The following is a 72,089-nucleotide window of genomic DNA, read 5'->3' as shown; positions in this document are numbered from 1 at the left end:
GTGTTCAGGATGTTCAGGATGTTCAGGGTGTTCAGGATGTTCAGGATGTTCAGGGTGTTCAGGGTGTTCAGGGTGTTCAGGATGTTCAGGATGTTCAGGGTGTTCAGGGTGTTCAGGGTGTTCAGGATGTTCAGGATGTTCAGGGTGTTCAGGATGTTCAGGATGTTCAGGGTGTTCAGGATGTTCAGGATGTTCAGGGTGTTCAGGGTGTTCAGGATGTTCAGGGTGTTCAGGGTGTTCAGGATGTTCAGGGTGTTCAGGGTGTTCAGGGTGTTCAGGGTGTTCAGGGTGTTCAGGATGTTCAGGGTGTTCAGGGTGTTCAGGATGTTCAGGATGTTCAGGGTGTTCAGGGTGTTCAGGATGTTCAGGGTGTTCAGGGTGTTCAGGATGTTCAGGGTGTTCATGATGTTCAGGGTGTTCAGGATGTTCACCATGGGGTCTCAGGTCATTCAGTGATAGCCACAACCAAAATGTATGTGCTTCTCACACTGGAAAAAACTCCCAATGAATCTTAAGTTCTTAAACACCAACAAATGCTGGTCCTGACTTCAGTGGTTGGCCCAGGTCAGCAGAGAAGTAAAGAATGGGGATGTTTTTATCTTTGTGTGACCCTACTGACCCCCTGCTGCTGTCAGATCCTCATGTCAGAGCCGGGGAAGCTGAAGCAGAAGGTCAACGTGTGGTTGGAGGATTACTGGAACATCACGGACCTGGTGGCCATCTCCGTCTTCCTGCTGGGCCTCCTGCTGCGACTCCAGGCTGAACCCTACATGGGTTACGGACGCGTCATCTACTGCGTCGACATCATCTTCTGGTACATCCGAGTCCTCGACATCTTTGGAGTCAACAAGTACCTGGGTCCCTACGTCATGATGATTGGAAAGATGGTAGGATGTTTATGTTTATGTCTATGTTGTGTTTATGCTTTTGGCAGATGCTTTTATAATAATAATTTATTTATATAGCACCTTTCATACACAAAATGTAGCTCAAAGTGCTTTACAAATAAGATCAATATACAAAGTAAATAAAGTAAAACAACCACAACAATGACAAAATAGAGATATAGAGATATAAATAGATATAAATGAAAGATAAAGTACTAAAAATAGAAAAAAATAATTTACCAATAAAATAGAGAAACAATAAATGTAATATATAAATAGTAATAATAATAGAATTTATAAAACTAGTAGAAGGCGAGGGTGTATAGATGTGTTTTTAGCTGCTTTTTAAAGTTTGTAATATCTGTTGACTGACGAATATACACTGGTAGAGAGTTCCATACTTTTGGTGCATAAAAAAAGAAAGCAGCTACACTCGTCTTTTTATATTTCATTTTAGGAATATTTAATAAAGTAGCACCTGATGATCTCAGAGCTCGATTTGGAACATATTCTGTGAGCAGTTCTGAAATGTAAGAAGGTGCTAATCTATTCAGAGATTTAAAAACCAGTAAAATAATCTTAAAATCTATTCTAAAAGACACAGGGAGCCAGTGTAGTGAAGCTAGAACAGGTGTTTATCCAAAGCGACTTACAGGCAGGGTAATAGGGGTCTCGCCTAAGGACCCCTACTGGAGGTAGTACCTTTCATGCAGGGGATTTGAACCCAGGTCACCTACATGAAAGGTGGCAATCTTAACACTAGACTATCCATTCATCCGTCTTTATTGTTCAGGAAGGTTACAGACAAGAGTTTTACACATTGTTAGTCCCGGTACCCAGAGTGAAGGTACCGTAGAGCTTGTTGTGGATTTTTTTTTTTATCAAAGTGGGTAAGGAGACTACTCAAATAATAATAAGAGAAAATCCAGAATTTGTCTTTCTTTATGTTTTATTCAAAGCCAAAACAGCATTTGAACAGTCCCCTGTCTGCACGGTGTCAGGACAGTGAGCCAAGAGGAGAATCACACACATTCATTTTTATACTCCAAACGGGGGGTTATCTTCAAAGAACAAACGGCCCCCTTGCTCTGTTCAAGATCTGAGATAACACAGTTTACGAGGTGTGCCTTTATGACTCCCTTGAGCTAAAACTCCTCAGGAAATGTCAACCATAAACCTCCCCCTGATGAACTTAAAATCTGCTTTCCCTCAAATGACCAAAAAAAGGGATCACAGGGTGAATGGGGTCATAGACATGTCAGACTTTTAAAACCAAAGGGACAAATCTTGTGTCTCTGTCCGTGTCTCCAGATGGTAGACATGTTGTACTTCGTGGTGATCATGCTGGTGGTACTGATGAGCTTCGGTGTAGCTCGGCAGGCCATCCTTCACCCAGACGAGGAGCCAACATGGCGTCTGGCTCGCAACATCTTCTACATGCCATACTGGATGATCTACGGAGAGGTCTTTGCAGACTCCATAGACCGTAAGACTAGCGTCCATAGTAAGACACCTGTTAGTTGTCCTCCCGTCCCAACCCCCTCCTGCCCTCCTCCTCATCCCATCCAAGCTCTCCACAGACTGTAGAGTTGTGTCCACAGATTGTCATCCCTCTGTTATGTCGCCCACTCTGTACACTGCATTGATCAGGATCAGTGGAATAATACACTGACTTACCAACATTGGTTTCATTAATGAGGACTTGATCTTACTATCCCTGATGTTGAAAAACATCCTGGGGGGAGCCACCCCTTGACACAGATTTGCGCCTCAACATCATTGGGTGTTTCGGCTTTTTATCATAAGACACCTTCCATTGAGGCAGGTCTAACGCAGGCAGGTCTAACCTGGGTGTGTTTCACCAGGTTGGCTTCTCCTTTGGTCACCTTGTGGCTCAGGATCCTTCCTCTTTGGCCACAGCCACTGACAGTCTTGTTTCTTTTTTGTCGCACCTTCAAAGTTGTCAGCATATTGTATTGATCAAATTATATAAATTAAAAGTACATTTTAATTCAGGTTTTGAAGCAAAAATGAGGAAAAAGTGTTGAATATTTGTTCAGGGCTCTGAACCTGTCGGTCCCCCCCCTGTCCTCCCCTGTCTCCCCCTCCTAAAACCACCTGTATCTTATGTCTTCAGTGGGTTTTATTGTCTGTGCAGGTTATAAGTTTTCATCTGAATAATGAACATTAAACTACAGATTGAGTTTTTTTTATGGCTGGGCGAGTTAACTCGTTAATTATTTAACGCGATGAATATTTTATCGTGCATTAACACAGTTTTTTTTTGGGGGGGGGGGCTTTTGTGCCTTTAATGGATGGGAAAGTGCAGAGAGACAGGAAGCAGGGGGAAGAGAGAGGGGGAACGACACGCAGTACAGGGCCGTCCGATGCGGGATTCGAACCGGGGCCATCTGCAGTGAGGACTGTAGCCTCTGTACATGGGGCGCCTGCTCAACCCACTACGCCACGGACCACCCCTGTTTTATTATTTATTTTATTTTGTAAAAGTCTGTTGCTCACTGGCTTTTATTTTGTAAGTCTGTGGCTCACAGGCTTTTATTTTGTAAACGTCTGCTGCTGACGGGCTTTTATTTTGTAAAAGTCTGCTGCTCACAGGCTTTTATTTTGTAAACGTCTGTTGCTGACAGGCTTTTATTTTGTAAAAGTCTGCCGCTCACAGGCTTTTATTTTGTAAAAGTCTGCTGCTCACAGGCTTTTATTTTGTAAAAGTCTGCTGCTCACAGGCTTTTATTTTGTAAACGTCTGTTGCTGACAGGCTTTTATTTTGTAAAAGTCTGCTGCTCACAGGCTTTTATTATTGTAAAAGTCTGTTGCTCACAGGCTTTTATTTTGTAAACGTCTGTTGCTGACAGGCTTTTATTTTGTAAAAGTCTGCCGCTCACAGGCTTTTATTTTGTAAAAGTCTGCTGCTCACAGGCTTTTATTTTGTAAAAGTCTGCTGCTCACAGGCTTTTATTTTGTAAACGTCTGTTGCTGACAGGCTTTTATTTTGTAAAAGTCTGCTGCTCACAGGCTTTTATTATTGTAAAAGTCTGTTGCTCACAGGCTTTTATTCTGTAAAAGTCTGTTCCTCACAGGCTTTTATTTTGTAAAAGTCTGTTGCTCACAGGCTTTTATTTTGTAAAAGTCTGCCGCTCACAGGCTTTTATTTTGTAAAAGTCTGTGGCTCACAGGCTTTTATTTTGTAAACGTCTGTTGCTGACAGGCTTTTATTTTGTAAAAGTCTGTTGCTCACAGGCTTTTATTTTGTAAAAGTCTGTTGCTCACAGGCTTTTATTTTGTAAAAGTCTGCTGCTCACAGGCTCTTATTTTGTAAAAGTCTGCTGCTAACAGGCTTTTATTTTGTAAAAGTCTGTTGCTGTCTGCTGTGGAACAGGAAAAGAAAGTAATCGGCGGATCCACCAAACATGGAGAAGGGTACGGAACTTTTACTCGGCCATTTTCATGTTAAAGTTCTTCCAGACGGCGGAGTCGACAGAACCAAAGTCATCTGTAAACACTGCCAAGTTGAATTGTCTTCTCAGCGTAGTAGTTCCAGTCTAAAATATCACTTAAAGGCAAAACACACAACTGATAGCAGCAAGTCATTCAAGGAAACAGACAGTGGAGCGAGGCTTCTACATAAAAACTACAGAAAGATGCTGATGTTAAAAGTGTGTTTGCACAACAAATGTTATGGCACTTTCATTTATATGGCAGCACATTTAAAATAAAGCTAAATGCTAAAAGCTATACACTACTTTTGGATTCATTTTTGGATTCTGCGTACAAATGAGATTAATCGTGATTAATCAGGGAAATCATGTGATTAATCAGGGAAATCTTGTGATTAATCAGGGAAATCTTGTGATTACTCAGGGAAATCATGTGATTAATCAGGGGAATCCTGTGATTAATCAGATTAATTTTCAGCATAATTTTTTTTTTTCAGCATAAAGTCTTCCTCACTGACTGATGATGATTGCTTCTGTCTCTCCTCTGCTTCCTCTCCTCTGCTGATGGACAGTTTATGCAATGGAGATCAATCGTAAGTATGTGAGACGTCACTTTGTAAAAGTTGGCTCACAGGAGCTGTAACTGTTGTGCTAAACACACTTTCAGTCTCTGAAATGAAGCTGTAATACAGCATCACTGGAACAAAGAGATAAATGTCCTGGAGTGAAATAATGCCTGAATCTGTGTCTGTCTGTCAGCTCCATGTGGGGAAAACATGTACGATGAGGATGGGAAGAAGCTGCCTCCCTGTATCCCTGGAGCCTGGCTCACACCTGCCATCATGGCCTGTTACCTGCTGGTGGCCAACATCTTGCTGGTCAACCTGCTGATCGCCGTCTTCAAGTCAGTACACTGACCTCAGATCAATCACCTGACCTCAGATCAATCACCTGATCTCAGATCAGTCACCTGACCTCAGATCAGTCACCTGACCTCAGATCAATCACCTGACCTCAGATCAGTCACCTGACCTCAGATCAATCACCTGACCTCAGATCAGTCACCTGACCTCAGATCAGTCACCTGACCTCAGATCAGTCACCTGACCTCAGATCAATCACCTGACCTCAGATCAATCACCTGACCTCAGATCAGTCACCTGACCTCAGATCAGTACACTGACCTCAGATCAGTCACCTGACCTCAGATCAATCACCTGACCTCAGATCAGTCACCTGACCTCAGATCAGTCACCTGACCTCAGATCAATAACCTGATCGCAGATCAATCACCTGACCTCAGATTAGTCACCTGACCTCAGATTAGTCACCTGACCTCAGATCAATCACCTGACCTCAGATCAGTCACCTGACCTCAGATCAATCACCTGACCTCAGATCAGTCACCTGACCTCAGATCAGTCACCTGACCTCAGATCAATCACCTGACCTCAGATCAGTCACCTGACCTCAGATCAGTCACCTGACCTCAGATCAATCACCTGACCTCAGATCAGTCACCTGACCTCAGATCAGTACACTGACCTCAGATCAATCACCTGACCTCAGATCAATCACCTGACCTCAGATCAATCACCTGACCTCAGATCAATCACCTGACCTCAGATCAGTCACCTGACCTCAGATCAGTACACTGACCTCAGATCAGTCACCTGACCTCAGATCAATAACCTGATCGCAGATCAATCACCTGACCTCAGATCAATCACCTGACCTCAGATCAATCACCTGATCGCAGATCAATCACCTGATCGCAGATCAATCACCTGACCTCAGATCAATCACCTGACCTCAGATCAATCACCTGACCTCAGATCAGTACACTGACCTCAGATAAGTCACCTGACCTCAGATCAATCACCTGACCTCAGATCAGTCACCTGACCTCAGATCAATCACCTGACCTCAGATCAGTCACCTGACCTCAGATCAGTCACCTGACCTCAGATCAGTCACCTGACCTCAGATCAATCACCTGACCTCAGATCAATCACCTGACCTCAGATCAGTACACTGATCTCAGATCAGTCACCTGACCTCAGATCAGTCACCTAATCTCAGATCAGTCACCTGACCTCAGATCAGTCACCTAATCTCAGATCAATCACCTGACCTCAGATCAATCACCTAATCTCAGATCAGTCACCTGACCTCAGATCAGTCACCTAATCTCAGATCAGTCACCTGACCTCAGATCAGTCACCTGACCTCAGATCAATCACCTGACCTCAGATCAGTCACCTGACCTCAGATCAGTCACCTGACCTCAGATCAATCACCTGACCTCAGATCAATCACCTGACCTCAGATCAGTCACCTGACCTCAGATCAATCACCTGACCTCAGATCAATCACCTGACCTCAGATCAATCACCTGACCTCAGATCAATCACCTGATCTCAGATCAATCACCTGACCTCAGATCAGTACACTGACCTCAGATCAATAACCTGACCTCAGATCAGTCACCTGACCTCAGATCAGTCACCTGACCTCAGATCAGTCACCTAATCTCAGATCAGTCACCTGACCTCAGATCAATCACCTGACCTCAGATCAGTCACCTGACCTCAGATCAATCACCTGACCTCAGATCAGTCACCTGACCTCAGATCAATAACCTGACCTCAGATCAGTCACCTGACCTCAGATCAGTCACCTGACCTCAGATCAGTCACCTGACCTCAGATCAATCACCTGACCTCAGATCAATCACCTGACCTCAGATCAGTCACCTGACCTCAGATCAGTCACCTGACCTCAGATCAATCACCTGACCTCAGATCAATCACCTGACCTCAGATCAGTCACCTGACCTCAGATCAATCACCTGACCTCAGATCAGTCACCTGACCTCAGATCAATCACCTGACCTCAGATCAATCACCTGACCTCAGATCAATCACCTGACCTCAGATCAGTCACCTGACCTCAGATCAGTCACCTGACCTCAGATCAATCACCTGACCTCAGATCAATCACCTGACCTCAGATCAATCACCTGACCTCAGATCAGTACACTGATCTCAGATCAGTCACCTGACCTCAGATCAGTCACCTGACCTCAGATCAGTCACCTAATCTCAGATCAGTCACCTGACCTCAGATCAATCACCTGACCTCAGATCAGTCACCTGACCTCAGATCAGTCACCTAATCTCAGATCAATCACCTGACCTCAGATCAGTCACCTAATCTCAGATCAGTCACCTGACCTCAGATCAATCACCTGACCTCAGATCAGTCACCTGACCTCAGATCAATCACCTGACCTCAGATCAGTCACCTGACCTCAGATCAATCACATGATCTCAGATCAATCACCTGACCTCAGATCAGTACACTGACCTCAGATCAATAACCTGACCTCAGATCAATCACCTGACCTCAGATCAATCACCTGACCTCAGATCAGTCACCTGACCTCAGATCAATCACCTGACCTCAGATCAATCACCTGACCTCAGATCAGTCACCTGACCTCAGATCAATCACATGATCTCAGATCAATCACCTGACCTCAGATCAGTACACTGACCTCAGATCAATAACCTGACCTCAGATCAGTCACCTGACCTCAGATCAGTCACCTGACCTCAGATCAGTCACCTAATCTCAGATCAATCACCTGACCTCAGATCAATCACCTGACCTCAGATCAGTCACCTGACCTCAGATCAATCACCTGACCTCAGATCAGTCACCTGACCTCAGATCAGTCACCTGACCTCAGATCAATCACCTGACCTCAGATCAGTCACCTGACCTCAGATCAATCACCTGACCTCAGATCAATCACCTGACCTCAGATCAATCACCTGACCTCAGATCAGTCACCTGACCTCAGATCAATCACCTGACCTCAGATCAGTCACCTGACCTCAGATCAATCACCTGACCTCAGATCAGTCACCTGACCTCAGATCAATCACCTGACCTCAGATCAATCACCTGACCTCAGATCAGTCACCTGACCTCAGATCAGTCACCTGACCTCATTGTTTTATTCAACAATTTAACATGAAATTGGTTCATAGAAGTGATGGGCAGGTGAAGCCTCATCAAGCTCTGAGGCTTTCCTTCCAACTGAGCCGAAAAAGCTTTAAGGCTGCAGTGACATCTGGTGGAGAACTGAAGCCATAGCAGCTGACACTGTCCCATTGATTAGGATCAATGGAATAATACTGATATACCAATGTACCAATAATATAAGAGACTTTTCATGCGTTTTTTCATTGACTAAATAATGATGACATCAAACATTAAATAAATTATACTCGTTAAACACTAAGCAAAACCAAGTTCTTTGTTAAGAGGAAAACATTTCTTTGGTTTTTAAAAATAAATAAAAATAATATACAGACACTCTAAAACACATTCCAGATTAAACTAAAGAATAAATGTAAAAAAAAATGACAGAATATGAAGGGTTAGATGTTGTTTCAGGATCATTTAGAGCTTTCTTTAAAAACTAAAAGTTGTTTGGATGAACTCAGAAATCCTTGTTTTACTCCAGTGTTTCTACAGAAAGCCTTCAGAGCTGGTGGTTGGGAGACATCTGGATGGATGTCAGTTCAGAGAGGCAAAGAGACTCAGAAAAAGCCCATTAAATGAGGCAGGGGTGACGTCCGAAACCTTTTAACGTCATTGGTCACATGACAGTTCTGACAGTGTATCGCATCTCTAGTTAATAAACTTTGAGCTCAAACCAAAGATGTCTGAACATGACCATAAAATGGATTTTTAGCCCCTCGTTCATCCAGTGATTCAGATATTTCTGCTTCGTCCTCTTCCTCAACAGCAACACCTTCTTTGAGGTGAAGTCCATCTCCAACCAGGTGTGGAAGTTCCAGAGGTATCAGCTGATCATGACCTTCCACGACCGTCCCATCCTGCCGCCCCCCCTCATCGTCTTCCCCCACATCTACATTGTGATGAAGAGGCTGTGTTGCCGCTGCAGGCGGCGGCCTGAAGGGGAGCACGACGACCGCGAGAGGCGCCTCCGTAAGTGGAAAAAAAACATGTGGCCTCCTCCAGGTTGGATCATCAGCTTCATGTTGGAGAATCCCAGGAGTTAAAGTCAGGAGATCTGGAGTTCAGGGTCCAATGCTTAAGTTTTAGATGGAGAATCCCAGGAGTTAGGATGTATCCCAATAATAATAATGTATGTATGATAATAATAATAATAATGTATGATGTTTCCTCAGAGCTGGTGCTGACTGCAGATGAACTGAAGAGTCTCCACGAGTTTGAGGAGCAGTGCGTGGAGGACTACTTCAGAGAGAAAGACGACGAGAAGCAGTCGTCCAACAACGAGCGCATCAGAGTTACGTGTGAGAGGTGAGGACCGCCCACTCGTTCAGTTCAGGGCCGATCCTTCCTAGCTCTGGATCAGAGCTCTGTACAGTTGGCTGTTGTTACTGATGTAACATCATTTCTTTAGCTGATGATGCTTTGGACCCTGTCAGAGCTCCAGAGCTGCAAAGCAAAATGAAACCCAAAGACACAGTTCTGTACTCTGAGACTGAAGTTCTGCTTTCAGAGATCCAGAAAGAACAACTTTAGGGGTTCTGAGACTGAAGTTCTGCTTTCACAGATCCAGAAAGAACAACTTTAGGGGCTCTGAGACTGAAGTTCTGCTTTCACAGATCCAGAAAGAACAACTTTAGGGGCTCTGAGACTGAAGTTCTGCTTTCACAGATCCAGAAAGAACAACTTTAGGGGCTCTGAGACTGAAGTTCTGCTTTCAGAGATCCAGAAAGAACAACTTTAGGGGTTCTGAGACTGAAGTTCTGCTTTCACAGATCCAGAAAGAACAACTTTAGGGGCTCTGAGACTGAAGTTCTGCTTTCAGAGATCCAGAAAGAACAACTTTAGGGGCTCTGAGACTGAAGTTCTGCTTTCAGAGATCCAGAAAGAACAACTTTAGGAGCTCTGAGACTGAAGTTCTGCTTTCAGAGATCCAGAAAGACCAACTTTAGGAGCTCTGAGACTGAAGTTCTGCTTTCAGAGATCCAGAAAGACCAACTTTAGGAGCTCTGAGACTGAAGTTCTGCTTTCAGAGATCCAGAAAGACCAACTTTAGGAGCTCTGAGACTGAAGTTCTGCTTTCAGAGATCCAGAAAGAACAACTTTAGGGGCTCTGAGGCTGAAGTTCTGCTTTCAGAGATTCAGAAAGAACAACTTTAGGGGCTCTGAGACTGAAGTTCTGCTTTCAGAGATCCAGAAAGAACAACTTTAGGGGTTCTGAGACTGAAGTTCTGCTTTCACAGATCCAGAAAGAACAACTTTAGGGGCTCTGAGACTGAAGTTCTGCTTTCAGAGATCCAGAAAGAACAACTTTAGGGGCTCTGAGACTGAAGTTCTGCTTTCAGAGATCCAGAAAGAACAACTTTAGGGGCTGTGAGACTGAAGTTCTGCTTTCAGAGATCCAGAAAGAACAACTTTAGGGGTTCTGAGACTGAAGTTCTGCTTTCACAGATCCAGAAAGAACAACTTTAGGAGCTCTGAGACTGAAGTTCTGCTTTCAGAGATCCAGAAAGAACAACTTTAGGGGCTGTGAGACTGAAGTTCTGCTTTCAGAGATCCAGAAAGAACAACTTTAGGGGTTCTGAGACTGAAGTTCTGCTTTCACAGATCCAGAAAGAACAACTTTAGGGGTTCTGAGACTGAAGTTCTGCTTTCAGAGATCCAGAAAGAACAACTTTAGGAGCTCTGAGACTGAAGTTCTGCTTTCAGAGATCCAGAAAGAACAACTTTAGGAGCTCTGAGACTGAAGTTCTGCTTTCAGAGATCCAGAAAGACCAACTTTAGGAGCTCTGAGACTGAAGTTCTGCTTTCACAGATCCAGAAAGAACAACTTTAGGAGCTCTGAGACTGAAGTTCTACTTTCAGAGATCCAGAAAGAACAACTTTAGGGGCTCTGAGACTGAAGTTCTGCTGTCAGAGATCCAGAAAGAACAACTTTAGGGGCTCTGAGACTGAAGTTCTGCTTTCAGAGATCCAGAAAGAACAACTTTAGGGGCTCTGAGACTGAAGTTCTGCTTTCACAGATCCAGAAAGAACAACTTTAGGGGCTCTGAGACTGAGACAGTTTTGCTTTCATCCCTTGAGTCTGCATTCGCGTCCTACCTCTCCGCCCCCTCCCTGACAAAATCACTCGTACGCACGACTTAAGAACAAATCTGTTCGTACCTGAAAGAAAACGTAAAATACGAAAAGATTGGTGAATGCGCAAATTCTCTCAAATCACTCGTATGCACGACTTAAGAACAAATGTGTGCGTACGGACGGTTGTTGCACGAGGCCCAATGAGAGTGTGGAAGTGAAGGAGCGTTGAGAGGTCCCCTCACGTCATAGTTTAACTCTGTGTGTCCTCCCTCTGCTGCACCCTCAGGGTGGAGAACATGTCCATGCGTCTGGAGGAGGTGAATGAGAGGGAGCACTCCATGAAGGCCTCCCTGCAGACGGTGGACCTCCGCCTGGCTCAGCTGGAGGAGCTCTCCGGCCGGATGATGAACGCTCTGGAGAAGCTGGCGGGCGTCGACCTGGTCTGCTCCAGAGCGTCGTCCGTCTGTGAGCCGGCGCCTCTGTTGCGCCGCGGCAGCACGAACAGCGCCGACGGGTTCAGTCTGTACCGGTACCAGCTGGACTCTGATGACAGGACGCCGGGGTCCGGAGACGTGGAGGACAAGGGGCGCCACCTGAGTCCAGAAAGACCGGCAGGGACCTCGGAGGCAGGAAACACACCAGGTGAGACCAGAGATACTTTACCAGTGACTAAATCAAATCAAATCAAATTTATTTATATAGCATATTTCATGTACAAACAATTCAAAGTGCTTCACATAAAATAAAAGCATTGCAGCAGGGAGTGGAAGAAGCATTAAAAATACATAAAAGAATATAAAGAGAAACAAATAAAATCATTTAAATGAATTTAAAAACCAGCAACAGTCCAGATAAGTTCAAAGATATCGTGCAGATTTCATTCATGGACACATGAGAACAGAAATGTCTTTAACCTGGATTTAAAAATGTCTCCATTTGGTGAAAGTTTAATCTCCACTGGCAGTTTGTTCCACTTGTTTGCAGCATAACAGCTAAATGCTGCTTCTCCATGTTTAGTCTGGACTCTGGACTGGACCAGCTGACCTGAGTCCTTGGATCTAAGAGCTCTGCTGGCTTTATATTCTCTGAACAGATCACAGATTGTAAACCATCAGCAGACTTTTAAAATCTATTCTGTGACTGACTGGAAGCCAGAGTAAAGATTTTAAAGCTGCTGTGATGTGTTCAGATCTCTTAGTCCGGGTTAAAACTCCAGCAGCAGCGTTCTGGATGAGCTGCAGATGTTTAATGCTCTTTGTGGGAAGTCCAGTTAAAAGAGCGTTACAGTGATGGAGTCTACTGGAGATGAATGCATGGATGAGTTTCTCCTGGAAACCTTTAATTCTGTTGATGTTTCTGAGATGGTAAAAAGCTGCCTTGGTGACAGCTTTGATGTGGCTGCTGAAAGTCAGATCTGAGTCTATCAACACTCCGAGGTTACCAACTTGGTCAGTGATTGTAAGGACCCGAGTCTCAAGATATTTACCAACGCTGACCCTCTTCTCTTTGCTCCCAAACAGAATGATCTCAGTTTGGTCTTCATTTAACTGTAGAAACTTCTCTCTCATCCAGGTGTTTACTTCCTCCAGACACTGACACAGTACGTCTGCTGGGCTGCAGTCGTCCGGTGACAGAGACACATAAAGTTGTGTATCGTCTGCATAACTGTGATAATTAATGTTAAAGTTCTGCAATATCTGACCCAAAGGGAGCATATACAAGTTAAACAGAAGAGGTCCAAGAATTGACCCCTGGGGGACTCCACAAGTCATGGCCACTCGCTCAGATTCATAGCTGCCAATAGTAACAAAATAACTCCGGCCTTCTAAGTAGGACCTGAACCAGTTAAGGGACTAGGGACTAACTAACCGTTTAATTGTTTCCAGGTAAAGGGAAGGAGTTTGGCTTGACTCTGGAGGTCGCTGGTCTGAAGGAACGGACTCAGTCCCTGTCCAACGTTAACATCCTGATCTCCCCGTGTGACCCTGAGCTCATGGCCCCCCCCACCTGCTCCACCCCACCCCGGCCCGAGCCGACAGACTCCGATGTGGACCAGCCGGCTCATAAGAGCAGACTGGAAGCAGCGGCATCCTTCCCCTTCGAGAGGTCAAAGGTCACGCAGTGTTTATCTTCTTCGACACTCGACAACAGGAAGTCCGTCAGCGGTGGCGTCTGCAGCCCGATCCAGCAGGACCGGGTCGGCGGTCTGACCCGGGTGAAGGTGGACGAGTCCAGGACTGTGGGTCGTAACCATGGAAACGGAGAGGAGGAGGAGCTGCTGGTGGGCGAGGACAGGATGTATCCAGCACTGCGCTCCAAGAGTGTCAACACCAACCCGAGGAAGATGAGGAGGCAGTCAGATGAGGGGAAACCTTCCTCAGCCAGCAGTATGAAAGACCTGGTGTCAGTGTTCAGGGAGGGGGTCGGGGGGTCAGAACCAGGTCCAGAGAATCCCAGCTGAGCAGGACCCGCTGTGATAAAGGATCAGAACTCTGTAGAACTGCTGCTGAACCTTGTTTTTAAATGACCAATCAAGCCAACCCAACCCAACCTGACCCAGTCCAGCTAAGTCCAGTCCAGAACCAAAGGACTGCGTGTGTTCATTCCATAAAGATATAGTTTTTGTTATGATGAGGGATCAAAGATTCACGGACGGCACCGTCATCTGCTGCTGTTTCCTATTGGCCGAACACCTCAACCCAATCTATCCCACCCAGCACTAGAACTGTGGAAAAGGTTGGGAAGGATGGGCTGTAACTGTTACCTTAACCCTTACCCTTACCCTAACCCCAACCCCAACCCTTACCCTAACCCTTGAACTGCTACCCTAACCCTTACCCTAACACCTAACCCTTGAACTGCTACTCTAACCCTAACACCTAACCCTTGAACTGCTACCCTAACCCTTACCCTAACACCTAACCCTTGAACTGCTACCCTAACCCTTACCCTAACCCTTGAACTGCTACTCTAACCCTTACCCTAACCCTTGAACTGCTACCCTAACCCTTACCCCATTCCTAAACCTTACCCTAACCCTAACCCTTGAACTGCTACCATAACCCTTACCCTAACACCTAACCCTTGAACTGCTACCCTAACCCTAACCCAAACTGCTGAGGGATTCATTGGAGGATTTGATGTGATCTGTCAGCTATTTTCATGAACTTGTATCATATAAATACAACTTTAATGGATTGAATTTGATTCTAAACTGAATTGGATGTTTTTCTTGATAGTTTGCTCTTTATTAATAAAGTGAAATGAACTGAGTCCACAGATTAAAGCTAACAGCCATCTCCTGATCAGTGCTCATCAGGAGGGAGTTTTGGGATGGTTTGTCAACCTTTGGTGCTGGAGTCCTTCTTATTGAGCTTGTTCTTCTGAATGAGGATCAATGCAGCTGTTCCAGGGTCTTCTGAACAGCAAACAGCGTAACAGGCGCGGCTGTCGGCAGGCGGCAGCAGGCAGTGATACGAAGGGAGAGAAAATAGGGCCAAGAGATTGTGAGGTCTGACTTTTACCTGGAGAACCATTTTGTGATGCAAATGTATTACTCTGTTGAACGCATATTGTTCTGAGAAGCAAAACGCTTTATATTTTAAACCCCAGCCAACTAGCCGGACTACCTTCATCAACACCAAAACGAGGCTGGAACTCTGCTCACAGGACGCAGCAGGGGGTAAGAAAATGTTCATAAATGATGTTGCTAGTATCCCAGCCAGCATATCCATGTGGGGCCCAAAAGGTTTAAATTTGGGCTGCAGATAAGGGTCCCAGGTGAGTTTGTCCGCAGTTTCCACGGTGGCCTCACCTGTGTTTGCCCATATGGGTTTCAAAGTGCAACTTGAAGGGTTAGGGTTACCCTAAGCCTTAAATTATTCCAAAGGCAATACAGATAAACACATTGCACAAAGTAAAAGAATGTTCACATTCACATTGGCTAAATGCAAAGTCCAACTAAAGCCACATAGCAGCTCTGGCCCGTAGGCAGGGAGGGTTCCGGGGGTTCGGACGAACCCCCCACAGTCCCGAGAAGTTCGGTCGTGGCAGGTGATGAGTTAACAATTACTGATACGCACAGCGTAAGGAGTCCTTACTTATGATGTACAATAACCTACACATTAAGGGTTGTTATAATATTGTAACAATGCTAGAGGTGCAGATAGGAAATGTCTCAGTACAGACTTTCTTGTGCAGGAAGCACTTTTATTTTGACAACCAACTCACAGGAACAATAGTGAATCACAATTGCCTTAACATGTAGTCGAACAAGTGCCTCTAACTTTCAGTTAAGGTGCAGATTTTGTTAAAATGCAACAGAACAAAAACCTTGTTCTACACCGTCACTGCATACAGAACATTAACGTATACACATACATACAATTACAAACACATACAAACTCTACCACAGCACTAAATGCAGCACATAAACAAGGAACAGAGAGCACCCATAATGCAATGCGGCATAATTGCACCCTCTGACTTATCTCTACTACAATTAGCATGTCTCTTATCATATCACCTCTTTAAATCGTAAGCACAATGTACACAAAACATTAATAAAACTCACATGTCAATGCACTGAATGCAAGGAAGTGATTGGAAACTAGTAGGCTTTATATCAATTGTAGTCTGTGTATTCATTGAGCAACAAGGTTATATTAGACAGATGATACATTAGAACAAATTAACCTAAATAATTACAATACTTCATGGGGTTATTTACATGGCATTTTCTGCGTTTTTCAGATTTTAAAGAAAGAAGTGCAGATTGATAATTGTTTCAGGCAATATTTCACTCAATTTAGCTCAACAGGTTGTCAAGTTCCAATCTACGGGGATGGAGGCGAGCAAAGCAATCAACCACTTTCTCCATGTCTACCTCCGTGTCATAATGTATGTGAAGGAGCGCTAGGTTAGTAAGCTGGATGTTTCCCATGGAAGCTCGCATGTAGTTATTCAGCCTTCGTAACGCACTTGCGCTCCTTTCACACTCGCATGACGTTACGGGGACAGTGCATGCTATTTTAAGGAGAACAGCAATGTTGGGAAACATGGTAGCATCACATCTCTTCACTGCTTCTGCGGGAGACCCAGGCCGCAATTGTGGAGCGTCGGACAAGAAGTGGTTCTTCCATCGATTCAATTCCATTTGAAACAACTCTGGTGATGGCAGATCTGCCTCGTATTTAGTGACCGCGTCCTCGAGGCAGACGTCTCTTGAGCGGAGTATGCTCGGAACGAGCCCGATCAGAGATGTTGCAATCTTAGCAGATGGGGTAAACCGCTCACTGAGTGATGTTATTGAATGATCGAGAAAGGGGATTACTAGATTTCGGAGATAGTATTCCCGAGGAGAAGTTGCCATGGCATTCGCTCGGTGCTGTTGCCGAGAGGCGATACGGGGCATCTCAGGGGCACTGCCAACCTTCTCAGCCATCCAAAGACTTTGTTTGAAGATGTGCTCAAAACCTATGTCTACATCATACCGTTACTTCTGGTAATGTCGAGAACTTCTGTGACCATCTCATGGGCCTCTACGATATCACTTGCCCTTCCCTGCAACTTCACTGTTATCCCCGCTAGATGCGAGAGATATTGGTAGACAACCAGGAATATGACGATGAATTCATATGAGATGATGCTCTTCAGATTTTGATGAGAATCACTGCGGTTACCGGTGTCCCAGTCAGCGTAGGTGTCACCGTACTTGTCAAGGTGGCGACTGTAGGCGATCATCTCCAGTGTTTCTACAATGTAGACATATGCCTGGTAGAAATGTTGATAGGCATTGTGACGCTCGGCCCAGCGGGTTCTGCAGAGGTCAAGGAGAGAATTCCCCTTTGTATCATCTCCAAGATTAGACTTGACCACCATCTCAAGTGCACCACTCCTCTTCGGACTGTTAAGGAAACACCGACAGCAATCCTGCAGACGGTCAATCACATTCCGTATCTGAGGCATTACACACGACTTACTTATAACAAGATTGAGACAGTGCCCGTTGCGATGAACATATGTTGCCTGAGGAGCCACCGCCTTTATTCGTGCCTGCACACCAACAGATGAAGATGACATGTTGCAGGCACCGTTGTACCCCTGTCCTCGCATATTGCCAGCGGGGATATTATTCTCCCTCAGGAATGCCAGTATAGCCTCTGCGATACTTTCCCCTGTGATTCTCTTTACTTTAATGAACGTGAGAAACTCTTCTCTTATGTCCATGTTCTTGTCCACAAATCTTGCGCAGATTGCGCGTTGTTCAGCGTTGTGGGAGTTCACTTCATCTGCCAGAATGGTGTAGAAAGGTGGCATTCAACTTTTCCAGAATGCCTCTTAAGATCATGTGTTTCCCCATAACTTCAGGTAACTCGTTTTGTGTTTGTGGGGACATGCAGGTGACACTTTTCATGGCAGGTGCTTGAAGATGCTTCTGCAGCACATCATCTTTCACTGCCATCAGCTTTAGCAAAGATAAAAAGTTTCCAGGGTTGCCGGGAGAGTTTAAATCTTCCTTGTCGCCTCGTAGCGCGACGCACTGCCTGCCACAGAACAGTACTGCTCGGGAAATTGATTTCAGGACCTCTCGGTTTTTTTGGATATTAGCTGCCTTTCTTGCATCAATTTGGACGGTGATGCTGGTGTGTGGTCGCTCTACTGTTTGCTTTAGCAAGGCAGCCTTTTTTCATTGCTTTGTCGTGGTACATACAGTGCTCGTGATCCTTGACTTTTTCGCTTTTTTTGTCCCAAATTCTGAACGGTGATGGTAACAAACTTTCCTCTTGATGGCTCGGCAGAGAAAATCGCACACGGCATACAAAACACCCCGTCCACTTTCTCGCTGTATACCATCCATTTGTGGTTTGCAAGCCAATGAGTATCTGAAACAGCGATTACAGCCACCAAGATACTGAGTCGGAAAGGTTTTTATCTTTGGGTGGTTTTCTGTGGTGGCACAGGCAGTTGTATTTTAGGGCTGTCGTTAGAGCCTTCATTTTGTCACAAAACTCTGTAGACGACTTAGAGCGAAGGTACATCTCACCAATGTCGATGGGCCTCCTTGGATGGGATGTCATACAGCTTCATGTCAGAAGAGGCGAACTGTCCCTTTAAGGACCAGCAGGTGCAGCCAGTCTTTTGTCAGCATCCTTCATGTGGTAATCGGGTCTCTCTCGTGACTGCACCATGAATCCTAATTGAATCCTTGCCTTACCTGCGTTTCCTTTTGTCCCTCAGCTTCCTGCGTGGAACCCAATTCTGATTCTTAATAGCGGTTCAGTCCTGCCAGTTTCCCTCTATCCCTGCAGAGATATCTTAGAGAACTCCCCTCCACGACTAACCTGCCTGCTAACTCTCTGACGACTCAGTTCTATACAAGGGAACACTGTTGACTGTTCACTCTCAATGATGAACAAGATCAAGGGTGTGATTAAGGCCGTGAGTCGGTCTGTGAACTATGAGGAAATCTAATATAGAACTAAAGTTCATATTTAGGCTGTCATTTCCAACATCTACAGGAATATAATCTAACTCGGTGTAGTTCACTGTCTTTCCTCTAGAGTCACATCACATAAACTCCCCACTCAGCTTTTTTAAACTGTTTTTACTCGTTCAAAGGGATGAACAGTCACTATATTTCTTAATAAAACATTCTTACTGCAGATGTTTGATACCTGAGCTGTAAAAACATCTGCAGTATAAAGGATCCGATGTAAGAAGGCGGCTCATATTAAGAGTTACTGTAAGGTTCTGCTACATCCGATTACGTCCCGGTTCAGGGACAAACCAAAGTTAGAGTTTTAAAATAAATATCATCTTGTACAGAAAGTCTTTCACTCAGAAAACATCGTGGTGTTCAGGAGGGAGTGGAGGAACAGGTCGGGCTCTTCTTTACTTTGAAGGTTTCTGATTAGTTAACATCTGGTTTCACATCTGTTTTCTGTTGATTCATCACCTGAAGTCGTTTTTTGGGACTTTCCCTCTCATTTTATTATTTATTGTGGTTTCTTTGTAGGTTAGTCCTTTGTTGCTCTTTAGTTATTAGAATGTTCTGTTCTTAGTTATTCCAGAGCCTCAGTTTCTGATAGAATGAAGCCTCAGCCTTCATCACCTCCTTTCAGAGCGCTGCATTTGCCTCCTTTTTCTTCAGCTGTGGTTCGGTTTCCCTGCTGTAGGGGCTGCAGTTTAATCTGAAGATGAAATGTATGTTTAAGGGATTCAACTCAAGTAAAGATTTAATAAGCTTCATGAAACCTCTGACTTAGTAAATAATTTAAGATAACTCAAAAGTTATAGACCAGTTGCTAGGTTCGTCAGGATTACAATAGAAACCAAGGTAATTGCAAAATTAATTGACTGGAGGCAGAAATGAACAAAAATAATTATTATTTTGTAGAAAAGAATAAAATAAAATAACATAAGTCGACAACACAGTTCAACCAAAACAATAACAACAAGCCGGCATATCAAAATCAAAACCTCAGTCCAATTGAGCTCAGATTTTCAGTTTGTCCTTCAAGTCAGTCGTCAGTCAAGTGAAAACATGTTCTTAAGTTCAGCTCTTTCTTTCCGTTCAGTGTTCGTATTGTTACCACATGGATGTTCACAACTGGAGAGAAGAATTAGGTTCCTCAACGGATGTTCAGTTCTTCTTTGGGCACAGGCTCGCCATCTCCGTCTGGAGAAAATCCAGGAATTCGATCCAACTTCTTAATCAGCAAAAGAAACCTAGCCTACACACAATAATTATATTATTGTATACAGCTAAATAATCCTTTTTCCTTATCCATTCTTACAGCTATAGCTTAATTTTTATCTTCAATTTCCATATTACCACAGTAATACTTTCCATGCATGTTTCTTTTAACTCAAAATATCCTTTGTAGTGCATGAAATTTATTTCAACCACATGAAACAAATAAATGGAATTCTCTTTTAACCATAAAATTATGATTAGTATTTTTTTTAACCAATTAAACTTGTGTAAATCATAACATAAATTACCAGTCACTTATCACTTTACCAAGGAGCATTTAGTCTGGTTAGCTCCAATATTCTCCCTTAGTCATCTTTTGTATCAGCAAAACCCGTTTCGAGCTAATGGGTTTATCATTACAGAAGTAAACTTCCTTTTGTAACAAATAAAAGATACATTTAACATCATTAACCAGTGGGTTCAACTAAAAAAATAGTACAAAAATAACTTAAATATTATTAGGTGAAATCATATCTTAACAGAAATAACATTTTTAGGGTTTTTAAACAGAAATAAATCCAACCGCCATTTAGCGTTAGCACAATGCTAATTTTAGCAAGCTTTCTTCAACGAGCACATGGTCTCAACTCACCAAGATGAGGTTTCAATATGGACACAGCAATGGACAGCCTCACAATTTCTCTACCTCGTGTTCCCATCGACTTAACATAACAGATATTCCAAATTAGCTTCTGAAAAGTGCAGTTACTTGTTTTAAAATGCATTTCTGCATTAAAACTCACCAAAACAACAAAGTTTAGCAGTAGGCGTTCATGACCGACCTCTTTTCATTTCCAAAGTGCAGCAGAGTAAATTCGGCTTTAAGTCAAAAAGAAAAAGATAGCACTTCCTGTTCAACCAGATATAAAGCTAGAAAGAGAGGCTTACACTTCCTCTTTTCAAAATAAAAGCTTTGCTTGTTTTTTAAATGAAAGAGCGCAAGTGCTTTGACAGACGTTTTCTCTTCTGGGTTACATTCAGCTGTGTTGTGTCTTTTTCTCTCCAGCAGACGAACTGAAGGTGGACCCAAACACAAAGCATCCAACACATGAAGGAGCCGTATGCCCACCATCACCAGAGGTTTGGATCGAACAGGGGATAGCTCAACAGACCTGGTTTGGGTTTAAACTGAGGCCTGCAGATACCAGACAGAGGAACACGATCTGTTGTGATCAAACAAGAGAATCAAACACATTTTGACATCTTTCATATTTTATTCACATTAAACTTTAACACACCTGTAAACACATGAAAAAGTCACACAGAGATTCAAACAAAGCTTGCGGTGTAAATAGGTCAAATTGTTGGTGATGTTATTCTCCGTAAAGCTGTTCTCAGATCACTTCTGTACTAACAATGTGCTGCTCTGTGACCATCTTTTAGGAAATGAAAGAGTGAGATTCATCCATCACTAAACCAGAACAACATCTTTATACTGACAACAGTCTGATGGATCTTTGGTACGAAGCTTCATCTGTTTCCGGGTATCTCGGTTCTGGTTTCGCCCTCCGTGTTACTGAATGCATTTCATCACTATGAACGATTGTGATCAGAACAAACAACCTGTGGCGCTGAACTCACTGCAGTCCAAGCCACTATATTACAATGAATTAGATTGAATTGGGATTGAATTGGACTTTGAATTGACAGTTTTTCTGTGTTTAGTGAACATGAATAAGGCTTACGGTTGTGCTTCTGTGGTGGGGGGGGGGGTACAGGATATGGGAGCTGTTGGGTGAGGGTGAGTAAGTTACCCTCACCCTAACCCTTCTGGGGGGTGGGGGGGGGGGGTGTTACAGGGTATGGGAGCTGTTGGGTCCTCGTATGTGGACACAGGAGTGTTGGACTCCACCAGGGCTGCCCCCTCGTCACCAATCCTGTTGGTGGCTTTCATGGACAGGATCTGGAGGTGTGGTCGGGGGGAGGAGATCTCTACTTTTTGCAGATGATGTGGTTCTGTTGGCTTCTTTAAGCCATGACCTTCAGCTGCTCTGGAGCGGCTCAGAGTCAGGATGAAAGCCAGCTCTTCAGCTCTGGAGCGCTCCCTCCGGGTCGGGGAGGAGTCTCTTTCTCAGGGGGAGGAGCCTCTTTCTAAGGGGGAGGAGTCTCTGCCTCAGGGGGAGGAGCCTCTTTATAAGGGGGAGGAGTCTCTTTCTCAGGGGGAGGAGTCTCTTTCTCAGGGGGAGTGGTCTCTTTCTCAGGGGGAGGAGTTTCCGCCTCAGGGGGAGGAGTCTCTGTTTGCTTTGCTCCATCTTTGCTCGTTCTTTGCTCCAACCCTCAGCTGTGGGCACAGATCTGGGTGGAGACCCAAAGGAGGAGGTCGTGGATACGAGCAGCTGGAATGAGTTTTCTTCAGAGGGGGGCGGGGCTCAGCCTGAGAGATGGGGGGAGGACCTCCACCATCTGGGGGAGGGGCTCCACCATGTGTGCTGATTGGATGGAGCTTCAGGGTACAAAGATGTGCTGTGTGCTGATTGGATGGAGCTTCAGGATATAGAGATGTGCTGAGTGCTGATTGGATGGAGCTTCAGGATATAGAGATGTGCTGAGTGCTGATTGGATGGAGCTTCAGGATACAGAGATGTGCTGTGTGCTGATTGGATGGAGCTTCAGGATATAGAGATGTGCTGAGTGCTGATTGGATGGAGCTTCAGGATATAGAGATGTGCTGAGTGCTGATTGGATGGAGCTTCAGGATACAGAGATAGATGTGCTGTGTGCTGATTGGATGGAGCTTCAGGATACAGAGATAGATGTGCTGTGTGCTGATTGGATGGAGCTTCAGGATACAGAGATGTGCTGTGTGCTGATTGGATGGAGCTTCAGGATACAGAGATGTGCTGTGTGCTGATTGGATGGAGCTTCAGGATACAGAGATAGATGTGCTGTGTGCTGATTGGATGGAGCTTCAGGGTACAGAGATGTGCTGTGTGCTGATTGGATGGAGCTTCAGGATACAGAGATAGATGTGCTGTGTGCTGATTGGAAGGAGCTTCAGGATACAGAGATGTGCTGTGTGCTGATTGGATGGAGCTTCAGGATACAGAGATGTGCTGTGTGCTGATTGGATGGAGCTTCAGGGTACAGAGATGTGCTGTGTGCTGATTGGATGGAGCTTCAGGATACAGAGATGTGCTGTGTGCTGATTGGATGGAGCTTCAGGGTACAGAGATGTGCTGTGTGCTGATTGGATGGAGCTTCAGGATACAGAGATGTGCTGTGTGCTGATTGGATGGAGCTTCAGGGTACAGAGATGTGCTGTGTGCTGATTGGATGGAGCTTCAGGATACAGAGATGTGCTGTGTGCTGATTGGATGGAGCTTCAGGGTACAGAGATGTGCTGTGTGCTGATTGGATGGAGCTTCAGGATACAGAGATGTGCTGTGTGCTGATTGGATGGAGCTTCAGGGTACAGAGATGTGCTGTGTGCTGATTGGATGGAGCTTCAGGATACAGAGATGTGCTGTGTGCTGATTGGATGGAGCTTCAGGATACAGAGATAGATGTGTGCTGATTGGATGGAGCTTCAGGGTACAGAGATGTGCTGTGTGCTGATTGGATGGAGCTTCAGGGTACAGAGATGTGCTGAGTGCTGATTGGATGGAGCTTCAGGATACAGAGATGTGCTGTGTGCTGATTGGATGGAGCTTCAGGATACAGAGATAGATGTGCTGTGTGCTGATTGGATGGAGCTTCAGGATACAGAGATGTGCTGTGTGCTGATTGGATGGAGCTTCAGGGTACAGAGATGTGCTGTGTGCTGATTGGATGGAGCTTCAGGATACAGAGATAGATGTGCTGTGTGCTGATTGGATGGAGCTTCAGGATACAGAGATGTGCTGTGTGCTGATTGGATGGAGCTTCAGGATACAGAGATGTGCTGTGTGCTGATTGGATGGAGCTTCAGGGTACAGAGATGTGCTGTGTGCTGATTGGATGGAGCTTCAGGATACAGAGATGTGCTGTGTGCTGATTGGATGGAGCTTCAGGATACAGAGATAGATGTGCTGTGTGCTGATTGGATGGAGCTTCAGGATACAGAGATGTGCTGTGTGCTGATTGGATGGAGCTTCAGGATACAGAGATGTGCTGTGTGCTGATTGGATGGAGCTTCAGGGTACAGAGATGTGCTGTGTGCTGATTGGATGGAGCTTCAGGGTACAGAGATGTGCTGTGTGCTGATTGGACTGCAGACAGCAGAAGACAATACTGAGGGCAGAAAAACCCACAAAAAACAAAAGGCTTGAAAGTCAGAGAGGAGGAAAAACTTTGTTCCAGATTTCATTCTGTCTGTGAAGGATTAAAAACAAGTGAGTACATGTGTTGGGCGGGACCCGTACCTCATGAAGATGAGTGAATTTTTTAGAGAATATAAGGCTTTGTCGACCATCGAGGCTGTGGACATAACCAACTATCTGGTCCTTCAAACATCATACTACACAAAACAACAAATGAAGGCCTTCAAAAGTATGGAGGCGCACAATTTTTTTGTAATTTGTAATTGTTTGTTGGTCCTCCTTGAGCTTCGTCCTTTGCTCTCGTTGAAGAGATGCCTTGGATTTCGGCTTAGTGGTTTCGTAACCGAGCTTGACCGTCGGAGCCCAGTCTACCGACTCAACGTCACCCAAAGCGCTAGGGACGCCTAAAAAGTCACAATGAAGCCCATATTAGACTACCGGAAACTTAATAATCATTACTAATTAAATGAGTGTTTAACAACACCCCAATGCTATATAAACACAGCCACAAAAACAAAGTTAGCACTTAGCTAACACACCTCTGACGAAGTGGTCGCTGCAGACACGACAGTAAACAGACTCTGCTCCTCCCGACTGCAGACGTAGGTTTGAAATCCATTTTTTACGGCGTTGTTCTGTTAGCTTTTTACATTTCTCACCTTTGTGTACGACAACCTTTGGTATTCTAAAAAAACTTTTTTCTTTTTCATGGGTAGAACGGTTGGAGCAGCCGTAAACAGCACAAAACACGGGCATCTTGATTTTTTTACACAGCAGTTCTATGGGCAGACTTCACTTCCTGACATCCATCTGAATTTCGCGTGTTCCCGATGCAGCACTGTTACGTCACGAGAAACCAAGCTATTTACTTTAAACAGAGAACTGCACCAGTGTCCACATATTTCTGGGGTTCGCTGTAAATGAATGAAAACAGGAAGAAGTTAAACAGTATGTATGCTTATGTTGTTCAGTTTGTGTCTGTTTATGTCTGAGGAAACCATGAAAAACTATTTCCTGTTTGTCTTCAGCCAGACGTGTGCAGACTGATAACAGCGACCAATGACACGTGGCCCTGTGGTCATGTGACCCTGCAGAACAGGAAGCCCTGAAGGACCTCTGCTCCCTCAGATGTTGGTGGTGGAGTGTGTGGTGGAGAAGTTATCCATGCGAAATCGAACCACCTTCTCGTTGGACGGCGGCGGGTATTGCAGATGGCGGGTGAAGACCTGGCGGCAGGCTTTTCTGAAGTTCTCCGACAGGAAGGCGTAGAGAACGGGGTTAACGCAGGAGTTTCCGTAGGACAGGCAGTGGGCCACGATGCGGAAGGCAAAGGAGGCGTCGGTCAGGGTAAAGGTACCAAACTCCACCCACATGGCGATGATGTGGTGGGGCAACCAGCAGATGGTGAAGGCGGTGACGACCAGCAGGATGGTCTGAGTGGTCTGAGGAGGAGGAAACATCAGACTTAATCTACAGCAGGAGTGTTTAAAACAACCGGAACTTATACGCAGACTTAGGCTAACCCTAACCCCTAAAACAGGCGAACCCTTACCCTACCCTTACCCTACCCTAACCCTACCCTAACCCTAACCCTAAACTAAAACAGGCGAACCCTTACCCTGCCCTTACCCTACCCTAACCTAACCCTAAACTAAAACAGGCGAACCCTAACCCTACCCGTACCCTACCCTAACCTAACCCTAAACTAAAACAGGCGAACCCTAACCCTACCCTTACCCTACCCTAACCTAACCCTAAACTAAAACAGGCGAACCCTTACCCTGCCCTTACCCTACCCTAACTTAACCCTAAACTAAAACAGGCGAACCCTAACCCTACCCTTACCCTACCCTTACCCTAAACGAAAACAGGAGAACCCTTACCCTTACCCTGCCCTTACCCTACCCTAACCTAACCCTAAACTAAAACAGGCGAACCCTAAGCCTACCCTCTAAACTAAAACAGGCGAACCCTAACCTAACCCTAAACTAAAACAGGCGAACCCTAACCTAACCCAAACCTAACCACTAAAACAGGCAAACCCTTACCCTACCCCTAGCCCTACCCTAACCTAATTCTAACCCTAAACTAAAACAGGCGAACCCTACCCCTACCCCAACCCAAACCCTAAACTAAAACAGGCGAACCCTAACCTAACCCTCAACTAAAACAGGCGAACCCTAACCCTAACCCCTAAAACAGGCGAACCCTAACCCCAACCCTCAACTAAAACAGGCGAACCCTAACCCCTAAAACAGGCGAACCCTAACCCTAACCCTAAACTAAAACAGGCGAACCCTAACCTAACCCTAAACTAAAACAGGTGATAAACAGCTGAAACATTCGTTTTAACCCTTTTTGGTCACCACTGATGAGTTACCCCTGAAATTCTGTTAACAAGAACTAGTTTAGCTACCTGATAGGCTGGAAATACTCCTGGTATCTCCATACTAGCAGAGCTACGAAACACAAACCCAGGACCAAAAAATGGTGACATAAAATAAACTAGGGACAAACCGCACGCCTCGACGTTTAAGCAGCAGCGTAAAATGAACCCAAACAACGCAAACGCCTGGACACAGGTCCTACTAGCATACATCCTCCATGTACACTTACAGGAAGATGATCCTAATGAAAAAGAAAAAGAAGAATTTGAAAAAACACTAAAGGAAATAGAAAAAAATCCGAAAAAACAGTTCTACTGGCTACTTAACCTTGCCACAGCCAGAGCACAGGCTCAATTTAAACCGAAGGCGACCATTGCTAAAGCAAGAAAAAGAATCGAACAACACAGAACAAAACCAAAAACCGATCCAAAACTCTCCGAACCACATATCACGGTAACACAGAAGCAGGGAAAAGACAAAACAACACAACAGGGACACACTACAGTGAGAACTGACAACCAAGGAGGCTCCGGCCTACCATTGCACACAGCACACAAACACCCACAAACATACTCAGGGAGCATAAAAACTACATTACACACGGCACATATACAAACAACACCCCTGGAGAGACCGATAAAAACCATAGAACAATACCGAACAGAACCTAAGATCAATCCAAAACCCACCGAACCACATATCACGAGAACAGATAATCAGGACAGAGACACTGCACCACAACAGGAAAAGACAAAAGACAGAACTGACAAACAAGGAGAATCAGGCCTACCACTGCACACGGCACATAAACAACCACTAACATACTCAGGGAGCCTCAAAACTCCATTACACACAGTACACAAACGAACAACACCTCCGGAAACACTAAATAAAACGGAACCGACCAACAAAAAAACAAAAATCAATACAAAACCCACCCTAAAACAAACGGAACTTCGATACACAACCCAAACAACCTTCTTACCAAAAGCAAGCCTCAAGGTTCACGAGCATTTTGGCAATAAAATGCAAAACTGGTCTCTACAACCAGAAAAACCATTTATCATTTTTGGCGATTCAAACTTAAAAAGACTACCTACAATCAACAACGACCAGGTTCAAATAGACAGCTTCCCAGGAGGGAACCTGACTCACGCCATCCACATCCTCCGTAACAAAACACCAGTGTCAGATACAACCCAACGAGTTATCCTCTCATTTGGAGTTAATAACAAAGATTACAATGACCATACTACACTCAAAAAACTAATTTCACGACTAATATATACGGCACAAAACACCTTCCTATACGCAAACATCTACTTCCAAGCTCTGAACTTTTCAGACCAACTCACCAGTAAACAAAAGACCAACCTCAGACAGTTTAATAATTTCTTGAGGGAAGTTTCACAAGAAGATCACATAATACCACCACTAACAAACGACAGGTTTGCCAACACAGCCGACCACATACACTGGACCCCAGCCACGGGCCGACATATGTGGAACCTCTGGAGGGAATATTTAAACTAATACCCTCATATGAACTTTCTCCCCCAACCCCCAACCCGCTGGATAAGGCAGTAATCAACCTATCCACACTTAATTTATCCATTCACGATACTAACTTATTGGCCAAAGGCCTATCCTTTGTCCTGACGGAAACCAAAATCAAAAACGTACGGGAATCACGCAAAATACACGTTCAACAATATCACCGCAAAATCAAACTGGCCACCTTCTTTCACAACAAACCACAAGGCCAAAAACCCCCACCATTCAGAATGCCCTCCACCTGGGAACCGCCCCCAGCGGACCTACAACCCCCAGTGATGGAACTAATTGAACAAGACAGACAAACAATGAACAGAATCCAGAAGCAACCAGAACCGGATAACTTAAACAAGGAGGAGAAAAAAGCTCTTAAAAACCTTCTCAACAACCACTCGGTAATAATTAAACCAGCCGATTAGGGTTCCGGTGTAGTCGTCATGGACAAACTGGACTATAAATACGAGGCCTTGCGTCAGTTAAATGATACAGAATACTACCGCCCCCTGACAGAACCAATCTACCCACAAACAGCCAAGACGATCAAAAACATTTTGGAAAACCTTTACAAACGGAAATTCCTTAACAGATCACAAGTACAATTCCTACAAGGGGAGCAACCACACAGACCACGGTACTTCTACCTCTTACCTAAAATTCATAAAGAACCCGAAAAATGGACAGTTCCAAACAAAATCCCCGCGGGCCGTCCCATAGTCTCGGACTGCAGCAGCGAATCCTACGGCACGGCACTATTTCTGGACTATCACTTAAACCCACTGGCCAACCTACATGAAAGCTACATCAAGGACACACAGGATTTTCTCCAGAAAATTACGTTCCTTAAACTTGAACCAAATTGTATGCTCTTCACAGCAGATGTGGAGAGCCTCTACACCAATATAGAAACCGAAAAAGGACTACAGGCCATCTCCAAATACCTACAAACCAACCCAGACCCAATCCGACCGGACACACAAATCCTAGAACTCCTCAGAATCAACTTAGAATGCAATGATTTCTATTTTGATGAGAAGTGGTACCTCCAGGTTAAAGGCACAGCCATGGGAAAAAGGTTCTCCCCAGCCTATGCCAACATCTATATGGCGAAATGGGAAAAGGACGCCTTCCTCAAATGTGACACTCCCATTAGCCTAATATCGATACCTGGATGACATCTGGGGCATCTGGAATCACTCGCCAACCGAGTTCGAACACCTTATAAACACACTCAACCAACACCACCCATCCATCAGAATCAAACCGGTCACCAGCCAAGAACAAATCGATTTCCTCGACACAACTACCTTCAAAGGTAGTTGTGTGTTGTTCTTAGCTAGGAAATTGTTTTTGAATTGGCTCTATATGAACGAATTGGATTATTTTATGAAATATGATTATTATTAATTAATTGAATTCCAATTGGCTTGAATTGGACTTACTATCTAAGTCCCTTGAGATGACATTTGTTGTATTTGGCGCTATATAAATAAAAATGAATTGAATTGAAAGGTCCCGACTTCCACTTAACGGGGAAGTTGGACCACAAACTCTATGTTAAACCCACAGACACACACGCATTGCTACACCGAGACAGTTTCCATCCTAAACACACCTTTTCGGGTGTCATAAAATCACAACTATTGCGATACTCACGAGTCTGTTCTCGTGATTCAGACAAAGAGGAGGCCACAAATACACTCTTCAAAGCCCTCAAACACAGAGGGTACTCCCGCCAGGCGCTTAGGAAAATAAAAAGGAACCACAACAAACCAAACGTCAGGACTCCTGAACAAACAGAACCCGAACAACCCCAACAAATACTCCCACTAACCGGTTTCTACTCCGGGCACACACTAAAAGTCCACCAAGAACTCAAAAACAACTTCAAAAGGCAACAACAGATCCACCCACCACTCCAAAAACTAAAGGTCATATCAGCCTTTAAAAGAAACCCAAGCCTACAGGACCTTCTGGTCAGATCAAAATTCACCTCCGAACGCAAAAAAACACCGGATAACCACCAATTAGGAGAGACCACCATTCGAAGCACCAAAAATAACAAAAGATGGCCCATCCAGCCTAAAATCACAATCAACACCAAAAACATCATCTACCTAATCTGGTGTAACAAATGTAAAAAACAATACATAGGGGAAACAGGCTATTCCCTAACAACACGTCTGCATGCTCACACACACAACATCGAAAAGAATAGAAAATCAGACACACCAATAGTCCAACACTTCCAACAACACAAACTGGAGAACCTAAGGGCCAAACCAATACAACACAATCCCCAATGGTCACAGGAAACAAGGAGAAAACAAGAACGTACCTAGATCTACCGGCTACAATTCAAATTCCCCGACGGATTGAACACAAGATTTGACACTTAAAACTCAAAACTACAAAAATGATGACTTTCAACAAATAGAAATTAACTGAAAACTTTCAAATTCAGGAATTTACTTTTTATATATTCCCACACCAAGCCTAAATCCGTACTTTAACTCTGAAAAAACCTTTACCATAACCTCAAACCTAATAATAACTCCAACCATAACTAGCCCTAACCAACACAAACCTTAACACTAACCTTAACTTGTCCTAAAAACCTAACCCTAACTAAACCTAAATCCAATCTCAACCCTAACTTCAACCTTTACCCTAACCTTAACTAGTTCCAAAACCCAACCCTAACCTTACTCTAACCTTAACATTAACTGGTCCTAAACCCAACCCTAACCTTACTCTAACCCTAACCCCAACCATAACTAGTCCTAAACCCAACCCTAACCTTAACCCTAACCTTAACCCTAACCTTAACCAGCCCTAAACCCAACCCTAACCTTAACCCTAACCTTAACCTTAACCAGCCCCAAATCCAACCCTAACACTAACTAACCCTAAAATCCAACCCTAACCTTAACTATCCCGAAAAACCAACCCTAAAACTTAACAAACGTTAACTAGTCCTAAAAAACTAACCCATACGTTAACTTGTCCTAAAAACTAACCCAAACATCAACTAGTCCAAAAAACTAACCCAAACATTAACTAGTCCAAAAAACTAACCAAAACGTTAACTAGTCCTTAAATCCAACCCAAACTTTAACTAGTCCTTGAATCCAACCCTAACCTTAACAAGCCCTAAACCCAACCTTAACCCTAACCTTAACCAGTCCCCAACCCAATCCTAACCTTACTCTAACCTTAACATTAACTGGTCCTAAACCCAACCCTAACCTTACTCTAACGCTAACCCTAACTAGTCCTAAACCCAACCCTAACCTTAACCCTAACCTCAACCTTAACCAGCCCCAAATCCAACCCTAACACTAACTAATCCTAAAATCCAACCCTAACCTTAACTAGCCCTAAAAACGTTAACTAGTCCAAAAAACTAACCCAAACGTTAACTAGTCCTTAAATCCAACGCAAACGTTAACCAGTCCTTAAATCCAACCCTAACCTAAACCAACCCACTCACCTCTTCACTCTTGTTTACCCTCTCCCCCTTTCTTTTGCCCCCCCGCAACACATGGCACACACCGATACGGACCTTGTGTCCAGCGCACCCACTTGTAACATAAACCCAGAAATGCACAGAGTTTCCCACGGCCTCCTGAGTTACTCCAAGACCATTCCAGCACACGCAGCAACCATCAGTCGGGTCCTGAGCGACAGTGCACCCCCCTTGGCACCTATACCAAACTCCATGGTGACTGAAAAGGAGTCCGAACTGAGACGTTACGTAGGAGGGGGCCATTAAGTCCAAACCCTAACACCTAAACTAAAACAGGCGAACCCTAACCTAACCCTCAAGTAAAACAGGCGAACCATAACCCTAACCCCTAAAACAAGTGAACCCTAACCCCAACCCTAAACTAAAACAGGCGCCTCCTCTCTCCTCTCATTAGCTGCAGTCCTGCCTGATAAGCCCGCCTCCTCTCTCCTCTCATTGGCTGCAGTCCTGCCTGATAAGCCCGCCTCCTCTCTCCTCTCATTAGCTGCAGTCCTGCCTGATAAGCCCGCCTCCTCTGTCCTCTCATTGGCTGCAGTCCTGCCTGATAAGCCCGCCTCCTCTCTCCTCTCATTAGCTGCAGTCCTGCCTGATAAGCCCGCCTCCTCTGTCCTCTCATTGGCTGCAGTCCTGCCTGATAAGCCCGCCTCCTCTCTCCTCTCATTGGCTGCAGTCCTGCCTGATAAGCCCGCTTCCTCTCTCCTCTCATTGGCTGCAGTCCTGCCTGATAAGCCCGCCTCCTCTCTCCTCTCATTGGCTGCCGTCCTGCCTGATAAGCCCGCCTCCTCTCTCCTCTCATTGGCTGCAGTCCTGCCTGATAAGCCCGCCTCCTCTCTCCTCTCATTGGCTGCAGTCCTGCCTGATAAGCCCGCTTCCTCTCTCCTCTCATTGGCTGCAGTCCTGCCTGATAAGCCCGCTTCCTCTCTCCTCTCATTGGCTGCAGTCCTGCCTGATAAGCCCGCTTCCTCTCTCCTCTTATTGGCTGCAGTCCTGCCTGATAAGCCCGCCTCCTCTCTCCTCTTATTGGCTGCAGTCCTGCCTGATAAGCCCGCCTCCTCTCATTGGCTGCAGTCCTGCCTGATAAGCCCGCCTCCTCTCTCCTCTCATTGGCTGCAGTCCTGCCTGATAAGCCCGCCTCCTCTCTCCTCTCATTGGCTGCAGTCCTGCCTGATAAGCCCGCCTCCTCTCTCCTCTCATTGGCTGCAGTCCTGCCTGAGAAGCCCGCCTCCTCTCTCCTCTCATTGGCTGCAGTCCTGCCTGATAAGCCCGCCTCCTCTCTCCTCTCATTGGCTGCAGTCCTGCCTGATAAGCCCGCCTCCTCTCTCCTCTCATTGGCTGCAGTCCTGCCTGAGAAGCCCGCCTCCTCTCTCCTCTCATTGGCTGCAGTCCTGCCTGATAAGCCCGCCTCCTCTCTCCTCTCATTGGCTGCAGTCCTGCCTGATAAGCCCGCCTCCTCTCTCCTCTCATTGGCTGCCGTCCGGACCCACCTGTTTTTGGACGGCATGTTTCCTGAGTATTCCTCAGTGAGAAACAAACTGCATCTTATCTGATGCCTGGGTTTCTTTTCTGCCATGGTTTGTTTGAAAAGTAACAAAGACTTAAAGCACAAACTGTTCCCATGTTCTCTGCACTCTGGTCCACTATAAACAGGAAAAATCAGGTTTCATGTTACATTTAGTTCAGTTTAACTTCAGACCTTGATGGAAACTAAATCTCATCACGCTGCTCTTCTTCTCTCTTTAAACACCATTACACACCATTTTACTTTTAAATGACCATGTGTAAAAGAACCAGCTGTTTCCCAGCAGAACAAACGGAACCAATAAGTAGAACATCCTGAATAACCCTATGTGCGGTCTTGACATTCTGTTTACTCCCCTTTGTCCTAAAGTGACCCACCACCATGTTTAGCTGTAGAAAAAATACCTTAAACTATCTTTTATGACTTTTCCTAAAGGGACCCCATCATTAGAAAAAGTCACACTTTATTTTTGTTTCTGTTTCCATGTGGGCTGTACACCACTAGGGTACAAAGATTGTCTTATGGGTCATTTTTGACCCGTGAATTATAAAAACATTTAAACACCAGAAAAAAGTTCACTGTTTTTTCCCTTTCAATATAATTAATTCAGAAGTAATTACTTCCCATTATATAATAGCAATAATAAACCTTTATTATGTAAAAGAAAACTGAGAAAACAAGAAAATTGTTGGTCCAAATGACAGTTGGTTTGTGGTAAAAAAAAAAAAAAAGTGTAATCCTGAAAACTGGTGATTGTCTTTTTGTATTGTGTAACAAAAAATACATGATAAAAATGTATTGAATTGAGTTGAATAGATATATAACAGGTGGTTTCATCATACAAAATAGTTTTGGATTTAAAATTCAAGTAAGTTGCTTTATTTTGGGGCTTTGGTAGGGCGGCTCATTTCTGACCCGTAGGACAAAGGGAGTAAACACAATGTTAAGACCGCAAAAAGGGTTAAACTGTAGGACAATGATAAACTGCTTTTTTGCATTGTAACGAGCTGCAACTACTTTTGATATTTTTCATATTTAATTTCAGTCATGATCAACATTTACCTTTTCAAAACAACAACAAATAAGAGAATTTTTAAAAAATGTTTACAACCAGGAATTGAATTCAATGGGAAGAACACAAATTATATATCATATATATATTATATCATAAACCCGGGTGTCCCCACCATGCACATCAACACCGTGCATGGTGGGGATGGGGCTCTGCTGACCTCAGCTAGGGACAATCGGCCTCGTGCAACAACCGTTCATACGCACAGATTTGTTCTTAAGTCGTGTGTACGAGTGATTTAAGAGAATTTGTGCATTCACCAATCTTTTCGTATTTTACGTTTTCTTTCAGGTACGAACAGAATTTACAGTGATCCAGACCTGTCGTAGGAGTTTCCTAAAGTAATCTGCTGTTATTACAATCAAGTTTGCTTGACTAATGGATTGTATATTTAATTACTTTGAAGCAAACGTAAATAAATATATACATTATACCCCATAATGATGCTGACATTATTCTGTTTGACTTAAATCATGCACTAATTGAAGATTAATCTGACTCTGTATATAACAAGGTCAATGGGAAGCGTAACCAGCGGCTGTCTTGCTACTTTTGGATGCCTTAGCGCGTCAGGCTCTTGGAAGAGAGCGTGTGTCCCGAGACCGTGTAGACAGACAAATGGCTGACATCCGGTTTTAGATCACCAAGGACTGTGACTTAGAATGTAGAATTATTAGGATGATTTAGTGTTAATTATGTTAATTAGGTGTGATGATTTTCTTTTTTTAGATTTTTTTTTTATTAAATCCCTGATAAGTGATTTCAGGGGGATTATGTGGGAGAGAAATGTCGAGAAATGTCATGACATGGCCTAATTACACCGTGTGCCTTGTTGTCCGGTTCATATGAATATTGTTTAAGGTTAGAATGAGCTTGTTTACGATAATGGCGAAAGCCAGGTGCCTTAGAGAGATTGGACTTGAGCCACGTACGCATTGTATGAAGCAGGGCAGTATAAAAGAGTGTCACAAACTGAGGTCAAAGGGAATTTCCGGACATTCTGAAATGCACGTCTCTGTGACGGTTCGATCAATAAATTCCCCATGAGAGGCTGATTACGGCGGTTCCGACTCCTTTTTCTCCACAACAGCTGCTGCAAATATGCAGCTTGCTGGAGCCACAACTCCAGAGAGAAACACGCCGATCAAACCCAGTTCCACCACACGCCCAGGTCCTCACCACCCTTGGATTTTTGGCCACTGGAACCTTTCAGAGGGAGATTGAAGACAGATCGAGGGTGTCCCAGTCCTCTGTGAGTCCTGCGCTCCCCTTGGTCATCAAAGCTCTCATCAGTTTATCACCCATGGTACATCAGATTCCCATACACCGCTGTCCAACAAGTACATATTAAAGGGGCACTAGGTAGCATTTTCACCTAAAATTATAGCCTTCAGGAGTTTAACAAAGGTTAAACAAGTCAATAGTAAGCAAATGAAGCCTGTCTCGCTCCCAACAGGGGTCTGTATGCTGAAAACTGCTCTATATCCCAGAAAAGGCATGCCAGATCTGCACAATATTGCCATGATCGAGGGTCTCCACCTGAACAGAGAAACATCTGGTGACTGACAGCAGCTGTTCTGGGTCAGAAACATCTGGTGACTGACAGCAGCTGTTCTGGGTCAGAAACATCAGCTCCAATGGGTCCATTAACTCAGTAGAATGTTGTTTCTCTTGCTGTAAATGTTGCTTTATTTTATGGCTCGGCTTCATGAGGTTTGTTTTTCTCTTTAATGAAGTCGGTTATCTGCAGAACCATAAAACTCTTCATTACAGGAACACTAATGAAACGGGTTGTTCTGATTTCCTGGTGAGGATGAAATCCCTGCAGACGGCCTGATGGTCTGCAGCCTCTGAAGCTGTGAGGAGTTCAGTCTGTGAATGAAGCCGTGGTTCCTCTCTCAGGGGATCTCCTCTATTCTTAGTCCCTCTGTCTAAATATTTACCCAGCAGCCTTTGTTCCTGCTCAGCCCACCGGCAGCAGCAGATACTCTGCTGTAAACTGTCTGCTGCTGACGGATCGTGATCTGCTGCTGCAGGACGTCTGCACCCTGTCGCCTGCCGGGCAGTCAGTAAGTCTGAGGCTGCTAACCACCTGTGACGTCCCACAGGGACCCCTCAGGTGAGACTGTGCACCTGACAGCCTGAAGACCGAAGTGTAGACAGACCGAAGTGCAGACCGAAGTGTAGACCGAAGTACAGACCGAAGTGCAGACCGAAGTACAGACCGAAGTGCAGACCGAAGTGCAGACCGAAGTACAGACCGAAGTGCAGACCGAAATGCAGACCGAAGTGCAGACCGAAGTGTAGACCGAAGTACAGACCAAAGTACAGACCGAAGTACAGACCGAAGTGCAGACCGAAGTGCAGACCGAAGTACAGACCGAAGTACAGACCGAAGTGTAGACCGAAGTACAGACCAAAGTACAGACCGAAGTACAGACCGAAGTACAGACCGAAGTGCAGACCGAAGTGCAGACCGAAGTACAGACCGAAGTGCAGACCGAAGTGCAGACCGAAGTGTAGACCGAAGTACCGACCGAAGTGCAGACCGAAGTGCAGACCGAAGTGCAGACCGAAGTGCAGACCGAAGTACAGACCGAAGTGCAGACCGCAGTGCAGACCGAAGTACAGACCGAAGTGCAGACCGAAGTGCAGACCGAAGTACATACCAAAGTAAAGACCGAAGTACAGACCGAAGTGCAGACCGAAGTGCAGACCGAAGTGCAGACCGAAGTGCAGACCGAAGTGTAGACCGAAGTACAGACCGAAGTGCAGACCGAAGTGCAGACCGAAGTGCAGACCGAAGTACAGACCGAAGTGCAGACCGAAGTGCAGACCGAAGTGCAGACCGAAGTGCAGACCGAAGTACAGACCGAAGTGCAGACCGCAGTGGAGACCGAAGTACAGACCGAAGTACAGACCGAAGTGCAGACCGAAGTACATACCAAAGTAAAGACCGAAGTACAGACCGAAGTGCAGACCGAAGTGCAGACCGAAGTGCAGACCGAAGTGCATACCGAAGTGCAGACCGAAGTGCAGACCGAAGTACATACCAAAGTAATGACCGAAGTGCAGACCGAAGTACATACCGAAGTGCAGACCGAAGTACATACCAAAGTAAAGACCGAAGTACAGACCGAAGTGCAGACTGAAGTTTAGACCCGTAGTGCAGACCAAAGTGCAGACCAAAGTGCAGACCGAAGTGCAGACCGAAGTGCAGACCGAAGTGTAGACCAAAGTAAAGACCGAAGTACAGACCGAAGTGCAGACTGAAGTTTAGACCCGTAGTGCAGACCGAAGTGTAGACCGAAGTGCAGACCGAAGTGCAGACCAAAGTGCAGACCGAAGTGCAGACCGAAGTGCAGACCGAAGTACAGACCGAAGTGTAGACCGAAGTACAGACCGAAGTACAGACCGAAGTGCAGACCAAAGTAAAGACCGAAGTACAGACCGAAGTGCAGACCGAAGTGTAGACCGAAGTAAAGACCGAAGTGCAGACCGAAGTGCAGACCGAAGTACCGACCGAAGTGCAGACCGAAGTGTAGACCGAAGTACCGACCGAAGTGCAGACCGAAGTGTAGACCGAAGTACAGACCAAAGTACAGACCGAAGTGCAAACCGAAGTGTAGACCGAAGTACCGACCGAAGTACAGACCGAAGTGCAGACCGAAGTACCGACCGAAGTACAGACCGAAGTGCAGACCGAAGTGCAGACCGAAGGAAACAGACACTGGAGTGAGGCTTCTACATAAAAACTACAGAAAGATGCTGATTTTAAAAGTGTGTTTGCACAACAAATGTTATGGCACCTTCATTCATATGGCAGCACATTTAAAATAAAGCTAAATGCTAAAAGCTATACACTACTTTTGGATTCATTTTTGGATTCTGCGTACAAATGAGATTAACCGTGATTAATCAGGGAAATCATGTGATTTATTAGGGAAATCGTGTGATTAATTAGATTAAACATTTTAATCGCTGCCCAGCCCTAGTTTTTGTTCTATTTTTCTGATGTGGTGTCAGTTTAATTTTTACTTATTTTCTCATTGTCTTGATCTTAGTTCAGTTTCTACTTTATTCTGTCTCACTTGCCCAGACTCATCAGTGGTTGTTATCAGTCCAGCTCCATTCAGGGTTTTGTTGTTATAGTCTGTGTTCACTTCAGGGCTTTGTTTAGTTTCCTCTTTTATTTTGAAAGTCAGCTTTCGGTTTCTCCTCTTTCAATTCTTGCTTTTTACAAAAGGCTTTCCAGTTTGATGATGATGTTTTGTCACTAATTAATCTCCTGAGTTCTCTTTGTCAGTTGCCAGTTTCTTGTTGATCTCTTCTTCCTGCCAAGCAGCGCTTTCATGTTTGGTATAATACCTGGAACACACCTGGGTTTAAGTGTATTAAAGCAGGTTGAAACAGCAGCTCGGTATCACAGTCAGAGTTATCTACGCTGCAGCTCTACAGCTCTCTGACAGCATCATACTGCGTATGCTTCATCATCATCCTCATCCTCCGCCCACAGCACCATCCAGAAACACATCATGGAGCAGCAGCTGTCCAACATTCTGGATGTTTTCATGTAAACAGAACCGTTTCCATGGAAACCTTGAAGACATCCAGGTAAACAGGACCCCCAAACAAACACAGCCAAAAAACAAGAGGGGGAAAGAGGGCTAAGAAAAAGAAGAGGGAAGCAAAAGAAAAGCTTGTCTTTCTTTTGGAGCGCTTTGACTTCTTGGACATGTTCTTCTGATGTGCCCAAACACAAGAAGGGGAAAGAGGGGGAAGAAAAAGAAGAGGGAAGCAAAAGAAAAGCTTGCCTTTCTTTTGGAGCGCTTTGACTTCTTGGACATGTTCTTCATCTTCTTATGCAGGTGACATAAAACCTGCAGGTAAACACAGAAGAAAACTAATGAAGGTGAGAAACATCTGGAGTGTTGATAAATATCTGTCTCCCCTGGGATTTCAGTGTATGTGCTCCGTCACACCTGGATAACACCTGTATAACAGCTGATAAATACCTGGACAACACCTGATAAATACCTGGATAACACCTGTATAATACCTGGATAACACCTGATAAATACCTGGATAACACCTGCATAACACCTGCATAAAACCTGTATAACACCTGGATAACACCTGGATAACACCTGGATAACACCTGTATAACACCTGACAAATACCTGTATAGCACCTGTATAACACCTGGATAACACCTGGATAACACCTGGATAACACCTGTATAACACCTGTTTAACACCTGGATAACACCTGGATAACACCTGGATAACACCTGTATAACACCTGTTTAACACCTGGATAACAACTGATAAATACGTGGATAACACCTGGATAACACCTGATAAATACCTGTATAACACCTGTATAACACCTGGATGACACCTGTATAACACCTGTATAATACCTGGATAACACCTGGATAACACCTGGATAACACCTGGATAACACCTGTATAACACCTGGATAATACCTGGATAATACCTGGATAACACCTGGATAACACCTGAATGACACCTGGATAATACCTGTATAACACCTGACAAATACATGTATAACACCTGTATAACACTTGTATAACACCTGACAAATACCTGTATAACACCTGTATAACACCAGATAAATACCTGGATAACACCTGATAAATACCTGGATAACACCTGGATAACACCTGGATAACACCTGTATAATACCTGTATAACACCTGGATAACATCTGATAAATACCTGGATAACACCTGGATAACACCTGTATAACACCTGGATAACACCTGGATAACACCTGTATAAAACCTGGATAACACCTGATAAATACCTGAATAACACCTGCATAACACCTGATAAATACCTGCATAACACCTGCATAACACCTGCATAACACCTGTATAACACCTGGATAACACCTGGATAACACCTGTATAACACCTGGATAACACCTTTATAAGACCTGTATAACACCTGGATAATACCTGGATAATACCTGTATAACACCTGGGTAACACCTGGATGACACCTGGATAACACCTGGATAACACCTGGATAACACCTGGATAACACCTTTATAAGACCTGTATAACACCTGGATAATACCTGGATAATACCTGTATAACACCTGGATAACACCTGGATGACACCTGTATAACACCTGGATAACACCTGGATAACACCTGATAAATACCTGGATAACACCTGGATAACACCTGATAAATACCTGGATAACACCCGGATAACACCTGATAAATATCTGTATAACACCTGATAAATACCTGTATAACACCTGGATAACACCTGGATAATACCTGGATGACACCTGGATAACACCTGGATAACACCTGGATAACACCTGTATAATACCTGACAAATACCTGTATAACACCTGTATAACACCTGATAACTACCTGTATAACACCTGGATAACACCTGTATAACACCTGACAAATACCTGTATAACACCTGTATATCACCTGATAAATACCTGGATAACACCTGCATAACACCTGCATAAAACCTGTATAACACCTGTATAACACCTGTATAACACCTGGATAACACCTGTATAACACCTGACAAATACCTGTATAACACCTGTATATCACCTGATAAATACCTGTATAACACCTGGATAACACCTGTATAACACCTGACAAATACCTATATAACACCTGTATATCACCTGACAAATACCCGTATAACACCTGTATAACACCTGTATAACACCTGTATAACACCTGTATAACACCTGTATAACACCTGTATAAAACCTGATAAATACCTGGATAACACCTGGATAACACCTGATAAATACCTGTATAACACCTGGATAACACATGGATAACACCTGGATGACACCTGGATAACACCTGTATAACACCTGGATAACACCTGTATAACACCTGATAAATACCTGGATAACACCTGGATAACACCTGATAAATACCTGGATAACACCTGTATAACACCTGGATAACACCTGGTAAATACCTGGATAACACCTGGATAACACCTGATAAATACCTGGATAACACCTGGATAACACCTGATAAATACCTGGATAACACCTGTATAACACCTGTATAACACCTGGATGACACCTGGATAACACCTGTATAACACCTGGATAACACCGGTATAACACCTGGATAACACCTGTATAACACCTGGATGACACCTGGATAACACCTGTATAACACCTGGATAACACCTGTATAACACCTGATAAATACCTGGATAACACCTGGATAACACCTGATAAATACCTGGATAACACCTGTATAACACCTGGATAACACCTGGTAAATACCTGGATAACACCTGGATAACACCTGATAAATACCTGGATAACACCTGGATAACACCTGATAAATACCTGGATAACACCTGTATAACACCTGTATAACACCTGGATGACACCTGGATAACACCTGTATAACACCTGGATAACACCGGTATAACACCTGGATAACACCTGTATAACACCTGGATAATACCTGGATAATACCTGTAAAACACCTGGATAACACCTGGATGACACCTGTATAACACCTGATAAATACCTGGATAACACCTGATAAACACCTGTATAACACCTGATAAATACCTGGATAACACCTGGATAACACCTGATAAATACCTGTATAACACCTGTATAACACCTGATATATACCTGTATAACACCTGGTTAACACCTGGATAACACCTGGATGACACCTGGATAACACCTGTATAACACCTGGATAACACCTGTATAACACCTGATAAATACCTGGATAACACCTGATAAATACCTGGATAACAACTGATAAATAACTGTATAACACCTGATAAATACCTGGATAACACCTGGATAACACCTGTATAACACCTGTATAACACCTGGATGACACCTGGATAACACCTGATAAATACCTGGATAACACCTGGATGACACCTGATAAATACCTGTATAACACCTGGATAACACCTGGATAACACCTGGATGACACCTGGATAACACCTGGATAACACCTGGATAACACCTGTATAACACCTGATAAATACCTGGATAACAACTGATAAATAACTGTATAACACCTGATAAATACCTGGATAACACCTGGATAACATCTGATAAATACCTGTATAACACCTGGATAACACCTGTATAACACCTGGATAACACCTGGATAACACCTGATAAATACCTAGATAACACCTGGATAACACCTGATAAATACCTGTATAACACCTGGATAACACCTGGATAACACCTGGATAACACCTGTATAACAGCTGGATAACACCTGGATAATACCTGTATAACACCTGATAAATACCTGGATAACACCTGATAAATACCTGGATAACAACTGATAAATAATTGTATAACACCTGATAAATAACTCTATAACACCTGATAAATACCTGGATAACACCTGGATAACACCTGGATAACACCTGATAAATACCTGGATAACACCTGGATAACAGCTGATAAATACCTGTATAACACCTGTATAACACCTGATAAATACCTGGATAACACCTGGATAACACCTGGATAACACCTGGATGACACCTGGATGACACCTGGATAACACCTGGATAACACCTGGATAACACCTGGATAACACCTGTATAACACCTGATAAATACCTGGATAACACCTGGATAACACCTGATAACACCTGGATGACACCTGGCTAACACCTGGATGACACCTGGCTAACACCTGGATAACACCTGGATGACACCTGGCTAACACCTGGATAACACCTGGATGACACCTGGATAACACCTGGATAACACCTGGATAACACCTGGATGACACCTGGATAACACCTGTATAACACCTGGATAACACCTGGATAACACCTGGATGACACCTGGATAACACCTGTATAACACCTGGATAACACCTGGATAACACCTGGATAACACCTGATAAATACCTGGATAACACCTGGATAACACCTGATAAATACCTGGATAACACCTGGATAACACCTGATAAATACCTGGATAACACCTGGATAACACCTGATAAATACCTGTATAACACCTGTATAACACCTGGATAACACCTGGATAACACCTGGATAACACCTGATAAATACCTGGATAACACCTGGATAACACCTGATAAACACCTGGATAACACCTGGATAACACCTGGATGACACCTGGATAACACCTGTATAACACCTGGATAACACCTGGATAATACCTGGATAACACCTGCTAAATACCTGGATAACAACTGATAAATAATTGTATAACACCTGATAAATACCTGGATAACAACTGATAAATAACTCTATAACACCTGATAAATACCTGGATAACACCTGGATAACACCTGGATAACACCTGATAAATACCTGGATAACACCTGATAAATACCTGGATAACAACTGATAAATAACTCTATAACACCTGATAAATACCTGGATAACACCTGTATAACACCTGGATAACACCTGTATAACACCTGTATAACACCTGATAAATACCTGGATAACACCTGGATAACACCTGGATGACACCTGGATGACACCTGGATAACACCTGTATAACACCTGGATAACACCTGTATAACACCTGATAAATACCTGTATAACACCTGATAAATACCTGTATAACACCTGTATAACACCTGTATAACACCTGATAAATACCTGTATAACACCTGATAAATACCTGGATAACACCTGTATAACACCTGGATAACACCTGGATGACACCTGTATAACACCTGGATAACACCTGGATAACACCTGGATAACACCTGATAAATACCTGGATAACACCTGGATAACACCTGGATAACACCTGGATAACACCTGGATAACACCTGATAAATACCTGGATAACACCTGATAAATACCTGGATAACACCTGTATAACACCTGTATAACACCTGATAAATACCTGGATAACACCTGGATAACACCTGGATAACACCTGGATAACACCTGGATAAATTCCTGGATAACACCTGGATAACACCTGGATAACACCTGATAAATACCTGTATAACACCTGATAAATACCTGGATAACACCTGGATAACACCTGGATAACACCTGGATAACACCTGGATGACACCTGGATAACACCCAGCCTATGAAACCTGGATGATTCCTGGAACACACCTGGATAATAAACCCTAACAGTTAAAGGATCTTTCTGATTAAACGTCGGTTTTATTCAGATAAACCAACAGAAATGAAAATCTCTTTTGGTTTCAGGGTGTGAGCGAAGCTGATCAATCCGATCAGAATCATCCCGTCCTTATTGATCAGCCTTATTGATCAGCCTTATTGATCTGGGCTTTATCGGCTGAGCTCAGCTTTCCTCAGACAGAAACCTCTGAAGTTCAAACTGTTCTTATTTCAGATTGTTGAAAAGCAGAAAGAGTCTGATGGGTTTACGCGTCAGACAGAAAAACAATGACTCACGCATTAAGAACGATGACGTCACACATTAAGTTGTAAAAAGTCCGGTTAACGGACACACTCGGGTCTAATCTGGCTCGGTACACTGTAAAAAAGAAAACTTGCTTTTAGCTGTGATAACTTAAAATTAACTCTCAGAATAACTACGTGCTATGGGGGTTGCTGTGTTAAAGGGGAACTCCGGGGCATTTGAAGCACAATCCCATTGGTAGAGGTTGTCAAATACTGACAGTAGGACACAGAGAGGTGCAAATCTGCGCTCCCTGTGCGGAGATCGTGCTGTTCGCACAGCATGTCATGCGAGGCTAATACGTGGTGGCTAAGGGGCAAGCGCTAACCCTTCCACGTAAAACAACAACTTGCACACTGCAGAAACGTCACACCACTTTATAAACCATCCGACAATAAAGTCACAAGCCTTACCATCAAAACCATATGCATGGTTCTCACATTACTGGCATGGGGACGTTACAAAACAACTTTATAAACAGCATGTCACTCACCGGCTGGTAACAATATTACTGGGCATGTATTGTTGTAATGTTTTAAATTCTTGAACGCAGTTTTTCTAGAGAATATAATTGTTTTGTATATGTGATTATCGTCCATTGACTCTTTTGGGCTTTCACATGCGCGAGCCTACAACCAGCCGGTGAGTTACATGCTGTTTATAAAGTTGTTTTGTAACGTCCCCATGCCAGTAATGTGAGAACCATGCATATGGTTTTGATGGTAAGGCTTGTGACTTTATTGTCGGATGGGTTATAAAGTGGTGTGACGTTTCTGCAGTGTGCAAGTTGTTGTTTTACGTGGAAGGGTTAGCGCTTGCCCCTTAGCCACCACGTATTAGCCTCGCATGACAGGCTGAGCGAACAGAGCGATGTCCACACAGGGAGCGCAGATACGCACCTGTCTGTGTCCTACCGTCAGTATTTGACAACCTCAAGCAATGGAAACACACTTCAAATGCCCCGGAGTTCCCCTTTAACTAGTTTTTCTGAATTTTAAAGTCTGAACTCATTAAAAAGTTAATCTGATTTAAAATACTAGTTGATTAGACTTCATTTGTTAAGTAGAATTGAAAATAGGGCCTACTATTTGACTGCAATAGAAAATGACAGTCAATAGGAATGCACACAATCCATAGGCCTATCATATCAAAAGTTGTGAGTTCAACACGAAAAACTTCATATACAGGCCTTTAAACCTGATGAAGGTGGTGCCAATAATAAAGACTAGACGGTTTCAACCCATGGACTGCCTCGTACCCCTTCTGTTTTGTTTTCTGTTCAGAGTTGTGACCATGGTTTTCTGTGTTGTTTGCATTATTTGTAACTGTGTGTTGAACCATTAACCATTGCCCTACAAAAAGTAATAGAGTTTATTATATAGCTTAAAAATTGAAACAATAAAAATCCTGCTAACAGTACAGTTTCAGGTTCAACAATTCACATTTTTAATGTAATGGTATAAGCTGTGCTTGCATAAAATAGGATGGAAGGAGCAAGCAGACAGAGAAATGTCATACATGTGTTTTAAAAAATAGACACCTGCTCCTTTAAGGAAGCCAGTGCGAGGTCATCCAATTTTAGAAGACACTTTTCCTGCACACAAAGTTTTCCTATAAACAGACAGGATAAGCGCAGCGTCCCTAAATATGTCCATAATTAGGGCCTACAGCTTCATAAAAGTAGCCTAATTTGCTGAGATTTCTTTTTTTAGGCCCATTGATAAAAAACAAAAAAAATCAAGTCGATGAGTATTGAAAGAGTATTTATACCAGATATAAATGAAAGAATAGCCTACCGAAAGGGGGGAGAACAAAGCAAGATACAAGCATAGTAAAACAATTTGAAATAATAATAGTATAATCAATCACTTCTGATTGGCTCGTGCACCCACGTGACGCAGGCAGAAGACACTTGCTTCAACCGAGTGGCGAACTCTGCTGCAACACCAACCACGACAAGAATCTATCAGCTTGTTCTTGTCCACCTGCATGTTGTCCACTTCCCGCGGTTATCTACTGAACAGCCAAGTAACCGAAAGTGCTCGACATTCAAAGTAAGTAACCAACATTTAAAATAATGTTATTGGCTTGGTTTATCAGAGCAGTTAACTCGTGTGCAGTTTGCTGTTTAACTTGGAAAATGCGTTGTGCTGATTCTAATGGTGACTGGGTAAGAGTACAATGAGATTGGAAATTGCATGTACGTCTCCTCTCGTTTGAAACGTGTAGTATCATCTTTGTGTAGCATCCATTGATTGTCAAATACGGTTAATACAAGGCACGGCTTAATTGAATAAATTACTAAGAAAAACAAAGACGCCACAAAGCGTTAAGTGGTCATCTCGACTAATTGACTATTGAGCATGTATGCTGTGCATTCAGTCAGGCGGCTAAATAGGATGGTGTCTTGGTACTTGTGTTAACTGTAAGTAGCCAGGATAGCTTGTGGGTTAGCTGCCCCGGTTATCACGTGTCCTGGATCCTGCAATGTTCCGCCAGCATTTCTGAGCACGGATCTGCCGAATTCGGTTGTCTCCGCACTCTGGCGGCACACTTTGTAGCTAACAAGCATAGTAGCAGGTGAATTAGCTCAATGGATTTTAACGGTGCTTGTACGGTTGTAATAGAAATCATTGGAATCAATAGGTTGGCAGGGCATTGCTCTGCTCGTTGGCAGAGCCGGGGTGATGTCATTCCAAAACGATGGCGTTTCGTTTCGCATGACTTCAAGATCATTGTATATGTAACCAAATGTGAAGATTTTGTTTTGGACTAATGACAATATAATTTATAATTGTGTTTTCAGTTAAATATGTGAATTGGATACCAAGTTGGCAAGGTTTTGGAAATCATTGTCGGTGCACTAATTTTTCATTATTTTTTTATTTTCAGATCCTCTTCAGTTGCATTGCCGAATGAGATGGATATGTAAGTTTTGCACATACTCCACATCAAATCGCCGCCGAATTGTAGAACACTATCAAAGCAGTCATGGGCACTATGGAAGAAGAGTAGCTCTCCCCTGTATTTACACTGATTGCACATGTTGCTTCCAGTCACACAAGTCTCTCCAAAAGCATGTGAGGCAGCATGCATCATGCAGCAGTCAGGCAGTGACATCAAGAATCCGATGCAGCCTATGGGATTTTGACGAACCTGCAGACACCAAAGTATACTTCCGTCATCTGGTTATATGGTGAGATGCATTTGTTTTTATTAAAATTATTGTATTGCAGTAGTATTGTTGCTATTATGGTCAAACCTAGTGACTGTTTTGTTTTTCAGTGTGCCAGCATGCTGTTTAGAATTATTCTGAACAAAGATGACATCAGGAAAATCAATATCAACAGTTTGCCAGAGACCCTGGATGCATTCATGGCCCTGCTGAAACACAAGCTTGGAATCGAAGATGACCTGATTGTCCAATATGAAGATAAAGACTTTGAAAATGAGCTGCACTGTTAACCCGAAAGTTCATTCTATGCAAACAGTTTGAGTGAATACCACTTTTAAAGGTTAGTTTTATTGCATTACTTAAACAGTATGAGTATATGAAGAGTGTATGAGACAGTCAATAGGTGTACTCATTTTTGTAAGTTTAACAAACTTAAACTATCAAGTTTTACCTCACACCACATGCTGCCCTGTTGTGATTGGCTCAAAACTCAAGACAAGTCTGTGCTTGTCCGTTGATGGCTACAGAGAAAGTTGCTCCATTTTCTAATTTACACAGAGCAATTTAAGGTCTTTGCACTTTGCTTGTTCCTTGGACAATACAGACCTGCATTTTTCTGTTTTAAGCAAGTTTGGACGCTTTTAAAGGACATTTGCCTGCCGTCAAGAGGATATAATTTCTGTCTGAATGAGGTAAGTTGTTTTCTCTGTTCTAGTTTTAGAAACTGCTGGAACATTGTTAGTTTCAAATGTGTACATTTGAATGTGTGTAAATTTGAGGATGGCTTAGGTAAATTTTGAGCGTTGGACAATTGCAATTGTGAATTTCTTGAACCCTGTGTTATAAGTAACTCTGCCTGAATGTCAAAATTTCATTTTCATATTTTTCAGGTGTACTTGGAGTTTAACAGGGTTGTTGGTAGGAATCTTAAAGAAGAGTTATTTGGTGTTCTTGATGGTTTGTGTCCAAGCTTGATGGAAATCTTCAAGAGGAAGACAAGTCAGATAGGCAAGCAGTTAGCTGACCTGTTACAACAGACAACGGTGGGTTGATATTTCTGTTTCTTCTTGTAATGATATTGATGGTTAGTTCATACATATTACAAAAACTAATACTTCTCCCACCTCCCCTTGTGGTATTTCTCTATATGAACAAATGAACTGATATAAGATATATTTCTTGTGTTATATCTCTTTGCAGAGCACTGAGCCAACAGCCATCAGATGCCTTGTCCTGAGAGGACTGCCAGTGATTCTTGGGGATGATGCGTCTATGTTCTTTAAGAGCAGTTCGGTGAGTAAAGTTTTTTGATTAGTGATTTGTGTATTTCTAATATTGCCTTTAATGATCTACACACACTTATCCCAATAATAACTTGAATGGAGAATAAACTAAAAGGCTCAAATTAGGCCACTAATACTAAAAAAACTGTGTGCTTCTCCCTGGTCAGCAGCACACTTGAAGAGTAATTAAACCTTTCTCTATTCTCTATTTCTCTATCACATATCACATTGTCCAATATACCACCTATTGTCAAAACATGGGATCTACACCACAACAGATACCTATACATGAACACAAAAAAATGCCTCTAATAGCTTGTTTAAACAACATTATCTAAAATAAATCCACTGTGAATTATGAAAATCATAATATTTATGAAGACCACACAGCTGATTGCAGACAAATTGCTGTTAACCTGAATATTCTCCTTTTGTCTTGTTTCTTGCACTATAGAATCTTAATGAGGGAGACTCTGGACATTCCTGTGGGAATCCTCTGCTCTGAGGACACCAGCGCTGCAAGCCCAGCATCGCCACAACTATTTCGCACAGCATCATTGTTAATACATATGTGTTGCTTTGATGTGTGTTTAAATAAAATAAATAAAATGTACTGCATTGTGTGGTCATTGACAAAAGAATAATTTAATTGGAATTTATTATTCCATATATAATATTTAAAAATTTTATATAGTCATAGATTTAATAAAACTAGAATTCTAAGTGTATTTGACTTATAATATTAAGTTTTGACCATTGTACTTTTAAGTAGACTCCACTGTACTTTTCTATTGTGATTACTTAAACCATTTAAGTGTATGTAACTTTAAAAAACAATTTTACATTTAAATTGACTATACTTAAACAGATTAAGTTTCTCTACTGTCAATAACTTAAACCATTTGAGGCAATCACTTGACACAAATGGTTTAAGTACAATCAACTTATCCGGGTTTACAGTGTGTGCAACTTGACAAATTTGTCTGACCTTCCTGCAGAAAGAGCGACATTGAAGGTAACTGTTAAGAACTCAACGGAGTCATACCACACTGATTCAAGATCAGACACTGGAAGTTCCAATTGTCTCTGGAAGATCCATGGACTGCGGAACAAACTTTTCCATAGAACAGAGTAGGTCATTCACAAGCTGTGGGCAAGCCAGCTTCCCTAGTATTAACAAGTCTTTGCAGTGTTCCCACATTATTGCCAGTCAAGTCTGATCGAGTCCAAGGTTGTGTTGTGTTTTTTTTTATTGTAGTGGTAATGCTACAGTATGTGGCACATCTTGGTTCTGTTTCTGTACATAACAGCTTTTTGTAATGGGTGTGAGCTGTTTATTTTCTTTTTTTTTTTTTTATCGCCAAGAAGTGGTGCTAAGAGGGAATTTATCTATGTTGGAATTGGCCCTTTTTTGTCATACAAGCCCAGTGCATATTTGCCCATAGTGTCCTGTTGTGCAAGTTCTAGGCTAGTGATAGCAGAAACCTTTGTAGTGTTGGTGTTCTAAGGTATATAACTGGGGCATAATATTGGTTCACAGACCAAGGGGGGGAAATGTTTCTGTAAAATATGAGTAGGTAATACGCAAGGCTGTTTCAAAGTTTGTTTTTGTTTTTGTTTTTTTCCAAAACTAAGCCTTCCCTACTATAAATATCACTAACCTGGCTGTACAATGCTTCCATATAATTGTCAATAGTCAAGTCTGTTTCCTCCAAGGTTTTTTTTTGTGCTGAAGACTTGTAGTAATGCTACAACCAGACTGATTTTGTTACTTATACCATAACTGGTTCTATTTCTTTTTTATTGAGCTGTTTTTTCAACCACCTAGACTTGATTTGAAGAAGGATTTTATAGATGTTGGAATTTGCCTATCTTTTTCGTTTGTAACTGAGTACAGGCCCTGTGCATATCTGCATTAACCAGTGTGTTTTCAGCAAAATATGGTTTGTTCTGTGATACTCAGGCATTAATAAACAGAGATAAATAAAGAAGCCTTTTTGTGTTGTGTTTTATAGTTGTCATTTAGAATGCGTTATGGTGTAGATGTATAGTAATATGATGAACTGGAGCATAAAATACTGAGATTTCTTTACCAGGTTTTAATGTCAGATTGAAGAAGTAAAAACTAAAGTCATGTTAACCTAGATTGAGACCAAATTGAAACAGATTAAGGTTCTCAATTCACCTGAATTAATCCGTGTTTTCTTGACTTGCAAAACTAATTTGTTTTCAAACATGAAAAAGTAACTTTAACTTGTTCTCAAGTTATTAACACTAAAGGAATGAATTAGTTTTGAATCATGAAAAGTCACATGAACTTATTTTCTTCAGTCATCAACACGATGGTAAAGTCAGTTTGACTTGGTTTCTTTAGCCATCAACACTGAAGGCTTTAAGTTCACTTGAATTCCTATCTAGTTCATTTAACTGGGAAAGAGGGATTGTTTGAAAAACTGAAGAAGTTATCACAACTTTTTCTTTGAAGTTTGGTTAACTAACTAAAGTAAGGCAGCCCAGACACTAACTTTTTTAAGTTGAACCCATGCTTTATCTTTTACGGTGTACCGGGTACATGTGCGCCAAAGTTCTGCTGCTTGAGCTGCAGAGCACGGGCGTCGCACCCGTGGAGGATGGGGGTGTTTCGACACCCCCACTTTTACAGCAAGATGATTTCACCCCCCCCCACACACATTTTCCAAAGGTAAACCCGTTTGCCCCCTGGATGTATTATTTTAACGGTTTGCCCACCCTCGTAGTGCACCAACATACAATGTGTTTTAAAGACCCTGTACCCTCTTTAGAATAATTCAATCCAGATTTGAGCAGTGTAACTATTGTAGTTTCCATACCGTACCTAGTTTAGGGCGATCAAAATGCAAAAAAAAGCAGTAAAATGGCCCTGTTCTGCATTTTCACAAATCAGAAAAAGGTTTCACAAATCCCAAACAAGGTTTTAATGAATCTACAGCCTCTTTAGAATAATTATATCCAGATTTGAGCAGTGTAACTATTGTAGTTTCCATACAGGACCTAGTTTAGGGCGATCAAAATGCAAAAATGCAGTGAAATGGCCCTTTATGCCCATCCATTAATTTGCTAATCGGATGCCAACTTCAGCGTCGTGTCTCTGGGCTTGATGTGGCGCTCATGTGCCCCCCCTGGAACATTTATAATCACTGCTCCACCCTGCTGCAGAGACCAACTTATATCTGACGCTATCACTTTGGTGCGTGTGTGCGCGCGCCGCCACGCACACCTTTACGCACACCTTTTACGAGCAGAAGGACTTTGCGCGCGCCCTTTGGCCGCTGTTGTGAGTGATCAGCGCGTGTTTTACCGCGCCAGAGTGAAACATTAGCCCGGTTCCGGCGGCACTGACCCGGGTGTAGCAGCAGCAGATGAGCAGCAGCGGCAGCACGAAGCCCAGCCCCAGAATGGACACCCGGTAGGCCGGTCTGGACGCCCCGGACCAGCTCTCCCAGCAGAAGGTGCTGTTCGGGGCGGCGGGGTGGTCGGTGAGCACCTGGTGCTGCGCCACCGGCACCGAGCACACCAGGGACGCGCTCCAGATCACGCACAGCCCGACCAGCGCGTTCCTGGGGCTCCGCGCGTACGCGGACTTTCTGGAGCGCACCACGGCGATGTAGCGGTCCACGGACATGGCCACGAGCGTGAATATGCTGACCAGCATGCTGACGGAGGAGAAGAAGTGGCCGAAGGTGCAGAGGAAGGCCCCGAACACCCACTGGGGCAGCGAGTAGATGGTGGCGTGGAAGGGCACGCAGAAGAGGAGGAAGAGGAGGTCCGCCACGCTCAGGTTCAGGATGAAGATGTTGGTGGGGCTGATGGCGCGCGCTCCTCCGCCGCCGTGCTTCACCCTCCCGATCACCACCATCACCAGAGAGTTGCCCACCACCCCCACCACGAAGATCAGCCCGAACACCACCGGCACGATCACCGCCTCCGCACCGGGTTCGCCGCCCGCTGACCGGTTGGTGTCAGAGTGCTCAGCCCAGCCGGAGGTGTCGTTCCCGGGCAGCGGCATGGTGGAGCTCCGCGTGGAACCTGGAGGGTCAGTGCAGCGCGCGGACTGACTGGGAGACCAGCACCATGATCCGGATCATCCGGGAGCGCGGTCCGGACTGAGCGGAGAGCCGCAAACACCGCAAGCTCCCGGAGTCACGGCGGACCGCTTCCTGTCGGGGATTTCAGAATAAAACTTTTACTGTTTTTACACCAGGAGGCAGGATGCAGAGTCTCAGAGTCCCAGAGTCTCAGTCTCAGAGTCCCAGAGTCCAGACAAACAGGAACCGATTCTGCCTCTGTGTCAAAGGGAAACTACTGCAGCATCCAGCCGGTATCTGTCAGAACACAACAGAACCAGATTAAATGAAATTAAATGAAACTCCCAACATGTCCTGGAACTCTTTCCTTTGCCTAAAGGCTGTTTCTGCAGAATCAGCTGAATTCTGTATTCATACGTAGATCCTGCAGCGGACCCCAGCTGATCAACCACAAACCTTATCTGAAGCTGTGTGTTTATCCCAGGTTTATCCCAGGTTTATCCCAGGTTTATCCCAGATTTATCCCAAGTTTATCCCAGATTTATCCCAGGTTTATCCCAGATTTATCCCAGGTTTATCCCAGATTTATCCCAGGTTTATCCTAGGTTTATCCCAGGTTTATCCCAGGTTTATCCCAGATTTATCCCAGATTTATCCCAGGTTTATCCCAGGTTTATCCCAGGTTTATCCCAGATTTATCCCAAGTTTATCCCAGATTTATCCCAGGTTTATCCCAGATTTATCCCAGGTTTATCCCAGATTTATCCCAGGTTTATCCTAGGTTTATCCCAGGTTTATCCCAGGTTTATCCCAGATTTATCCCAGATTTATCCCAGGTTTATCCCAGGTTTATCCCAGGTTTATCACAGGTTTATCCCAGGTTTATCCCAAGTTTATCCCAGGTTTATCACAGGTTTATCCCAGGTTTATCCCAAGTTTATCCCAGGTTTATCCCAGGTTTATCTGGAACAGAACTGAGTTGCAACAGGTGATGCTTCATGTGTTGCCATGACGATAAACCCTAACAGAAGTTCAACAGGTGACGCTTCATGTGTTACCGTGACGATAAACCCTAACAGAAGTTCAACAGCTGACGCTTCATATGTTACCGTGACGATAAACCCTAACAGAAGCTCAACAGCTGACGCTTCATGTGTTGCCGTGACGATAAACCCTAACAGAAGCTCAACAGGTGACGCTTCATGTGTTGCCGTGACGATAAACCCTAACAGAAGCTCAACAGGTGACGCTTCATGTGTTGCCGTGACGATAAACCCTAACAGAAGCTCAACAGCTGACGCTTCATGTGTTACCGTGACGATAAACCCTAACAGAAGCTCAACAGCTGACGCTTCATGTGTTGCCGTGACGATAAACCCTAACAGAAGCTCAACAGGTGACGCTTCATGTGTTGCCATGACGATAAACCCTAACAGAAGCTCAAGAGGTGACGCTTCATGTGTTACCGTGACAAGAAACCCTAACAGAAGTTCAACAGGTGACGCTTCATGTGTTACCGTGACGAGAAACCCTAACAGAAGCTCAACAGGTGACGCTTCATGTGTTACCGTGACGATAAACCCTAACAGAAGCTCAACAGGTGACGCTTCATGTGTTACCGTGACGATAAACCCTAACAGAAGTTCAACAGGTGACGCTTCATGTGTTACCGTGACGATAAACCCTAACAGAAGTTCAACAGCTGACGCTTCATGTGTTACCGTGACGATAAACCCTAACAGAAGTTCAACAGGTGACGCTTCATGTGTTACCGTGACGATAAACCCTAACAGAAGCTCAACAGCTGACGCTTCATGTGTTACCGTGACGATAAACCCTAACAGAAGCTCAACAGGTGACGCTTCATGTGTTACCGTGACGATAAACCCTAACAGAAGCTCAACAGCTGACGCTTCATGTGTTACCGTGACGAGAAACCCTAACAGAAGCTCAACAGGTGACGCTTCATGTGTTACCGTGACGATAAACCCTAACAGAAGTTCAACAGGTGACGCTTCATATGTTACCGTGACGATAAACCCTAACAGAAGCTCAACAGGTGACGCTTCATGTGTTACCGTGACGATAAACCCTAACAGAAGCTCAACAGGTGACGCTTCATGTGTTACCGTGACGATAAACCCTAACAGAAGCTCAACAGCTGACGCTTCATGTGTTACCGTGACGAGAAACCCTAACAGAAGCTCAACAGGTGACGCTTCATGTGTTACCGTGACGATAAACCCTAACAGAAGTTCAACAGGTGACGCTTCATATGTTACCGTGACGATAAACCCTAACAGAAGCTCAACAGGTGACGCTTCATGTGTTACCGTGACGATAAACCCTAACAGAAGCTCAACAGGTGACGCTTCATGTGTTACCGTGACGATAAACCCTAACAGAAGCTCAACAGGTGACGCTTCATGTGTTACCGTGACGATAAACCCTAACAGAAGTTCAACAGCTGACGCTTCATGTGTTACCGTGACGATAAACCCTAACAGAAGTTCAACAGGTGACGCTTCATGTGTTACCGTGACGATAAACCCTAACAGAAGTTCAACAGGTGACGCTTCATGTGTTACCGTGACGATAAACCCTAACAGAAGTTCAACAGGTGACGCTTCATATGTTACCGTGACGATGAACCCTAACAGAAGCTCAACAGGTGACGCTTCATGTGTTACCGTGACGATAAACCCTAACAGAAGCTCAACAGGTGACGCTTCATGTGTTACCGTGACGATAAACCCTAACAGAAGTTCAACAGGTGACGCTTCATGTGTTACCGTGACGATGATGGTAACAGATCTGATGATGTGTTGGAGGCTCTGATTGGTCGGTGGCTCTGATGGGTCGGAGAATCTGATTGGCTCTGATGAGTCGGAGGCTCTGATTGGCTCTGATTGGTTATAGGCTCTGATGGTCAGAGGCTCTGATTGGTTGGAGGCTCTGATTGGCTCTGAGGCTGCGGTCCTCTGCTCCACAGTTACTGCTGGCTCAGCTCACACAGGAAGCACACATGATAACATCAGACGTGATCACATCAGCAGAAGGGACCAGGCGACATGTTGACCGATGGCAGAGCTAATTTCCTGTCTGATGATTTATCACAGAAATAATTGGTGTGTGTCAACAGATCTGAGGGGTGGGAAGCAGAAGCCCCTCAGAGGGTTTCTTCCTCCATGTTTGAATCTCAGCTTTCAGAGTCAAACCAACAGACTATGAGAACAAAGTGGGATTAACTGAGATCTCACAGTGTTTCTTTGTCCGATTCCTTTCAGCATCAGCACCTGTTGACAGACTGGTTACCGTGGAGATGGAGGAGAGTACCTGGTGACCTGCAGGATGAACTGAATCAGAAGAGAAGCTTCAGTATGATCCTTCACCTGTTTTATCAGAGTTACGCATCATGGGTATGTGCGTGTTTCCACCAAAAGAAAAAAATCAAAATGACTTTTTCACGAGATCCTTTAATCACATTTTCAACATTAGTGAGATGAAGCATGACATCATTGATTGGTGCCTGAGTGTTGGCAGCCTACAGCAGCGGCTCTGGAAATGTTGAGTCTGTCTTTGGTATCATCAGGATATTTTCTGATGAGCTTTTTCTGTCATAATAATGATTTTAAAGCGTTTCTATGACCTGGTTTGGATGCCGTTAACCTGTTGGAGCAGCGAACTGAGCTTTCCAAAGACCCCAAATCCAGATGACCAGATTCAGTTAGTGTGGAAAGATAGTTTAATAACGTATAAGAAAGCCCTTCGTAAAGCTAGAACTGCTTATTATTCATCATTGATAGAAGAGAATAAGAACAATCCCAGGTTTCTCTTCAGCGCTGTAGCCAGTCTGACAAAGAGTCCGAGCTCTGTTGAGCCAGGTGGGGGGTCTGCAAAAGGGTTAGAGGGTCTCCGGCAGAGTTAGGGGGTTAGGGTAAGGTTAGGGGGTCTGCGGCAGGGTTAGGGTAGGGTTAGGGGGTCTGCAGCAGGGTTAGAGTAGGGTTAGAGGGTCTGCGGCAGGGTTAGGGGATTAGGGTAGGGTTAGAGGGTCTGCGGCAGGGTTAGGGGATTAGGGTAGGGTTAGAGGGTCTGCGGCAGGGTTAGGGGGTTAGGGTAGGGTTAGAGGGTCTGCGGCAGGGTTAGGGGGTTAGGGTAAGGTTAAGGGGTCTGCAGCAGGGTTAGGGTAGGGTTAGGGGGTCTGCAGCAGGGTTAGAGTAGGGTTAGAGGGTCTGCAGCAGGGTTAGGGTAGGGTTAGGGGGTCTGCAGCAGGGTTAGAGTAGGGTTAGAGGGTCTGCGGCAGGGTTAGGGGATTAGGGTAGGGTTAGAGGGTCTGCGGCAGGGTTAGGGGGTTAGGGTAAGGTTAAGGGGTCTGCAGCAGGGTTAGAGTAGGGTTAGAGGGTCTGCGGTAGGGTTAGGGGGTTAGGGTAGGGTTAGAGGGTCTGCGGCAGGGTTAGGGGGTTAGGGTAAGGTTAGAGGGTCTCCGGCAGAGTTAGGGGGTTAGGGTAGGGTTAGGGGGTCTGCGGCAGGGTTAGGGGGTTAGGGTAAGGTTAGGGGGTCTGCGGCAGGGTTAGGGGATTAGGGTAGGGTTAGAGGGTCTGCGGCAGGGTTAGGGGGTTAGGGTAGGGTTAGAGGGTCTGCGGCAGGGTTAGGGGGTTAGGGTAAGGTTAAGGGGTCTGCAGCAGGGTTAGGGTAGGGTTAGGGGGTCTGCAGCAGGGTTAGAGTAGGGTTAGAGGGTCTGCGGCAGGGTTAGGGGATTAGGGTAGGGTTAGAGGGTCTGCGGCAGGGTTAGGGGGTTAGGGTAAGGTTAGAGGGTCTCCGGCAGAGTTAGGGGGTTAGGGTAGGGTTAGGGGGTCTGCGGCAGGGTTAGGGGGTTAGGGTAAGGTTAGGGGGTCTGCGGCAGGGTTAGGGTAGGGTTAGAGGGTCTGCGGCAGGGTTAGGGGGTTAGGGTAGGGTTAGGGGGTCTGCGGCAGGGTTAGGGGGTTAGGGTAAGGTTAGGGGGTCTGCGGCAGGGTTAGGGTAGGGTTAGAGGGTCTGCGGCAGGGTTAGGGGGTTAGGGTAAGGTTAGGGGGTCTGCGGCAGGGTTAGGGTAGGGTTAGAGGGTCTGCGGCAGGGTTAGGGGGTTAGGGTAAGGTTAAGGGGTCTGCAGCAGGGTTAGGGTAGGGTTAGGGGGTCTGCAGCAGGGTTAGAGTAGGGTTAGAGGGTCTGCGGCAGGGTTAGGGGGTTAGGGTAGGGTTAGGGGGTCTGCAGCAGGGTTAGAGTAGGGTTAGAGGGTCTGCGGCAGGGTTAGGGGGTCTGCAGCAGGGTTAGGGGGTTAGGGTAGGGTTAGAGGGTCTGCGGCAGGGTTAGGGGGTTAGGGTAAGGTTAGGGGGTCTGCGGCAGGGTTAGGGTAGGGTTAAGGGGTCTGCAGCAGGGTTAGGGGGTTAGGGTAGGGTTAGGGGGTCTGAAGCAGGGTTAGGGGGTTAGGGTAGGGTTAGAGGGTCTCCGGCAGAGTTAAGGGGTTAGGGTAGGGTTAGAGGGTCTGCGGCAGGGTTAGGGGGTGTGCAGCAGGGTTAGGGTAGGGTTAGGGGGTGTGCAGCAGGGTTAGGGGGTGTGCAGCAGGGTTAGGGTAGGGTTAGGGGGTGTGCAGCAGGGTTAGGGGGTGTGCAGCAGGGTTAGGGGGTTAGGGGGTCTGAAGCAGGGTTAGGGGGTCTGAAGCAGGGTTAGGGGGTGTGCAGCAGGGTTAGGGGGTCTGAAGCAGGGTTAGGGGGTCTGAAGCAGGGTTAGGGGGTCTGAAGCAGGGTTAGGGGGTCTGAAGCAGGGTTAGGGGGTGTGCAGCAGGGTTAGGGGGTGTGCAGCAGGGTTAGGGGGTTAGGGGGTCTGAAGCAGGGTTAGGGGGTCTGAAGCAGGGTTAGGGGGTCTGCAGAACTGGAATGAAACATGAACACGTCTGAGGAGGACTGAGGGGCAGCGGGAGCTTAAATAATGGGTAAATGAATGGAACTGATGAGCAGAACATGGAAACTGGGAAAGCAATGATTGAGATTAACAGAGAGAAGACACTGATCCAAGTAAATGATGTAACTGTGACTGGTAACAGAAGACTAAAAGAAAGAAAGATCAGTCTGTGTCGTGTTTCAGACTTTTCAGCTGAAAAAGCAAACTCCACAGGAAAGGAAAGTGTCATCAGTCAGGACTTTGGTTTCAGCTGCTCGGTAACACCCTCATTACTCCCTCTCGGTCATCAGTCTCACTGGCATCATGTCGGCTCTGATGCAGTTTCCTTCATTTCAGAATGTTGGTGGAAATTAATGAGAGAAAAAGGCGGATACCAAACTATGATGAGAGGTTAAATGTTAAAGAAGTTGCTGCACTGACACACAACTTTTTCTTTTTGGAATAAATTCAACTTTGGGTCAGAAATCACAAAATGGCACCAAACTACAATGCAGAAATTTCCCATTTAACAAGTCCCTCGGTCTCTTTTGAACACATTCAGCCCTAATAAAGAAGAAGAACTACAAAGCCTGAGCCTGAGTTTGAAAACAGCCTCCAAAAGGCTGAAACTTGAATGCAAAGGGTTAGTGTGATGGGCTGATTCTGCAGACATGAAATAAAAACATTTAATTGCTTCTGCTGTTCATGACTCCACCATGGACTTCATCCCTGTTCAGACGCAGTATGAGGCCGGGGAATGCAGGCATGTTCCTGGGACAGTTACTTTGTGGGCCCTAACCCATCGAAGACAACTCAAAACTAAAAGCTCAAGCAGCTGAAAGGTGGCAGTTTTTGTAAATGTATTGATTAAAGCTGCTGTTAAACTGCAAAAATGCATCATGGGAGGAGTCTAACTTTCCCTGTTCTGTCAAATTATTATGAAATGGGCAGAAAACAGAGTTTTTACTAAAACATCTTTAGGTTTGAATGATGGATTCCTGACAGCAGCTGCTCTGAGTACGGCTGACTGTTCACACTGTTATATATATCATGTTATATGTTATATATATATATATATATATATATATATATATATGTGTGTATATATATATATATATATATATATATATATATATATATATATAGCTTTAACAGATATATATATATATATATATATATATATATATATATATATATATATATATATATATATATAGCTTTAACAGATATACAACATATATATGTATGTTGTATATCTGTTATCACGCTGTTATCTCAGAGCAGGTCACACATTAACAGCTTCTGAACAGACTGTCGGTCCACCAGCTGGAAAAAAATCCTCTATTTTAGGATCATTGAGCTTATTTCATTCTTTTGATGAATCATTTATTCCCACCTCAGTATGAATGACCTCCCTTTCACAAACTGATAGTTCTTTAATAATTTTTGTTGTTTCTGCTGCTCTGACTGTCGACCAATGAAAGGATTTCATGTTTAAGCACAGAAACAGGAACTCTTTTTACTTAAGATAAAGAGTGTAAAGTTAAATTCAATTCAACTAATTTTTATTTATATTGCGCCAAATACAACAAATGTCATCTCAAGGCACTTAGATAATAAAGTCCAATTCAAGCCAATTGGAATTCAATTAATTGTAATCATAATTATTCATAAAATAATCCAATTCGTTCAAATAGAGCCAATTCAAAAACAATTTCCTAGCTAAGGAAACCAACAGATTGCACTGAATATGTGCTGTTGCTCTTTGGGATGTTCCCACTGACAGAAATGTGACATGTTACGAGCTGTTACGTAACGCTCAGCCGATCAGACACATTCTGATGTCCTGTTTCAATCTGAAAAAAAGGAAACTTCTGTCTGATCAGTAAGAAAATAACACTGAGTCTGAATGTTCTTGGTGCTGGCCAATCAGAGAGCCCCCTCTCAGGGCGTGTGACCCGTGAGAACGCCACCGCCGCCTCAGCCCTGATAACCAGCTGCCAGCTGAACTCTGGGGCCTGATTGGTCGACGCCTCCCGGCCACAGCATAAAACCCCGGCTCGGCTCTTCCTCGGCATCGTCCTCATCACCATGGCTTTCCTCTGGATCGTGTCGTGCCTCGCCTTCGTCAGCGCCGCCTACGGTGAGTCTCACTCAGACTCAGACTTTCAGCTGAACTCAGCTCCACTTTCACACCTCTGACAGATAACTGGTGTTCATGGTTCCCGTTTGTTTCTGACGGTTTCCTTGGTGACCTCCCCTCAGGCTGCGGTGTCCCCTCCATCCCCCCCCAGGTGACTGGCTACGCCCGCATTGTGAACGGCGAGGAGGCGGTGCCTCACTCCTGGCCCTGGCAGGTGTCTCTGCAGGTGAGTCAGCTGACCTCAGCAGACGGCGTCCTTCTCCTCCTCCTCACACGCTGACCTCTGACCTCTCTTTGTCTCGCAGCAATCCAACGGCTTCCACTTCTGCGGAGGATCTCTGATCAACGAGAACTGGGTGGTGACCGCCGCCCACTGCAACGTCAGGTCAGTCAGAACCAAACTAACCAATCAGAGCAGGCGGGGTTACGGGCCCAAACTAACCAATCAGAGCAGGCGGGGTTACGGGCCCAAACTAACCAATCAGAGCAGGCAGGGTTACGGGCCCAAACTAACCAATCAGAGCAGGCGGGGTTACGGGCCCAAACTAACCAATCAGAGCAGGCGGGGTTACGGGCCCAAACTAACCAATCAGAGCAGGCGGGGTTACGGGCCCAAACTAACCAATCAGAGCAGGCGGGGTTACGGGCCCAAACTAACCAATCAGAGCAGGCGGGGTTACGGGCCCAGACTAACCAATCAGAGCAGGCGGGGTTACGGGCCCAAACTAACCAATCAGAGCAGGCGGGGTTACGGGCCCAAACTAACCAATCAGAGCAGGCGGGGTTAGGGGCCCAAACTAACCAATCAGAGCAGGCGGGGTTACGGGCCCAAACTAACCAATCAGAGCAGGCGGGGTTAGGGGCCCAAACTAACCAATCAGAGCAGACGGGGTTAGGGGCCCAAACTAACCAATCAGAGCAGGCGGGGTTAGGGGCCCAAACTAACCAATCAGAGCAGGCGGGGTTACGGGGCCCAAACTAACCAATCAGAGCAGGCGGGGTTAGGGGCCCAAACTAACCAATCAGAGCAGGCGGGGTTACGGGCCCAAACTAACCAATCAGAGCAGGCGGGGTTACGGGCCCAGACTAACCAATCAGAGCAGGCGGGGTTACGGGCCCAAACTAACCAATCAGAGCAGGCGGGGTTACGGGCCCAAACTAACCAATCAGAGCAGGCGGGGTTACGGGCCCAAACTAACCAATCAGAGCAGGCGGGGTTACGGGCCCAAACTAACCAATCAGAGCAGGCGGGGTTACGGGCCCAAACTAACCAATCAGAGCAGGCGGGGTTACGGGCCCAGACTAACCAATCAGAGCAGGCGGGGTTACGGGCCCAAACTAACCAATCAGAGCAGGCGGGGTTACGGGCCCAAACTAACCAATCAGAGCAGGCGGGGTTAGGGGCCCAAACTAACCAATCAGAGCAGGCGGGGTTAGGGGCCCAAACTAACCAATCAGAGCAGGCGGGGTTAGGGGCCCAAAGTAACCAATCAGAGCAGGCGGGGTTAGGGGCCCAAAGTAACCAATCAGAGCAGGCGGGGTTACGGGCCGGACCATTCTGACCCACAGTTAGTGAGTAAGGGACTATTTTCAGCAGCGGATTGATCCAGTTTGGTGCTGCTGGAGTCAAAGGCTACATTTACACTGCAAGTCTTGATGCCCAGATCAGATTTTTTGCCTAAATCTGATTTTTTGTAACGTGTGGTTACACGTACTTCAATAATGTGACTCATATCTGATTCACGCGATTACACTTGCCTATCACCTGAAACATCGCGCATGCCTACTTAAGTGTTTACCAAACTCTGCTGCTGAGGCAAATGGACGACGTTGACATAGGTGTGATGCTAGTGTTGCGGTACACGAGAAGTTCGCCCAACATTGGCAGGATTTTAAGGCAGAGAAGGAGGAAAAGGGCCATTATTGCATCCTCTGCACACGCTGCAATTATTGCCTCCTCAGCTGTTCAGAGGAGTGTCTGGGTGCGAGGCCGATCCCAGGACTGGTGGAGAATGACGTGTGGAACGCAATGTGTAAGAATATCCGATCTGCCTGTTTACAGGGCGGTCACAGTGTCACATATCCGATTCGTATCTGATAAATTTCAACATATGAAGGAGGCCTGTATCCAATCTCAAAATAGCCGAATGCATGCGTCCTCGTCCTATTTACATGGTCAAAAAACATATCCGATCTGTGTCACATGAAAGCAAGAAAATATGAATTGGGTAACATTTAACTGACAGTGTAAATGTAGCCTAAATGAACCAGTAGTTAATCCCATTTAATCCCCGACTTTAGAGAGGGCTCAGTTACACCGAACAGGATACAGTTTCAATCGAGTTCAAGCGGAGGTCTGTCAGCGTTTACATTACATTACATTACATCACATTACGGTCATTCTGCATATGCAAAGCGACTTACAATCAGTGTGTTCCACACCGGTAGGCAAAATAACTTCAGGTCACAAGAAATCATAAGTGCATTTCCTTCCAAAACCAAACAGCTAAGAGCAGAACTAGTGCTAGAGTAAGTACAGTAAGTTAGGTACCGAGACACATGGGAAGATAATTTAGGAAACAAAGACAATTTAGAAAACAAAGACGGTTTAGGAAACAAAGACAGTTTAGGAAACAAAGACAGTTTAGGAAACAAAGACAGTTTAGGAAACAAAGACAGTTTAGGAAACAAAGACAGTTTTAGGAAACAAAGACAGTTTAGGAAACAAAGACAATTTAGGAAACAAAGACAGTTTAGGAAACAAAGACAGTTTAGGAAACAAAGACAGTTTAGGAAACAGAGACAATTTAGGAAACAAAGACAGTTTTAGGAAACAAAGACAGTTTAGGAAACAAAGACAGTTTAGGAAACAAAGACAATTTAGGAAACAAAGACAGTTTTAGGAAACAAAGACAGTTTAGGAAAATAAGACAATTTAGGAAACAAAGACGGTTTAGGAAACAGAAACAGTTTAGGAAACAAAGACAGTTTAGGAAACAAAGATAATTTAGGAAACAAAAACAGTTTTAGGAAACAAAGACAGTTTAGGAAACAGAGACAATTTAGGAAACAAAGACGGTTTAGGAAAATAAGACAATTTAGGAAACAAAGACAGTTTAGGAAACAAAGACAATTTAGAAAACAAAGACAGTTTAGGAAACAAAGACAGTTTAGGAAACAAAGATAATTTAGGAAACAAAGACAATTTAGGAAACAGAGACAGTTTAGGAAACAGAGACAGTTTAGGAAACAGAGACAGTTTAGGAAACAAAGACAGTTTTAGGAAACAAAGACAGTTTAGGAAACAAAGACAGTTTAGGAAACAAAGACAGTTTTAGGAAACAGAGACAGTTTAGGAAACAAAGATAATTTAGGAAACAAAGACAATTTAGGAAACAGAGACAGTTTAGGAAACAGAGACAGTTTTAGGAAACAAAGACAATTTAGAAAACAAAGACAGTTTAGGAAACAGAGACAGTTTAGGAAACAAAGATAATTTAGGAAACAAAGACAATTTAGGAAACAGAGACAGTTTAGGAAACAGAGACAGTTTAGGAAACAGAAACAGTTTAGGAAACTAAGATAATTTAGGAAACAAAGACAATTTAGGAAACAAAGACAGTTTAGGAAACAAAGACAGTTTAGGAAACAAAGACAGTTTTAGGAAACAAAGACAGTTTAGGAAACTAAGATAATTTAGGAAACAAAGACAATTTAGGAAACAAAGACAGTTTAGGAAACAAAGACAGTTTAGGAAACAAAGACAGTTTTAGGAAACAAAGACAGTTTAGGAAACAAAGACAGTTTTAGGAAACAAAGACAGTTTAGGAAACTAAGACAATTTAGGAAACAGAGACAGTTTAGGAAACAGAAACAGTTTAGGAAACAGAGACAGTTTAGGAAACAGAAACAGTTTAGGAAACAAAGACAGTTTAGGAAACAAAGATAATTTAGGAAACCACAGTTGGTCGTCCAGGGTCACACCCAGATTCCTCGCAGTCTGAGGTGGCGTCAGCACGGAGTCATCCATGGTGATGGCCAGGTCTCTGAACGGGCAGCCCTTCCCCGGGAGAAACACCAGCTCAGTCTAAGGTTGAGCTTAAGGTGGAGCATCCACATCCACCCCGAGATGTCTGCCAAGCAGCAATGCCTCCACTGGGGTGTCAGAAGGGGGCAAAGACAGACTCAGCTGGGTGTCATCTGCATAGTAGTGGTAGGAAAAGTTATGGGAGTGGATGATAGAGCCAAGAGATGATGTGTAGAGGGAGAAAACGTTTAACGTGTGTTTCCTGTGATCTTTGAGCCTTTAACGTGTGTTTAGCGTGTGCTTAAGGTGTGCTTAACGTGTGCTCAACGTGTGTTTAACGTGTGCTTAACGTGTGTTTAACGAGTGTTTAACGCGTGTTTAACGTGTGTTTAACGCGTGTTTAACGTGTGTTAAACGTGTGCTTAACGTGTGCTTAACGTGTGTTTAACGAGTGTTTAACGCGTGTTTAACGCGTGTTTAACGTGTGTTAAACGTGTGTTTAACGCGTGTTTAACGTGTGTTTAACGCGTGTTTAACATGTGTTTAACGTGTGTTTAGCGTGTGCTCAACGTGTGCTTAAGGTGTGCTTAACGTGTGCTCAACGTGTGTTTAACGTGTGCTTAACGTGTGTTTAACGAGTGTTTAACGCGTGTTTAACGTGTGTTTAACGCGTGTTTAACGTGTGTTTAGCTGTGCTTAACGTGTGTTTAACGAGTGTTTAACGTGTGTTTAACGCGTGTTTAACATGTGTTTAACGTGTGTTTAGCGTGTGCTCAACGTGTGCTTAACGTGTGCTTAACGTGTGCTCAACGTGTGTTTAACGTGTGCTTAACGTGTGTTTAACGAGTGTTTAACGCGTGTTTAACGTGTGTTTAACGCGTGTTTAACGTGTGTTTAACGTGTGTTTAGCTGTGCTTAACGTGTGTTTAACGTGTGTTTAGCTGTGCTTAACGTGTGTTTAACGTGTGTTTAACGAGTGTTTAACGTATGCTTAACGTGTGCTTAACGTGTGCTTAACGTGTGTTTAGCGTGTGCTTAACGTGTGTTTAACGAGTGTTTAACGCGTGTTTAACGTGTGTTTAACGCGTGTTTAACGTGTGTTTAACGTGTGTTTAGCTGTGCTTAACGTGTGTTTAACGTGTGTTTAGCTGTGCTTAACGTGTGTTTAACGTGTGTTTAACGAGTGTTTAACGTATGCTTAACGTGTGCTTAACGTGTGCTCAACGTGTGTTTAACGTGTGCTTAACGAGTGTTTAACGCGTGTTTAACGTGTGTTTAACGCGTGTTTAACGTGTGTTTAACGTGTGTTTAGCTGTGCTTAACGTGTGTTTAACGTGTGTTTAACGAGTGTTTAACGTATGCTTAACGTGTGCTTAACGTGTGCTTAACGTGTGTTTAGCGTGTGTTTAGCGTGTGTTTAGCGTGTGCTAAACGTGTGCTTAAGACGTGCTTAACGTGTGCTCAACGTGTGTTTAACGTGTGCTTAACGTGTGTTTAACGAGTGTTTAACGTGTGTTTAACGCGTGTTTAACGTGTGTTTAACGCGTGTTTAACGTGTGCTTAACGTGTGCTTAACGTGTGCTTAACGTGTGCTTAACGTGTGTTTAACGTGTGTTTAACGTGTGTTTAGCGTGTGTTTAGCGTGTGCTTAACGTGTGCTTAACGTGTGTTTAACGTGTGTTTAACGTGTGTTTAACGTGTGTTTAACGTGTGTTTAACGCGTGTTTAACTTAACGCGTGTTTAACTTAACGCGTGTTTAACTTAACGTGTGTTTAACGCGTGCTTAACGTGTGTTTAACGTGTGCTTAACGTGTTCAACGTGTGTTTCCTAACAGGACCTACCACAATGTGATCGCTGGGGAGCACAACAAGGGCTACGGCTCCAACGAGGACATCCAGGTGCTGAAGCCCGCCAAGGTGAGAGGCCCCCTGCAGAGCGCCAGCTTTCAGAACAAACCCACCTGCCCCCACTAACCCCCCCTGCTGCCCCCCAGGTGTTCACCCACCCCTCCTGGAACCCGAGCACCATCAACAACGACATCACCCTCATCAAGCTGTCCTCGCCCGCCCGCCTGGGCACCAACGTGTCCCCCGTCTGCCTCGCAGAGTCCTCCGATAACTTCGCCGCCGGCATGACCTGCGTGACCTCCGGCTGGGGCCTGACCCACTACGCCTGTGAGTCTCACGCACACACGTGCACGTGCACGTGCACACATGCTGCCGGCGCCCTGTCGGTGTCACAGTGAACCTCAGAATGCTTCCTGGCTCACACTGGAAAAAAAGTCTTACCAAGTATATTTGTCTCATTGAGTCTCTCATTCCACTTAATATCAGACACAACTGCCTAACAAGCACCATTTCAGCCAGATATAGGGACTTGTTTGAACACAATACATCTGGAATATCTTGTTAAGTGAAAAAGTCTTGAAAACAAATTGTTTTGAGTCGGATTTCACATGAAACAAGCTTTTTTTTTTCATTTGAAGAGGTTTTGAAGCTAATTTCAAGATCACTTTTATCTCAAAAGTCCCAAATATCACATTTTATTTCAAGAAATCTTGACAGGCCGATTTTCACTAGTTCCATTGGCAGATTTTTTTTTGCTTATTTCAAGCAAAATCGTCTTTTATTTGTTGTTTTTTTACTTATTTTTGGAGGGGCATTTTTTCCAGTGCAGATCCAGGCCTGATTAGACACATTTAAACTGACGCTCAGCTGACCCAGGAGAAGTGATGAGGTCACCAGGTGTGTCTCACCTGTGAACCTGTCTCCCACAGCTCCCAGTACTCCCAACAAGCTGCAGCAGGCCGCCCTGCCCCTGCTGTCCAACGAGCAGTGTAAGAGACACTGGGGCAGCAACATCTCCGGCGTGATGATCTGCGCCGGAGGAGCTGGCGCCACCTCCTGCATGGTGAGGCCCCGCCCACCTGCCTGCACCACCTGCCTCAGACTGACCCGTGTGTCCTGACATCCTGTGTTTGTTGCCTTTTCAGGGCGACTCTGGTGGTCCCCTGGTATGCCAGAAGAACAACGTCTGGACTCTGGTGGGTATCGTGTCCTGGGGAAGCAGCCGGTGCTCCACCAGCACCCCCGCCGTCTACGCCCGCGTCACCGAGCTCCGCGGATGGGTCGACCAGATCCTGGCCGCCAACTGAACGCTCACGGCCGAGCCGCCGCCAACAGGGCGACCGGCGGCCCCTTGAGGGCCCAGAACCCGGGACGCTACCTGCTGAGTGTGAGGAAACTGAGCCATAATAAAAAGCTGTAAAGCAGTGACTGTGTTTGGGTTCGGTCTCTTCTTCTTCTTATCTTAACCCATTGGCGCCTAAAGCACCTGCAAAAAAGGCTGCTCAATGCCTAAGCCAGTTTTTAGAAAAGGTCCCCAATGCCTGAGGGTTATTTGAACTAAAAACAATTCATTGAAAACACCTAAGAAAAATTTAAAAAAATTTTCGCTGGCTGGATTATATAATCAATGTTGGACATTTGGTTCATGTAGTTTTGCTTTATGATTCAGGATAATACCCAATGCTGCTATTTATTATACTACTATTACTATACTGTTACTATACTATAACTGAATCATAATCATAATATCAGCAATAATAATGAATGATAAAAAAAACCCTGCAATATATCTTGCATTGTGCAGTTATACTGTAAACTTCAGTGACACGACTTCTAAAACATCATAGTTGTCATACTGCAGTAATTCGCACCGGGCTCTCTTTTTTTTGACATAAGGCCAACGCCACTCAAATAAGAATGAGAAGTCGTCAGAATGCAGCGCAAGAATAAATAATTACATCATGTCGAAACGATCTCGTGCCATCACTCGGGCTACATTTGTCTGATACAGCCACTTGCTCTGCCTCCAGTACTCCCGGCGAGTTGGTAGTTTGATTATTCCAAAAGTTAGGCAGAGACCGATGAAAGATTTCATCTCCTGCTTTGACACGGGGCTCCACTTCGAGTTGGATGGTGTGGCCGCGCCAACTCCACATCACTTCCATCGCTGTCACAGTATGTCTCGTTAACTGCGGCCATTGTAGCCGAGCTGTCAAATTAGCTACAAACGCACTATTGCAGAACAGGCTACTGGAAAACACCCACCTCATGTGTATTTGAACCAATTATTGTGCATTACATGCTGCATGCGTCTTGAAAATAATGATAAATGAACAATGTTGCGCTACGCAACAACCGGCGTCAATGGGTTAAAACCAGCAGCAATTCTACATAGCAGTCAGAGTATAGAAAAAAGCAGCCTGGTAAAAAGTTGACTTGCTTATTCTGGATGAATCAAGGAGTTCACAGTCCCTCCAAAAGTTAAAACACACACTGAGCTAACACTGACTAAAAAGAACTTGGGTCATGCAGACCCCTCCCACAGATTAACAGTTGGCCACTTTTGGCTGAAACTAGTCTCAATGGGGGCTGTTATCACACAATGAAACTAAACCACCAGCAAGCGTACTTAGCAGTTTCTTGTGTACCAGGCTGCTTTTTGCTATACTCAAGATCATATTTCTGTCGTATTTGTTCAAATGTAAGCATCACTCCTTTATCAAATAAATGTCCCAGAGTTAAGATCCCCTTCTCCTCCCATATCCTAAACCCCATGTCTGAGTGGGCTGGGGCAAAATCCATGTCCTGGTATATCGGAGCTAGCGAGGACAATATTGTAGAACGACCCTCCAGCTTTCTCATTGCTTGCCAGGCTCTTAGATTTGTTTACATTAAAATGTTTCTGTCTCCAGCTACCTTAATTTTCTTTGAGTCCAAAGAAAATAAAAGATTCAAGAGGCCATTACCCTCATTCGCCATTTCCAGATCTAGCCATACCAATTCTGGATCATTGTTAATCCAATCTGCTATGTATCGAAGCTGTGCAGCCAGCTGATAAAGCCTAATATTTGGGACGGCTAAACCTCCCTGCTCCACAGACATAGGCAGCTTAGCAATTTTTAGTCGTGGTTTCTTCTTGTTCCAGATAAAGGAACTGATCCAGCCATTTACTCTTCTAATTGTTTTATTACTAAGTAAGATGGGGACCATTTGAAAGTGATAAAGAAGTCTTGGTAGAATCTTCATTTTAAATAAAGCTATTCTACCCATCATTGACAGCGGAAGCGATTTCCATCTGTCCAGGTCATCACATATATGTTTTAACAGAGGTTCAAAGTTCGCCTTATGCATTGCATCTAATGATGGGGTGATAGAAACCCCCAGATAGGTAAAGCCTGCGGGTGACCATTTAAAAGGACAAGAGATGGGCTGGGACGAATTACCCAATGGCATAATTTCAGACTTAGAAAAATTAATCTAATACCCTGAGAATTTACTAAACTGATTTATCACCTCCAAAACAGCTGGTATAGATTTTGTTGGATTAGTTATGAAAAGCAGTATATCATCAGCATATAAGGCTATTTTATGATTTTTCTCCCTGACTGAAATTCCAGTGATATCTGGACTATTCCTTATAGCTTCTGCAAGGGGCTCGATCGCCATGGCAAACAACAGTGGGGATAAGGGGCACCCCTGCCTGGTTCCCCTACCCAGAGGAAAGTAAGATGAAAGATGGCCATTTATCCAAACAGCAGCCAGTGGTTTGTTATATAACAACCTAACCCAGCTGCTGAAAGTATCACCAAGCCCAAAGGCACTCAAGGTGGAAAACAGAAATTGCCATTCAACCCTGTCAAAGGCTTTTTCGGCATCTAGACTTATTACCATGCTGGACAACTTCTGTTGATGCGAAAGCTGAATTATATTCAACAACCTCCTCATATTATTACAGGAGTTTCTGCCAATTATGAACCCTGACTGATCTGTACTGATAATGGAGGGCAAGACCTTCTCAAGACGCCGCGCTAATATTTTAGACAATATTTTAAAATCAACATTTAGGAGACTATTAGGTTCATAAGAGGGACATTCATTGGCTGGTTTTCCCTTTTTAAGTATGAGGCTAATATTAGCTTCTGTTAGAGATCTTGGCAGAGAGCTTCTAATAAATTATTCGTTTAGAATCTCCAAAAGGGGATCGATAAGTTCCGCTTTAAAATGTCTATAGAACTCACTGCTAAGGCCGTCTGTGTCACGGGACTGTGTTTTATATCATGTTTGGTTTTTAGATCATGTCTTAGTTTAGTTCTTAGTTAGATCATGTTTTAGGTTCAGGTCTTGTCTTTATTTTTTTCCATGTCATGCCATCTTCTCCTGCCCTGCCATCAGCCTCACGTCCCTCACCTGTGTTTTCCCCATCAGCTGCACTCTATCATTAATCACCACGATATTCAGTCCCCAGGTCTTTTCAATCAATCAATCAATCAATCAATTAATCAATTATACTTTATTAATAACATTGGGTGAGGGGAGGGAAAAAAATCATACTTCACACTGTACCCTTATTAGGATACGGTCTGAGATCTCAAAAAACCTCAGCACATAAAAAGCAACATATACACAAGACAACACCATAAGCAATGGG

General features: G+C 44.3%; 3 protein-coding genes and 1 long non-coding RNA gene across 4 annotated transcripts in view; 3 read left to right on the top strand and 1 right to left on the bottom strand.

Annotated features, from left to right (window-relative positions):
* LOC142383985 (transient receptor potential cation channel subfamily M member 1-like) overlaps nucleotides 1-13,934 on the top strand; it is a 40,007-nt gene extending 26,073 nt beyond the window's left edge. The window contains exons 21-28 of the mRNA XM_075469877.1: nucleotides 636-887; nucleotides 2,199-2,373; nucleotides 4,915-4,935; nucleotides 5,102-5,246; nucleotides 9,165-9,367; nucleotides 9,571-9,703; nucleotides 11,760-12,115; nucleotides 13,360-13,934. Coding sequence (XP_075325992.1) covers nucleotides 636-887; nucleotides 2,199-2,373; nucleotides 4,915-4,935; nucleotides 5,102-5,246; nucleotides 9,165-9,367; nucleotides 9,571-9,703; nucleotides 11,760-12,115; nucleotides 13,360-13,934 — 1,860 coding nt within the window. The remainder of the gene's footprint in view (nucleotides 1-635; nucleotides 888-2,198; nucleotides 2,374-4,914; nucleotides 4,936-5,101; nucleotides 5,247-9,164; nucleotides 9,368-9,570; nucleotides 9,704-11,759; nucleotides 12,116-13,359) is intronic.
* A 10,385-nt stretch (nucleotides 13,935-24,319) lies between these two features.
* Nucleotides 24,320-53,569, bottom strand: galr1b (galanin receptor 1b). Its single transcript, XM_075479861.1, has 3 exons — nucleotides 52,822-53,569; nucleotides 39,342-39,407; nucleotides 24,320-25,911 (listed from the first exon to the last, which is right to left on the bottom strand). Exons 1-3 carry the CDS (start codon nucleotides 53,485-53,487, stop codon nucleotides 25,594-25,596), a joined length of 1,050 nt encoding a protein of 349 aa, XP_075335976.1. The 5' UTR covers nucleotides 53,488-53,569; the 3' UTR covers nucleotides 24,320-25,593.
* LOC142397271 (uncharacterized) lies at nucleotides 49,077-49,983 on the top strand. Its single transcript, XR_012772717.1, has 3 exons — nucleotides 49,077-49,202; nucleotides 49,360-49,452; nucleotides 49,897-49,983. It is a non-coding gene; the product is annotated as an uncharacterized LOC142397271 (long non-coding RNA).
* A 7,934-nt stretch (nucleotides 53,570-61,503) lies between the features above and the next one.
* On the top strand, nucleotides 61,504-68,865 carry LOC142395638 (chymotrypsin B-like). The gene is made up of 7 exons (XM_075478618.1): nucleotides 61,504-61,565; nucleotides 61,688-61,791; nucleotides 61,871-61,950; nucleotides 67,429-67,510; nucleotides 67,588-67,768; nucleotides 68,371-68,504; nucleotides 68,587-68,865. The coding sequence occupies exons 1-7, from the start codon at nucleotides 61,514-61,516 to the stop codon at nucleotides 68,746-68,748; spliced, it is 795 nt and encodes a 264-aa protein (XP_075334733.1). The 5' UTR covers nucleotides 61,504-61,513; the 3' UTR covers nucleotides 68,749-68,865.
* Nucleotides 68,866-72,089: the final 3,224 nt, after the last annotated feature.

This window comes from Odontesthes bonariensis, chromosome 1, assembly GCF_027942865.1.
Source record: "Odontesthes bonariensis isolate fOdoBon6 chromosome 1, fOdoBon6.hap1, whole genome shotgun sequence".
Lineage (NCBI taxonomy): Eukaryota > Metazoa > Chordata > Actinopteri > Atheriniformes > Atherinopsidae > Odontesthes > Odontesthes bonariensis.
Note: the sequence above shows the minus strand (reverse complement) of the source record. Positions and strands in the feature narration are given on the sequence as shown.

Excerpts from the sequence above, each read along its gene's own strand:
- galr1b (XM_075479861.1), bottom strand. The coding sequence starts at position 53,487 with ATGCCGCTGCCCGGGAACGACACCTCCGGCTGGGCTGAGCACTCTGAC. Across the intron at positions 39,408-52,821 it reads TCTGCTGCTGCTACACCCGG|GTTTTATGTCACCTGCATAA; the intron begins GTCAGTGCCGCC and ends GTTTACCTGCAG. Across the intron at positions 25,912-39,341 it reads CAAAGCGCTCCAAAAGAAAG|ACCACTCAGACCATCCTGCT; the intron begins GCAAGCTTTTCT and ends CCTCCTCCTCAG.
- LOC142395638 (XM_075478618.1), top strand. The coding sequence starts at position 61,514 with ATGGCTTTCCTCTGGATCGTGTCGTGCCTCGCCTTCGTCAGCGCCGCC. Across the intron at positions 67,769-68,370 it reads GGGCCTGACCCACTACGCCT|CTCCCAGTACTCCCAACAAG; the intron begins GTGAGTCTCACG and ends TGTCTCCCACAG. Across the intron at positions 68,505-68,586 it reads CTGGCGCCACCTCCTGCATG|GGCGACTCTGGTGGTCCCCT; the intron begins GTGAGGCCCCGC and ends TTGCCTTTTCAG.